The 72,089-nt window shown below is 36.0% G+C and overlaps 1 long non-coding RNA gene across 1 annotated transcript; it reads right to left on the minus strand.

Annotated features, from left to right (window-relative positions):
- Nucleotides 1-12,891: 12,891 nt before the first annotated feature.
- Nucleotides 12,892-58,281, minus strand: LOC122422889. Its single transcript, XR_006264000.1, has 4 exons — nt 58,199-58,281; nt 51,976-52,064; nt 50,874-50,922; nt 12,892-13,126 (listed from the first exon to the last, which is right to left on the minus strand). It is a non-coding gene; the product is annotated as an uncharacterized LOC122422889 (long non-coding RNA).
- Between the last annotated feature and the right edge of the window lie 13,808 nt (nt 58,282-72,089).

Below are 72,089 nucleotides of genomic sequence, written 5' to 3' on the forward strand. Positions count from 1 at the left end.
CTGGTTTTAGAAAAGGCAAGGAACCAGAGGTCAAATTGCCAACATCCACTGGACCATCATAAAAGCCAGAGAATTAAAGAAAAATATCTATTTCTGCATTACTGACTATGCTAAAGCCTTTGATTGTGTGAATCACAATAAACTGTGGAAGATTCTTCAGGAGATGGGAATACCAGACCAATTGACCTGCCTCCTGAGAAACCTGTATGCAGGTCAGGAAGCAACAGTTAGAACCTGACATGGAACAACAGACTGGTTCCAAGTAAGAAAAGGAGTACGTCAAGGCTGTATATTGTCATCCTGCTTATTTAACATATATGCAGATTACATCATGAGAAACGCTGGGCTGGATGAAGCACAAGCTGGAATCAAGACTGTCGGGAGAAATATCAATAACTTCAGATATGCAGAGGACACCACCCTTATGGGAGAAAGCAAAGAAGAACTAAAGAGCTTCTTGATTGAAGGCAGGAGGAGAAGGGGACAACAGAGGATGAGATGGTGGGATGGCATCACTGACTCAATGGACATGAGTTTGAGGAAATTCCAAGAGTTGGTGATGGAGAGGGAGGCCTGCCATGCTGCAGTCCATGGAGTCACAAAGGGTCGGACACGGCTCAGCAACTGAACTGAACTGAAGGGTTTTTGCAGTTTGGGGGATATGGCAAAATAACAATATATAAACAGTAATAAGTTAAGAATATATGTGGCAATGTAGAGTAACCAATAAAAAATAAAACTAAAGTGTGTCACAGAAAAACTTCTAGAAGAGATAAAATAGATTAATGTGTATTTCTACAATGCAAAAGAAATCAGTAATGGATGTATAAAGGGACAGTAATACAATTTGGTACAGAGAGAAAGTCAAATGATAGAGCTAAACCCACTATATCAAAAACTGCCATAAGCAATGCTTGTGAAATTCTAACTTAGGAGCAAAGCCTACTTACAAAGTATAGCCCTGTGTTAAATACTCAAAAGTCCAAAATCTATAAATTAAAAAAAATTAAACACATTTTAAAATTTAGTGTTCATTCACATATTTAAGTATATGCCATGTTCAATTTACCGTGTTCAGTTCAGTTCAGTCACTCAGTCATGTCCGACTCTTTGTGACCCCATGGATTGCAGCATGCCAGGCTTCTCTGTCCATCACCAACTTGCGGAACTTACTCAAATTCATGTTCATTGAGTTGGTGATGCCATCCAAGCATCTCATCCTCTGTTGTCCCCTTCTCCTCCTGCCCTCAATCTTTCCCAGCATCAGGGTCTTTTCAAATGAGTCAGTTCTTCGCATCAGGTGGCCAAAGTATTGGAGTTTCAACTTCAGCATCAGTCCTTCCAATGAATATCCAGGACTGATTTCCTTTAGCATGGACTGGTTGGATCTCCTTGCAGTCCAAGGGTCTCTCAAGAGTCTTCTCCAACACCACAGCTCAAAAGCATAAATTCTTCAGCATTCAGCTTTCTTTATAGTCCAACTCTCATATCCATACGTGACTATTGGAAAAAGCATATCTTTGTCTAGACAGACCTTTATTGACAAAGTAATGTCTCTGCTTTTTAATATGCTGTCTTGGTTGGTCATAACTTTCCTTCCAAGGAATAAGCGTCTTTTAATTTCATGGCTGCAGTCACCATCTGCAGTGATTTTGGAACCCCCCAAAATAAAGTTTGCCACTGTTTCCACTGTTTCACCATCTATTTGCCATGAAGTGATGGGACCAGATGCCATGATCTTAGTTTTCTGAATGTTGACCTTTAAGCCAACTTTTTCACTCTCCTCTTTCACTTTCATCAAGAGGCTCTTTAGTTCTTCTTTGCTTTCTGCCATAAGGGTGGTGTCATCTGCATATCTGAGGTTATTGATATTTCTTCTGGCAATCTTTTTTCCACCTGATACTTTATCCAGCCCAGCATTTCTCATGATGTACTCTGCATATAAGTTAAACATGCAGGGTGACAATATAGTTGTGACATACTCCTTTCCCTGTTTGGAACCAGTCTTTTTCTATATCCAGTTGTAACTGTTGCTTCCTGACCTGCACACAGATTTCTCAAGAGGCAGGTCAGATTGTCTGGTATTCCCATCCCTTTAAGAATTTTCCAGAGTTTCAATCAAGTTTGAATCAAGGCAAATTGGAAGTGGTGAAACAGGAGATGGCAACAGTGAACATAGACATTTTAGGAATCAGCAAACTAAAATGGACTGGAATGGGTGAATTTAACTCAGATGACCATTATATCTACTACTGTGGTCAAGAATCCCTTAGAAGAAATGGAGTAGCCACAGGAGTCAACAAAAGAGTCAGAATGCAGTACTTGGTGCAATCTCAAAAACTGCAGAATGATCTTTGTTCGTTTTCAAGGCAAACCATTGAATATCACAGTGATCCTAGTCTATGCCTCAACCAGTAATGCTGAGGAAGCTGAAGTTGAACAGCTCTATGAAGACCTACAAGACCTTCTAGAACTAACATCCAAAAAAGAGGTCCTTTTCATTATAGAGGGCTGGAATCCAAAAGTAGGAAGTAAAGAGATATCTGGAGTGACAGGCACATTATGCCTTGGAGTACAGAATGAAGCAGGGCAAAGGCTAATAGACTTTTGCCTAGAGAACGCACTTGTCCTAGCAAACATCTTCTTCCAACAATACAACAGACTTTACATGTGGACATCACCAGATGGTCAATACTGAAATCAGATTGATTATATTATTTGCAGCCAAAGATGGTCTATATGGTCAGCAAAAACAAGACCAAGAGTTGACTGTGGCTCAGATCATGAACTCCTTATTGCCAAATTCAGACTGAAATTGAAGGAAGTAGGGAAAACCACTAGACCATTCAGGTATGACCTAGATCAAATCCCTTATGATTACAGTGGAAGTGACAAATAGATCCAAGGGATTAGATCTCATAGAGAGAGTCCCTGAAGAACTTTGAATGGAGTTTTGTGAGTATTGTACAGGAGGCAATGATCAAGAACATCCGCAGGAAAAAGCAATGCAAAAAGGCAAAATGGTTGTCTGAGGAGGCCTTACAAATAGCTGAGAAAAGAAGAGAAGCGAAAGGCAAAGGAGAAAAGGAAAGATGTATGTATTTGAATGCAGAGTTCCAAAGAATAGCAAGGAGAGATAAGAAAGCCATCCTCAGTGATCAGTGCAAAGGAATAGAAGAAAACAATAGAATGAGAAAGCCTAGAGATCTCTTCAAGAAAATTAGAGATACCAAGGGAACATTTCATGCAAAGATGGGCACAATAAAGGACAGAAATGGTATGGACCTAACAGAAGCAGAAGATATTAAGAAAAGGTGGCAAGAATATACAGAACAACTATACAAAAAAGATCTTCAAGACCCTGATAATCACGATGGTGTTATCACCAACCTAGACCAGACATCCTGGAATGTGAAGTCAAGTGGGCCTTAGGAAGCATCAGTACGAACAAAGCTAGTGGAGGTGATGGAATTCCAGTTGAGCTATTTCAAATCCTAAAAGATGATGCTGGTGAAAGTGCTGCACTCAATATGCCAGCAAATTTGGAAAACTCAGCCATGGCCACAGGACTGGAAAAGGACAGTTTTCATTTCAATCCCAAAGAATGGCAATGCCAAGGAATCTTCAAACTACTGCACAATTGCACTCATCTCACACGCTAGTAAAGTAATGCTCAAAATTCTCCAGGCCAGGTTTCAACAGTGTGTGAACCATGAACTTCCAGATGTTCAAGCTGGTTTTACAGAAGGCAGAGGAACCAGAGATCAGATTGACAACATCCACTGGATCACTGAAAAAGCAAGAGAGTTCTTAAAAAATATGTACATGCTTTATTGACTATGCCAAAGCCTTTGATTGTGTGGACCACAACAAACTCTGGAAACAAACTCTGGAAATTTACTGTGTAAGTTTGCTATATTATTATTTTTATATATATATATATTTTGTTTTTTTCATACATTGATATGAATCAGCCATAGATTTACACGTATTCCCCATCTCGATCCCCCCTCCCACTTCCCTTTTGAATAATGAGTAAGTAGGAATTCTGACTGATATCACAGGAAATACAGTTAGTGATAGAGGATAAATATAATATCAGTTTGTGCCCTTGTGTGAAGAATATTCTGTATTCTTCAGCTTCTCCTTTAACATTTTTATCATAGTTCAATAATTTCAGTAAGTAAGCATTTGTGTGGGCTTTCCTGGTAGCTTAGTGGTAAAGAATCCTCCTGCAATGCAGGTGACGCAAGAGATGTGGGTTCAATCTCTGGGTCAGGAAGATCCCCTGGAGAAGGAAATGGCAACCCACTCTACTATTCCTGCCTGGGAAATCCCATGGACAGGAGTCTGGCAGGCTACAGTCCATGGGATTGCAAGAGTTGGACACAACCTAGCAACTCAACCACCACCACCAGCACTAAGCATTTGTGTATCAGTGTATCAGTGTATCTGTGTGAGAATTTTGCTGCTGATTAAGTGACATAAACCATGCTTAGTGTGGTATTCCAGAAAGATGGTGTCTTAATGTGAAAGTGATATAAATCAGGATTCAAGGGTACAAACAAAACTGTAGGGTATCGATTAATGTGGATTTTCAGCCAATGGCGATGTTAGAGTAAACCTATGAAACACATTTAAAAAGTCTTCCACATTCCTTAAGCAAGATGACCTTCACTCTTCAGTCAGTTTAGGTACCCTTCTAGGGCTTGACAATTCTGTAAATCTTTGTGAATTTCTCTTCCTGATTCCTTTATATTTTAGGATGGCAGTTATTTTTCAAATCAATACCAAGGTACAAATTTGCAAATTTTTATAATTATACTTATAATTGCTGTAGAACAGACAATACTTAATTATTAGAGTGTGAATACAATGATTTTTTTGTCAGTATAGAGATACAAAGATAATTGAAAGATAACACAAGAAAATGCAAAAAAATATATAAAATAAGAAAAGCAGAACTTTGCAATGTTTAAAGACAAATGCTTTTTGAGCTTCTAAAATATGAATAGCTTGGTAAAATATGAATAGCTTGGTAAAACATGAACAGCTTCTAATCTGATAGTACATTACTTCTCATTGCCTCAGCAAAATTATTTTTGAATTTACAAAGACTTTGCCACCATCCTATTCATGGGAAATCTACCACAGTTCTGCAAATCACTCAAATTTTGCAGGAAATTATAATGCTGAAAATGATCACATAAGGCTCCATTTTAGCTTCAGCCTAGTTCTGTTCTTGGATGTCAGAATATGTTGCAGGTGTTTAATCCTGAAATGACTCCACAAAATTTGGTTCTCATTACACATGAAGTAGTCGTTACCTTTCTAAAGTAATCAGTTTCATATCAATTGTAAGTTTATACTTTATGTACTCTCTATAGTTATAATATGTTAAAACATTCATGTTTCTAATTATTTAAAAGTCAATATTTTTTATATTTGTTGTTACATGTAAATAGTTAAAAACTATGAGTATATCCTTATTCTAAATATATCTGCCTTGAGATTGAACATATCATGATTTGCTAGAGATAAAGTGGGATAGGCAGTCTGAAAGTAAGAAAAAAATCTATTTAATGGAGTTATGCACAAAAGGATGAATGATGGACTTGGAAAATAAGACACACATTTTTTGCAAGTAACAGCTACTCTTACTGGCAATGGCTTTACATACAATTTTGGAATTATCTTAGAAAGATCAGGGTTTTTTTTTTTTTTTCATTTCTCAGTAACTATTTTATAAAAAGTTAAAACATTTTAAAGATATCATTTGTGAGCATGTACTTTTGAATTGTGTTCAGCTAAGGCAAAGGTAATTTTTAAGATATTAGAAGAATACCTACAAATGCTGCAGTAGTCCACTAACTTCACAGAATGAACAAATTATCCTACTAGGGCACTAAGATAAAATTAACAATTAGATGTTGGCCTTTAATATATCGGAAGACATTGACAATATATTTATTTTGTGTGCAACAGTTGACTCACCAAATATTAATGTCATAATTATTATAAAAGTTTTGGAGAAACTGTATGTCTTAAATTTAAATCAGAAACTAAAGTTTGTTATAATTATGCATATTCTTATGTGCATTCCAAGTCACTTTAGTCCTGTCCGACTCTTTGTGACCCTATGGACTATGGCCCGCCAGGCTCCTCTGTCCAAAGGGATTCTCCAGGCAAGAATACTCTGGGGGACCTTCCAGACCAAGGGACTGAGCCATGTCTGCTGTGGCTCCTGCATTGCCGGAGGATTCTTCACCACTCAGACACCCATATTCTTATGTAGATTATTACTTAACCACCATAGCAAGATTTCTGTTCTTACAATCTAGAGTCAAAATTATGCTAAATTTCCCATAAGTAAAGTCAAGCATAGAAGAGCTTCTTCTCACTCTGTCTGATAGGTCCAACTTGATGCTGAGAGCATAGAACTATAAGGAAACTAATGGAATAACATTTTCCAATAACTCCTGCTGCTAGGTTGGTATTATTAGGAACAGAGCTATTTTAATAGTCCTACCTCTAGTGATTCTTGCATATTTATTTCTGAAATTATTTGAATTAATCAACCATATGAAATCAATATACCTGGGCTGGTTTCTCACAATTTCCAACATATTCACCTCTGCTTATATGATATATTTTCAACCATTTGAAGTATTGTTTTTCAGGAAGAAATCCTGGCACTGATCTTAGCTCAAAACCAGAGTCAAGCTGACAAAGCCATGGAAATAAGTTCCTGAGATCACGTGGACAACAGGAAATATCTGACTTTTAAAAGAATGATACCAGTATAGCATAGTTCTAAGGGCTTTCCTCGTGGCTCAGTGGTAAATAAACTGCCTGCAGTGCAGGAGACATGGGTTCAATCCCTGGGTTGGGAAGATCCCCTGGAGAAGGGCGATGCAACCCACTCCAGTACGCTTGCCTGGAGAATTCCATGGACAGAGGAGCTTGGTGGGCTACACAATTGAAGTGACTAACAGCGGCAGTATATTTCTAGAGGAGACAGGCATTGTCGTTAAACAGACCTTCATTTTGTTCTTAGCTGTGCTAGTTTATATAAATTTGAGATTTGTGCTAGTTTCGTAACAGCCCTAATTCTTCATTTTCTCAACATTAAAATGAGTTTATGAATTTAGCAAGGATCTAAATATAGCAAATTGTGAAAGCCACTCAGTCATGTCCGATTCTTTTCGAACCCATTGAGGTAGCCCGCCTGGCTCTTCTGTCTGGGACTCTCCAGGCAAGAATCCTGGAGTGGGTTGCCATGCCCTCCTCCAGGGGATCTTCCCGACCCAGGGATTGAACCCATGGCTGTTACACCTCCTATATTGGCAGGTGGGTGCTTTACCACTACTGCCACCGGGGAAGCCCCTAGATATAGCGAGGGTGATGTGATGTTGCAATTACCAATATCAAATAAAGCACAGTAGTACTTGACTAACAAAATGGATATTTTGTAATAGTCAAGAATGAGTCAAACAGCAGGCCTTAGGAGTTCTAGGAACAAAACTTTAGAAAGACATTAATGATGAATCAAGGAAATGCTCTGTGATATATCTAGGAATAAGTTGTTGCACATCACTTTTCTCTCTAATCCTGCTTTTTATTTTCTCTGTAGATAGCCTTTTCTGTTTCAGTTATGTAAGTAGATTTATATCACTTTCATTCTAGCATTAACAACAGTACCATAAATAATCCACAAAACAATTTTACAGTCAATACTAATATTCATGATGTAATTATGAAATCATAGTATGAATACTGTAGAATAAGATAAATAATATTATAATTGCATTAATCTTGTTAGGAACAAATTTCTAAATGTAACTGGAGAAAAATACAAATATAAAAACAAAGTATAGGCTTATAATTTGGGGAATTTTAATATTTGAGTTGGATATTTTAATGTAAACTCATGACACTTATAAAATATACTTTATATTTCTGGCTATTGAAAGGGCCAAAAAGTTTGGCCCAACAATGAACATAATTATGCTCAGAAAACTTGGTTTCTAAATATTGCTCTATGTGGATCACAACAAACTGTGGAAAATTAAAGAGATGGCAATACCAGACCACCTGACCTGCCTCCTGAGAAACCTGTATGCAGGTCAGGAAGCAGCAATTAGAAACAGACATGGAACAACGGACTGCTTCCAAATTGGGAAAGGAGTACATCAAGGCTGTATATTGTCACCCTGCTTATTTGACTTATATGCAGAATACATCATGTGAAATGCTGGATGAATCACAAGCTGGAGTTAAGAATGCCAGGAGAAATACCAACAACCTCAGATATGCAGATGATACCACTCTAATGGCAGAAAGTAAAGAGGAACTAAAGAATCTCTTGATGAAAGAGAAGAGTGAAAAAGCTGGCTTAAAACTCATGGCATCCGGTCCCATCACTTCATGGCAAATAGATGGGGAAGAAATGGAAACAATGACAGACTTTATTTTCTTGGGGTCCAAAATCACTGTGGATGGTGACTACCATCATAAAATCAAAAAACACTTGCTCCTTAGAAGAAAAGCTATGATGAACCTAGACAGAATATTAAAAAGCAGAGAGATCACTTTGCTGACAAAGTTCTGTATAGCCAAAGCTATGGTTTTTCCAGTAGTCATGTACAAGTGTGAGAGAGTCGTATCATAAAGAAGGCTGAGTGTTGAAGAATTGATGCTTTTGAATCATGGTGCTGGATAAGACTCTTTTGAGAGTTCCTTGGACAGCAAGGTGATCAAACCAGTCAATCCTAAAGGAAATCAATCCTGAATATTCATTGGAAGGACTGATGCTGAAGTTGAAGCTCCAATAGTTTGGCCACCTGATATGAAGAGCTGACTCACTAGAAAGACCTTGAGGCTGGGAAAGATGGCGGGCAGGAGGAGAAGGGGACAACAGAGGATGAGATGGTTGGATGGCATCACCAGCTCAATGGACATGAGTTTGAGCAAACTCTTGGAAATAGTGGAGGACAGAGAAGCCCGGCATGCTGCAGTTCATGTGGTTGCAAAGTGTTGGACATGCCTCAGTGAGTGAACAACAAACAAAGAATCAGGGCTCACTGGGGACGCAGTTGATTCTGATACCATGAAGGACCATGTGGAGGTCCTGGTCACAAGGCCTTTGTGTCCCCCATTTCTTTGCTTATAGGAAACAGCCTTCATGATCTTCCCTAAGTTCCAACCAGAAGATTCATGTGGCTGTTAATTAGTAAAGGGAGGGGATGGGACCAAAGAAAAACAGTCAAGAGCAGCTTTGGGGTGAGGTCCTGTTTCCCCCTTAAAGGATATACACAATATCTTTGAGCTATTTTGCAGAAACTGAAACTCCCTCCAGGTGGGAGAAGTTAAGGATTAACAATGGTATGCCACCCACAAGTCAGTAGACTCAGGCCAGTTGGACCGGAAGGTTGATGTTGTTGACTCCTACCTACCCCACCACCAACCCATCAGAAGAAAGTCCACGAGCTGATCACACCCTCTTTGGACAATTACTATCTTTGTCACTATCTTTCCCAAGGTGGGATACATGGTCCTGAGGGCACTGGCTTGCTGTTCCCCTCCTTTGCCAGGCAAAGCAATAAAGCTATTCTTTTTTACTTCACGCAAAACTCTATCAGATTCAATTTAGCACCAGTGTACAGAGGAGCTGAGCTTTTGCCACCAATTACAGGAGTGATGAAAATAAAGTCAAAGATGAGCTTACAAGATATATTATAGTGCCAGATATATAGGATATATTTAAAATATGTTCCTTTAAAATTTCTCCATTCATTTTTGGTATTTTAAAGGAATGTAAGGGCCAGCTAGAAAGGACTCCCTGTGGTCAACTATATAACAGTTCAAGTATAAGAGATTAAAAAAGAAAAGGAAAGAATGAAGAAAGGGAGAAAGAGAGGGATGGAGGGAGGGATACAGGAAGAAAAGGGGAAAGAAAGGAAAAGCCACGATCTTCAAAAGAAGAAAATAAGAATAAATGCATAAGCAAAACTAAAATAGAACAAATTAGATTGTCTACCACAGGAGGTGATAACAGTACCAACTTTTTATTTGAAAAAAATTGGTAATTAAAGAAAAACAAGATATTTAGTCTTTTTTAAAGGAGGAAATAGAGTGAATTTACATGTGATGTGAGAAATTTCTTTTTTACAGAAGAATATCAGCTGACAATTTTTTAAATAAACATTTTTCAATCGTTAATGAAATATTGATAACTGACTCAGGCAAGAGTTATCTATGCTTGCTAAAATTACTCAGTGTTCTTGCACTGAATAATTAAAATTATTTATATTATTGCTAAAAGTAATACCTTATAATATTAATGGTTATAGAGAATTAATGATAAAATTATTGCTAAAATTATTCAATGTTTTTATGAAATATATTTTTAATTAATTGATGGATTCATTTGCAGAACATTTTGTTTGAGGTTTTTTGTCTATTCATGAGAGATATTGAATTGTGGGGTTTTGGTATCAAGTTATGCTGGACTCACAAAAAGTGTTTGAAATAATTCTACTTTTGAATTTATGAAAGTGGTTATTTAAGCCTGGCATTTTTTTATTTATTAGTTTCAATGTTTCTACCTGGAGTTTATCTGGAGGGCTATTTTAATTAGACTCAATTGCAATAGGACTAACTAGATTTTCTATTCTATCAATTTTATAAAACTTTTTTCTAGGATTTCCATTTAAATTTTCATATTTATTTACATAAAAGCTGTTCATAATATTCTAAATTTTGATAACATATTCCCACAATATCTCTGTGAAATAAGCGACAGGCTTACTGGCTTAAAAAGCACATTGTTTTTTGTGCACTGAATTTTTTTGTCCAGAAAACTACATAAATTAATTAATTGTATTAGTTTAAATGTAGATTTTTTTGGATTTTCTATGTGAAAGTGTTGTTCACAAAATATCAAAAGCTTTGTTTTTGCCTTTCTAATCTTACACAAACTACCGCACAATTGCACTCATCTCACACACTAATAAAGTAATGCTCAAAATTCTCCAAGCCAGGCTTCAACAATACATGAACCGAGAACTTCCAGATGTTTAAGCTGGTTTTAGAAAAGGTAGAGGAACCAGAGATCAAATTGCCAACATCTGCTGGATCATCAAAAAAGCAAGAGTTCCAGAAAAATATCTATTTCTGCTTTATTGACTATTCCAAAGCCTTCGACTGTGTGGATCACAATAAACTGTGGGAAATTCTGAAAGAGAGGAATATCAGACCACCTGACCTGCCTCTTGAGAAATCTGTATGCAGGTCAGGAAGCAACAGTTAGAACTGGACATGGACCAACAGACTGGTTCCAAATAGGAAAAGGAGTATGTCAAGGCTGTATATTGTCACCCTGCTTATTTAATTTATATGCAGAGTACATCATAAGAAACGCTGGACTGGAAGAAGCACAAGCTGGAATCAAGATTGTTGGGAGAAATATCAATAACCTCAGATATGCAGATGACACCACCCTTATGGCAGAAAGTGAAGAGGAACTAAAAAGCCTCTTGATGAAAGCGAAAGAGGAGAGTGAAAAAGTTGGCTTTTTCAGAAACATTCAGAAACAACATTCAGAAAACTAAGATCATGGCATCTGGTCCCATCACCTCATGGGAAATAGATGGGGAGATAGTGGAAACAGTGTCAGACTTTATTATTTTGAACTTCAAAATCATGGCAGATGGTGATTGCAGCCATGAAATTAAAAGATGCTTACTCCCTGGAAGGAAAGTTATGACCAACCTAGATAGCATATTAAAAAGCAGAGACATTACTTTGCCAACAAAGGTCCGTCTACTCAAAGATACGGTTTTTCCAGTAGTCATGTATGGATGTGAGAGTTGGACTATGAAGAAAGCTGAGCACCGAAAAATTGATGCTTTTGAACTATGGTGTTGAAGAAGACTCTTGAGAGTCCCTTGGACTGCAAGGAGATCCAAGCAGTCCATCCTAAAGGAGATCAGTCCTGGGTGTTCACTGGAAGGACTAATGCTGAAGCTGAAACTCCAGTACTTTGGCCACCTCATGCAAAGAGCTGACTCATTGGAAAAGACCCTGATGCTGGGAGGGATTGGGGGCAGGAGGAGAAGGGGACGACAGAGGAGGAGATGGCTGGATGGCATCACCAACTCGATGGACAGGGGTTTTAACTCCGTGAGTTGGTGATGGACAGGGAGGCCTGGCGTGGTGCGATTCATGGGGTCGCAAAGAGTTGGACACGACTGAGTGACTGAACTGAACTGAATCTTACACATCAGTTTGCTTGTTTGTTTATTTATTTACTTATCTTGGCTTTGTTCTTTATGCTCATCAACTTGGCACAGGTCTTATAGTCTCAGTCCTGCAATGCAGGAGACCTGGGTTTGATTCTTGGTCTGGGAAGATCCCCTGGAGAAGGGATAGGTTACCCACTCCAGTATTCTTCGGCTTTCCTTGTGGCTCAGCTGGTAAAGAATCCGTCCACAAGGCAGGAGACCTGAGTTCGATCCTTGGGTTGGGAAGATCTCCTGGAGAACAGAAAGGATACCCACTCCAGTCTTCCAGCCTGGAGAATTCAGGGCCTGGGAAGAAAGGGTCCGACAGGACTGAGCGACTTTTGCTGTCAGTCTTCCCAGGAGGCTCAGTGGTAAAGAAACTGCCTGCCAATGCAGGAGATGTGGATTTGATCCCTGGGTTGGAAAGACCCCCTGGAGAAGTGTTAGTCGCTAAGTTGTGTCCCACTCTTTGAGACCCCATAGACCGTAGCCTGCCAGGGAGTTTTCAGAAGATCCCCTGGAAAAGGGAATGGCAACACACTCCAGTACTCTTACCTGGAAATTCCATGGGCAGACTGGTCCAAGAATTTAGCAGGCTATGGTCCATGGGGTGCAAAGAGTCGGACATGACTTAGCAATCAACAAGAAGAAGCTGTACTTGGAAAGATCACTCATGCTTTTACAGTCAGATATGTTAAACTGGGTGAGTTTTCTGAACTTGACTGGGTCCTCTTAGATGTCTGGAGCCTCAGCTATGCCTTGGGGCTCATTCTGCTTTGCTGCACATCGTCTGTCATCAGTTCAGACTTGCTTGGACATGCCCATAAGGATAAGGTGGAAGTCTAACAGAAAGAGAGAGGGTGGAATTTGAAAGACCTCTTGAGACCAACTTAGAATTTACATCCCATCATTTCCCACCATATTTTATTAGTTAAGAAAATTACAAGACAAGACCTAATTCAAGGGATGTTGAAATAGATTCAGCCTCTCTCTTTAGAGTAGCTGCAAAGTCACTTTGCAAAAAGCAGTGATAGAGGGGAAAAAATGAGGATAGAAACCATTTTGCATTTAATCTATCATGCTCTTATTTTCTTTTCATTACCTTTACTAGTTTAATATTTTCACTTTTTGAAAAAAAAATTAATGTTGATATTTTGTGCTTTTTTTTTATCTTGGTCAACTTTTTTAGGTTTGTTTTTATTTTTTTCCAGTTCATACTCTTTTTTAAAAATAAAGCTAAATTTGGCCATGCTGAATGTTTTTCTATTTTTATTTTCTATTTCATTTATTATTTTCTTCTTTCCACTTTTTGGGAAACTTATCTGTTCTAACACTTTACAGAAATTCTTAAATAATTGAATTTTAAATGTTCTATTTTTCTTTATATACGCATTTCAAAACATTTTCTATTTTGTGATGTCATCTCTTATTTGACAAACAAGCTCTTTGAGTCCTTGTATTTCTAAATATTTGGAAAATCTCAGTACATTTTTAATACATTTTTATTATTGATTTATATATAAGTCTGTTCTTATCAACAATGATCTCTGCACATTTTCAATCCTTTGAAATTTGTTGGAATTTTTTCCCCAACATATAATCAGTTTTTCCTGTTTTCATGAGCATTTGAAAATTATGGGAAGTCAATCATTGTTGGATTCAGTCTTCTGTGTATAACATTAGGTTAAATTTATTGATCATTATAATATTCTATACTCCTATGGATTTTTTTTCTGGTTTTATTCATCCTGAAACGTGTATGTTGCAATTTTCACCATGTTTGTGAACTTGCTTATTTCTCTTTTTCAGTTCCATCTGTTTTATTTTAAATTATTAGACAGAGGTCATTTTGAATAAGAACTGTATATTGGGAAGTTATTAATAATTTTGTTAGGGATGATAATGTCATATTTATATAGGAAAACATTCTTATTCTTAGAAGATGCATGGTGAATCAATTAGGGGAAAAGACATTTGACATCTGAAATGTATTATCAAGTGTTTAGGAAATAAATTCTGTTTTTCATACATGTGTATAATTTTACAGTAAAATTAACAATTAATAACCTAGATATTAGGGATATGGGCATTACAGTATAATTCTTTCATTATTTTTATATTTTAAATTTTCATACTTAAAAAGTTGGTGAAAAATCCAGGAATTTTCTAAACTGCTTTCCTAACTTGCTTTTCAGAGATCTCATCATGCTGACTAGAGAAAAAAAATTCTTACATTAGGATGAGTGTGAGTTCCTTTTTGTGGGTTTATATCAGCACTCCAGTAGTGCTTTAAGTTAATCTTTTGTTTAAAATCTTGCCTAATATATTACAGAGTAATCATCCAATCCATGTATCACTGTACTATCAAAGCCTCAGAAAGAGGAAATTTGGGCTGTCATAACTCGTTAATGAGATTGGTTTTAAGCTTCTTTTCTGTTTTAACTTTGTCCTCTTCTTATTTCCTCAGCATCTTCATCTCAGATTTATCAGAAGAGACTATCTGATTGAATCAGTCCAATTGATGAATTGTTCCTATTTGGAGAAAGAGTCTTCCCTATTCAATCAGATGCACTTAGGTTGGAGGGTAGGCGTATGCTCTGTGTTTCAAATGGCAAAGCCACAGATGTTGGTCAGAGGTAGTTTTAGCAGAGATTGTGTGCTGGAAATAGTGATCACCATCTTCAAAACATCTTTTCAACACAAGCATTGTCAAATTCATTAGCAAATGGAGCCAGTTTTCAACAGTGCTCACTTGGAAAAGCAAAAAGTTTATGTCTGCATGTGAATGAATTCAACTACCATTATATTAAATACTAGGAATTTTTTACATTATCTTATATGTGCCATAATCAGCTTTCTGGAATAAGAGGCTGCCCTGAATAAATTACTTTATTAGTATGATGAAATGATTTAAGATTTTCATCAAGGTAAAACAAAATGTTTAAATAAAATAGCCAACTTGAATTTAAAATAGTAATACAACCTGTTCTATAATCAGATCCACCAATTTGCCACAGGAAGCTCCTTGAATCTATGTAATGAAAGGGAAAATAGATTTACATTTATGGCTACTCTTCTACAGAAATGTGAGTCAAAGGAATTTTCTGTTTTTGAAGAGAGTTCCTATGGATGCACTCAGGTTAGACACACCTATCTCATAGAGATACTTTATTAAATTTTGTTGAATTCAATTTAGCAAACATATATCTATTACAGATTAAGAATCCCAAATTTGATGATATCTTTTTTTCAAAAAGGCAATACTCTCATAAATTATTTTATGATTATAAAGTGAAAGTGAAAGCCACTCAGTCTTGTCCAACTCTTTGCAACCCCATGGACTGTAAACCCAGTCCATGGAATTCTCCCAGCCAGAACACTGAAGTAGGTAGCCTTTCCTTTCTTCTCCAGGGGATCTTCCCAACTCAGGAATCTAACCCAGGTTTCCCACATTGCAGGCGGATTCCTTACCAGCTGAGCCACAAGAGAAGCCTAAGAATACAGGAGTGGGTAGCCTATCCCTTCTCCAGCAGATCTTCCCCACCCAGGAATCAAGCTGTGGTCTCCTGCATTGCAGGAGGATTCTTTACCAACTAAGCTATCAGGGGAGCCCCTTTTAACATTACTGTGTGAACAATGCTCTAAATGTATGACGCATTGATGTATGAAATATAAACTATGTGAAAGAGTAGCTCTGAGCAAGGAATTTTCCCAGACATGGCAAATGGATAAGCTTTGGATAAATGGAGGGAAAAAAGGAAGCACAAGCAGGATGGAAATATTTCATAAATTGTAATTAAAGATTAGTGTACTAAAGACAATAGTCTAAAACCCTTTTATAATTTTATGACAAATCTTGGCAGAAGGATAAGGAAAACATATCCTCTCCACAATGATTTTTAGAGAGGATATTGTTGTGCTTCGTAGAATCAGGACTGGAAAATTATGCTGAACAAGTCAGATGAATTTGAAAAAGATGTTTCCTTTCTTTGCTAATCTAACTGAATATTTAATGATTCAGGCAAGATGTATGTGTCATTTTTGTGATTCACTATGACCTATTTTCACAAATGCCATCCAAATACTAACACAAACACAAAGACAAGCAATGAATTGTTTGCTATCTCTTGGCAATAGTACAGTAAATGGCTTTACTAAATTATATGTTCATTGTTTTTCAAACATTGTAATTAAAGTCTAACAAAAACCCTATTAAATAATATTTTTTCATTAAAAATACCACATTTTGTAGGAGTCTTTAAAGTACTAAGAGTACTTTTGATTATTTTTCCTATGAATCTCTCAGTACCCTGAAAATTCCTTTCTATGGGAAATTAAAAGTTCATATTAAGTAGTAAAATGTTTAATTTATAGTTATAGCTCATGCATTTAAAATAGTTCTTAATTTTTCTCCTTTTATCTCTTCAGAATGTTCACAGTTTTTAAACCATCCTACACATTTTTAATCTATCAAATGTATCTAGTGGTATCTTTTTTATAGAGTGTCATATGAATTGAATGAGATAGCTGAACAGATGTAAATGAGTAAAACAGTTAATCCATTGGAGTTCTTACATTCATCTAAATAAAAATCTAACAACAAAGTACATAGAGAGTACTTTTTTTTAAAACACTATTTATATTATGCCAAAAAGAATACCTCAAAGATATCTATTTTATCTCCAATTAAACTATTATTTATCAACAAATATTCAATGTTTAGAATGTGAGCATTTAAATGCCAAGTTTTCTGTGATTCAAAGTATACCTAAGTTCTGTGTTGTGACTTGACAATGGGAACTGGCCTATAAGAATTCTAGACCAACTGAGAAATAAATATAGGTTCAGAAATGATTAAGATATTAGCTTCTTTTATGGATTGGAGAATGAGATAGGTCACTACTGCTACCATAGGGAGGAAGCAGAGCTTAAAAGAGCTAGAGGAAAGGTGGAATTTTTTATCCATACTCCCCTGGGACAACAGAGATTATCAGGAGAAAATTTTTTTTACATGGACCAAGAAAATAACTTAGAAAATAGAAAGAACATGGCCTCCAACATCATGCTACATATTTCCAGTTGTGAGATAAGATATATATGTATATTTTCAGTGATCAAGAAAACATTTATACTAAAAAGGATGTTAATGAGTGTTCTCTGAGTCTTGAAAATGCATGATTCTTTTACACGCCTGTGATAATTCTACTGTGATCTTTTGTTTCATACCAATACTAATGTTTTCATCAAATTTCAGTCTCTGTTTTAATAGATCACTGATTCTGAAGCTCTAAAAGTCTATTGTTTAAAATGAATCTAAGCAGAGGGTAAGGAGGAGGGGAGAGATAAATTAGGAGGTTCGGGTTGACATATATATTATATTTATCCTATACATAAAATAGGTAGCTAATAAGGATCTACTGTATACCACAAGGAACTCACCTCATATACTCTGTAATGACTTATACAGAAAAGGAATCTAAGAAAGAGTGGATACATCAGTTCAGTTCAGTTCAGTCGCTCAGTCGTGTCCAGCTCTTTGCGACCCCATGAACCGCACCATGCCAGGCCTCCCTGTCCATCACCAACTCCCGGAGTCCACCCAAACCCATGTCCATTGAGTCGGTGATGCCATCCAACCATCTCATCCTCTGTCGCTCCCTTCTCCTCCTGCCCGCAATCTTTCCCAGCATCAGGGTCTTTTCAAATGAGTCAGCTTTTCGCATCAAGTAGCCAAAGTATTCGAGTTTCAGCTTCAGCATCAGTCCTTCCAACGAACACCCAGGACTGATCTCCTTTAGGATGGACTGCTTGGATCTCCTTGCAGTCCAAGGGACTCTCAAGAGTCTTCTCCAACATCACAGTTCAAAAGCATCAATTCTTCTGTGCTCAACTTTCTTTATAGTCCAACTCTCACATCCATACATGATCACTGGAAAAACCATAGCCTTGACTAGATGGACCTTTGTTGGCAAAGTAATTTTCTCTGCTTTTAATATGAGTGGATACACATATATGTATAATTGATTAACTTTGCTGTACACTGAAACTTGCACATTGTAAATCAACTATACACCAATAAAAAAAATTTTTTTTAATACAGGGAATTATGAATTTCTTCTTTTATTCTAAGGCCAGACAAACTTTCTTTGAGAATAGCCTAAGGAGTCCTATTAAGGAAACCCTGCTCTGAATGTCCTTAGAGCTTGTAAATAGTATATAAATTAGAAGGCCTTTATAATCAGTTAAACAACATTGTTATTTTTATTTAAATTTTGGGACCTTTCCTGGAGATTTAGCATAGAGATTTTATTAAGAAATAGGTCTATATTATTTGGAACCTCTGTGAATACATTAACAAGATTAAAATTTTACAAAATAAATTCCCTCTGTACCCTACCCACTTTCCTACCTGACTTTCTAATTAATGGGACTTAACCCTTTTTGTTCTTCATTTGTTTTAATATTGTTTAGATAGCAATAATTCATCATTCATTTAGGTTTTATTTTTTTTATATATTGAAGATAAAGCTACTGACAACATAATATACTTACTTTATTTTCAAATGATATGATTAACAAAGGCTTAATTTCCAAAATATATGAACAGGTCATACAATTCAATAACAGCAACAACAAAAAAATCAATCCAATCAAAAATTGGGCAGAAGACCTAAACAGACACTTCTTCCAGGAAGATATACAGATGCCCAATAGGCCCAAGAAGAAATACTCATCCATAATTATAAAAGAAATGCAAATCAAAACTACAATGAGGTACCACTTCACACTGGTCAGAATGGTAATCATCAAAAGATCTACAAATAACAAATGCTGGTGAGGGTGTGGAGGAAAGGGAACTCTCCTACACTGGCGGTGAGAATGTAAATTGGTGCAGCCACTACAGAACACAGGATGGACATCACTCGGAAAATTAAAAACAGAGTTTCCATATGATCCAGCAATCTCATTCCTGGGCATATATTCAGACAAAACTATAATTCAAAAAGATACACGCACCTGTGTATCTATAACAGCACTACTTACTATAGCCAAGACATGGAAAGAACCTAATGTGTACTGACAAATGTATGGATAAAGAAAATGCAGTGTATATACAGATACATACACACACACACACACACATGTACACACATACACGCACACATATGTACACACACATGCACACACAATGGAATACTACTCAGTCATCAAAAATGAAATAATGCCATTTGCAGCGACACTGATAGATCCATAGCTTATCATACTAATTGAAATGTCAGAAAAGATGAATACCATATGATGTCAATTATAAGTGGAATCTAAAACATGACACAAATGAACAAACAGAAATGGACTCACACACACAGAAAACAGACTTGTGGTTGTCAAGGAAGATGGGCAACAGTGGAAGGTCTGGTGTTAGCAGTTGCAAATTATTATATATAGGATGGATAAACAATAAGACCTTATTGTCTAGTACAGAGAATTATCTTCAGCATTCTATAGTAAATCATAACAGAAAAAATATGTAAAAGAACACATCAAATTTTCAAGTCTTAGTAACTCAGTCATGTCCAACTCTTGCAACCACATGGCTCCTCTGTCCAGAGAAATCTCCAGGCAAGAATGCTGGAGTAGGTTGCCATTTCCTTCTCCAATATATATGTATATAACTGAATCATTTCACTACACATCAGAAACTAACACAACTTTGAAAACCAACTGTACTTCAATTAAATATATATATATATATATATATATATATTTACTTAATATATACTTAATTTACTATTGGTACTTCAGCTACATGTCATTAAAAAAATCTGACTCATTATGACCCTAACAATCAGGAAATCCTTGGATTCATAAATGGGTTGTCCAGTGATGGGGTAAACTTGAAGGTTAATTTTTTCACCATCTTGGTTCCATTTTTTGTGTGTGATATCTTAATTGTACATGTTGACTTAAACTTCAGGCAGCATTCCTTAAGGTGGCTACAGTTTTCATATTAGCATACTCCAGCATACAAAAAAATAAGAAAAAGAGAGAGTGAGGGAAGTGCTTTTATCCTAACTTTGCCAGGAAAATGGCAAGATTCACTATGATTTGAATGTTTACATCATATCTATCCTGATGCTAGTTCTGGGAATAAACTGTATCGATTAGGTCAAACATCGCCCATCTTAGGAATTGGAGGTATGGTCAGTTATACCCAAGGCTTGGTTAAGTGCTAAAACTTGGATATCTTAACCAGATTAGGATTTTTTATTAGTAACAGAAAAGGAGCTGCCCAAGTGATCAATTATAATGATCCTGCCCATCAAAATTAGCCTCTTTCAAAATATCTTTTGCCCAGTGTCTTTTCTTCATGGTCAAAAGCAGTTTTATTAAAAAGAGCTGCTGTGTATTAACATGAACAACTTTTTTCCCTTTACAAATCTTACAAGTATATATTTAGTTAACTATCATGATCCTTAGCATCCTACTTAAACTCTCAGGTTAATTATTTCAAGAGTGATCCATTTGATGATTAAAGACAACATTTAGGTTGTTAAGATCTATTGACTATTTGCCTAATTTATTCACAGTGATAGTGTTTCTAATGAAATATTTCAATCAGACCATGATATCTTACTTACATTCGCTAAACCTGTGTTTTTATACATATTTCTCAAATATTCTGATGTTCCTATTCCTGGAAAAATGCAAGTAAGCTGACATGATGAAATCAGATCTGGTGTTCCCATAGAAACTACTTTATAACAGGAAGTTATGTTGCAGACCAAGGGCCTGATGCATTTTAAGTTTTGCTTTGTTTAAGAAGTGGCTACAAAAAATTATTAAATCAAGTTAAAATATACTTGTAAGACAAACATTATGATGTTTTTCAGCATTTTTATTGAATTGAGCAACCTATGTACATAAAATTTTATGAATTCCGATATAGTTTCAGAATAATTTTTTTTGCTTTAAGAAATTAGAGATATAAAGAAAACATTAATCAAGAATATAGATATTTAAATAGATACTTTGAAACAATTTTAGCAAGAAGCTTTAAGGCATTTTTAGGAATCCTAAGGATGCCTATCAGCAGTCATTTTTGTTTGAATCTTTGTTTATTTGGAAGCTGAAACATGGGTTTTTATTTTGATAGTTTCTGTTGATCATTACGATATTTTCTACAGAAGAAATAAGCTTAGATCTTTGCATTTTACATTATATACGTTTCTTTAGTAGTGGCTGGATAAGATAACTGTGCTGTATCTAAGATACTGCTATTGCCAATGTTTAATGATCTATTATTTTCTTTTTTCTTTTTTTTAGTGCATTTAGAAGAGATTGGAGACTCTGTTTGTTTGCAGGGATCACTGAGATTGTTCCATTCAATTGTGGATTCCTTCTGTAGTAGGATAGACATCTCTTCAATGATAGGTATTGGTCAGAAACCAGTTCATGCTGAAGCTGAAGCCAGCAAAGGGATTTTAATCCGCTCACAGGACTCAGTCATTAATGAAACTGAGCTGGTACAAGAGTGGACACCAGGAGCACTGTCATTCCATTCAATCTCCAAGGGTTTGTTTCATTCTTGTCTCCTCTTGATATGATTCTTCACTGTGATAGTGAGCCTGCCTAATGTCAGGCTAATGTCAGGTTAGCTTCAGATTCCAGGAAATGAAGTTCTGTCTGTCTCCACTCAGAAAACACCAGGCGGTGGAGCCCAAATAGCCGAGTCATGAGTCCACAATCTGGACTCATAAAACCTAAGATATAACTGTGATACAGGCCAAAAGCATGCGTAGAATCATGCTTCCAAGGAAAACTGGAAAGTGCTGATTAGACTCCCCCCATCAAATCTATGTGTAATTGGAGAGAAGTATTTCGTGAAGTGGGGGTTTTTAAACACGAAATCATTAAGAGATGATGAGCCAATGAAAACAGTAGGTACTGGTACAACCACTATGAAGAATAGTATGGAGATTCCTTAAAACACTAAAGCTAGAACTACCATATAACCCAGTAATCCCTCCTGGGCATGTATCTGGAGAAAGCCACAATTTGAAAAGTACATGTACCCCAATGTTCATTGCAGCACTATTTACAGTAGCCAATACATGGAAGCAACCTAAATCTAAATCTATAGAGAAATGTATAAAGAAGATGTGCTATACTATAGTTAAAAACTACAAAAATGTATGATATACATACTATACTGTGATTTCGCCTTTACAACTGAAAAATATTTTTAAGACTAATCCATGCTAAATAATGTGGAGTCATTTTAATTAGTATTTATTATTCAACAGTTTGATGAATACATATATTCAAATCATTCATTTATATATTTCCTGCTTCAGTTGTGTCTGACTCTGTGACCCCATAGACAGCAGCCTACCAAGGCTCCTCTGTCCATGGGATTCTCCAGGCAAGAATACTGGAGTGGGTTGCCATTTCCTTCTCCAATGCATGCATGCATGCATGCATGCTAAGTCACTTCAGTCATGACTGACTCTGTGAGACCCTATGGACAGCAGCCCTGCAGGCTCCTCTGTCCACAGGATTCTCCAGGCAAGAATACTGGAGTGGGTTGTCATTTCCTTCTCCCATATATTCCCTACAAAGGAATAATTAGGTTGCCTCTTTTCCCTGTTACAAACAATCATGCAATTAAGATGCTTAAATATTTTCTCTTTTACAGTGTTCCTTATGAACCCATAGATATAAATTGCTAAATAATAAGGGATATTCAAGTTTACAACTTTATTAGATATTGTCAGATTGCTTTACAAATGAACTGCTTTCCAATTGTATCTCATTGCTCTACCTGCAGCCATGTAAAAGAGATTCTGGTTTGTCACAGTTTCATCAACTTCAGTCCAGTTCAGTCGCTCAGTCGTGTCCGACTCTTTGCGACCCCATGAATTGCAGCACGCCAGACCTCTCTGTCCATCACCAACTCCCAGAGTCTACCCAAACCCATGTCCATTGAGTCGGTGATGCCATCCAGCCATCTCATCCTCTGTTGTCTGCTTCTCCTCCTGCCCCCAATCCCTCCCAGCATCAGGGTCTTTTCCAATGAGTCAACTCTTCGCATCAGGTGGCCAAAGTTCTGGAGTTTCAGCTTCAGCATCAGTCCTTCCAATGAACACCCAGGACTGATCTCCTTTAGAATGGACTGGTTGGATCCTCTTGTAGTCCAAGGGACGCTCAAGAGTCTTCTTCATCAACTTAGTGTCTTTAAATTTCTTATTTCTGATTATATGGTTTTAATGATTCTTATAATTTTAGTTTGAATCTTCTGGTTTCTAATGAAATTGAACATAAAATCAATTTGATTTTCCTTTCCCATAAATTTCCTTTTGATATTTTTGCTCATTTTTCGATAGGCTATGTTGATCCTTTTTCACTTGATAGATTTATGGAGGTTTAACATTCTCCAAAGCTTGGACTTTCATTCACTTTATATATTGTAAGAATTTTTTCCCAGACCTTACCTTACTTTTCGCTTGGTTGATGGTTGTTTTTATTTATATGGCTGTATATTAGTATAAACATTTAAACATCAATGCTATAAAATTTAATATTGTTATCTGATTTCATAAAGATGTCATTTATATTTTATTGTAATAATATTCACATTTACATCTTTAGTCCATTGGAATTTAATGCATTTCTGTGAGTTATGAACCAATATACAAATTTTCCATATAGGTTGCCAGATATTCCATTCTTTCTCCAGTGTTTGTAATTCCATTTCCCATATACTAAAATATTTCTGTTTCTAGATTCTCTCATTTGTTACATTACTTCACTTTTCTATGGCATTCTTCAAATTAGTCTTATTTTATTGCGTGTTTTGATATATTGTTGGATAAGTTTTCAAAGTTGCTTGTGTTGTTCTTGGACTTTAACTTTCATGTGTATATTTTAGCATAAGCTTGCAAGCCAATAAAATATGTTGGAGATTTTCAGTGAAATTGCATTACATTTAATTTCTTATTTAACTTGGACAAAATTACATCTTTATAATTTTGAGTATTCTGATCCATGAATATGTTATAATCTCTCCATTTACTTGCCCTCATTTATGCCCTCCAATAAAGTTTTATAATTTTTTCCATAATGAATTTGTATTTTTTTAGTTGTATTAATTCCAAGAAATCTTATAATTGGGTTTGATTTTGTGAATGTTATCTTTATTAAGTTGTATTTCCTAATTACTTTATTGAGGAAAAGTAATGCTCTTGATTTTGGAAATTGTCCTTAGATTCATTGAGCTTGATTAACTGTATTGTCTTATCGATTCTGAAAAATTATAGCTTTCTTTTTCACTTCACTCTTTCACCTTTTTATTCTTGTGTAGCACTGAACAGAATCTCTAGGACAATGTGTATAGACACAAAAATCATGAACCTCTTGTCTTCCTTCTGACTTTAAAAATAAAGCCTCCAGAAATTCAACAGTAAGCTTATTTTCCATGTTTTAATTTTAGCTATACATTACCAGATTAAAGAAATTTATTATTTTGCTTTAAGTTTTTGTTGTAAATTGATGGTATATCTTTTCTGTATTTAGTGACATTATTTTATGTTTTGCTACTTTGGTAACAAAATTTGGTAACTAATAATAGATTAGCTAATATTCACTACCTGAATTCTGGATATAAATCCAAAAACATGGAAATAAGTATTAAGTTTTTCAAATGCATGGGGATCAGGAGTGTATTTTTTTCTATTTCTGTACGACTTTTGCATATTATTGCACCATGGACAGTTAGGGTGACCAACCATTTCAGTTTTCCTGGGACTATCTTGCAGGCTTCCTTGGTAGGAAGGAAGAATCCCTGGTTAAGAATCTGCCTGCAATGCCAGAGACCCCGGGTTGACTCCTGGGTCAGGAAGGTCCCCTGGAGAAGGGATAGCCAACTCACTCCAGTATTCTTGGGCTTCCCTGGCAGCTCAGCTAGTAAAGAACCCACCAAGTGTGGGAGACCTGGGTTGGAAATCTGGGTTGGAACGATCCCCTGGAGGAGGGCATGGCAAGCCACTCCAGTATTCTTGCCTGGAGAATATCTTGATTTTTAGCACAGAAAGTCATACATCTCTGAAGTCAAAAAGTCCCATTTTTTGGTGATAGGAGTGGTAGTTTAGCATGAAAGTACAAAAGTCAAACAAGAACTAAAAGATAGGTGTGAAAGCAAGATTTCTTTCAGCATTAAATGGATACAACAGGGATCATTTGACTTCTATAGTCCTTATTGCTAGTATTTCCTGACCACTGATGTTGACAATTATGATACGAAGTTTCTGGTAATGGATCACCCAATGTTATATCATTTGATTATTTCAAGGAAAATATGCAGCTTAAGTATGTTGTATTTATGATCATTAACAATTTGGTTTGGGAGACTTAGCTGGCAGTTCAGTGGCTTAGACTCTGTGCTTCCACTGCAGGGGACATGGATTTGATTCTTGGTTGGGGAACTAAGATCCCACATGCCCTAGGATGGGGCCAAAAAAGACAGTTTGCATTTGATTTTTCCTCAAGATACTATTAATTTAGTATTTAATCTTGTGAATATTGTTACCAGCTCTTCTAAGGGTTTATATAATAAAACTGAGAACAAAGTAATACCAACATCAACATTACCCAGATCTCAATGAAAAAGAAGGCTAAACTGTGTAATTTTAATGTCAGATGGAAGGACACATAAAGGAATATTCAGGAGCTACATAACCAAACAGAGCACACTATAAAATATGCAAAATATAATTTGAAGTTAGGTATGGTGGAGAAAGCACATGTGAAGACTGAATCTTACATGGAAAGATCAGCAAATACTTCTAAGTCAATCACAGTATTCTTCATCTCCCAAAGATAACCAATGCTCAGGCAGAAATGTGACAGCTGAATTAACTCAGGCATACCACATGCGTGAATATACATCATCATATCTCAATGAAAATGAGTAAAGTTACATTTTCTGATAAAGGAATAGCAACTAAAAATGCTCTGTGTTTAAAACAGAAATAATAAAGTATCTGCTGTTTGCTCTTTAGAGTCCCACCTTACTCATGACCATGCTTTCTTATGGTGTCATCAAGTGATATGTGAATCACAAGAAGAAGAACAGAAACTGTTTCACTTAGATCTGAGGTACTCTGATTTGCAAAATGAAGGTCTGAGTAGTCTGCTTAATTTCCATGAAAATTTTGATGAAAATATAGAAACTATAAACAATAGCTTGCTGATATCTGGTCCAGACACAAACAAAGCCATACTCATCTATCTGCATTTTCAGCAGTAATTGTAAATATAAACTTTGGCAAATTGTATTCATAAACAAACATCTAACCAAATAAAAAGAACAGTTCTGACCTGCTAAACATCCTACATACCCTTTATGCATTGCTAAAGAATGGCATGATTTGCTTACCTATCATATACAGGCTTTGATAGGGAAGCATTTTATTTTTATCATATTTTATTTATTCAAAATGTTCAGAAACACATAATGAAGCTTCTGATTTGTTGGGAGATTATTTAGTCCAGTTATAAATTGGCTGACACCAGATATCAAATGACTGAGACTGGACAAAAACAAAGATGGAAATAAAAATGAATCTTAAGGCTGACTGTATTGCCTTATTTATAAATAAAAGGATGATCCCCTAAAGGTTAAAAGCCATTCAGGGTAGAATTACTTAGAAAAGGAGCCAGAAAAGGTACAAATGTACTACTGCTTTATGGAATAGAAAGAAACGTTATTATTATTTAATAAGAGGAATATTTGTTTAATTAGTTCTATTGTGTTATGGTTTCATTTTCAAAAGTCTTATATTTATTGATTTTAAAGAAATGCAATATATATCTTGCAAAATTTAATGTCCAATAAAAATTTAAAAATAAATTGCTGCATCAGAAGACAGAAACATAAAATTTCAAATAAATCCCAATTTTTCATAGTTTATCTTAAAAAGAATGTTATATTATAAAGCATTTACTATTATTGTTGTTGTAATTATTATTATTGTCCAGTATGGCTGTATCTTGACTTTATGCTCTAAAATATTGGTTATGTTAGGTAGTGTCTATATAATATGATCTTTGGAATTTGTTGTATAGCAGTAAATCCATGATTAATTTTTGTTTCAAGAGAATATATTAACTGTAAGGGTTAAGATTTCAAGTTACAAGTCGGTGTTTAGAGATTAAGCTTGCTATGTGTTTTGTTTAAATCATTTATAGTCTTACTTTTGTTCTGCTTGCTCTACCAGCTTCTGAAATAGTGATATCATCTCCCACGCTAATTGAAGATATGTCCATTTCCCACACAACAGAGGCGAATTCTGAATTATGTATTTTGAGATCGCTTTAAGCTCATTCTGAATTATAGCATCTTGTCACATTTTTCCTTTAATCACTGTGTTTAGTGACTTTATAATAATCATCCTCTCTTAAATTCAAAATTGTCTGATTAATATTATATCAACTTTCCTCTCTTTAATATTTGCCTATATCATTTTACACCCTTTCCCATGCAATCTTTCTCTGTCATTTTACATGTGCTATCTTATATAACAGGTTTCTTTTCAAAATTCATTTTGAGAGTTTGTCAACTAGTGAAATTGGCTTCTACTTGTGACGACTCTTATATTTAAATTAATTCCTGCTGTCACTTTTTGTATTTTATAATTTCCATACACTTATTTCCTTTCTTCTTAACGTTTTTATTGAATAAACTTTATTTTTCAGAGCAGTTCTAAGTTGATACCAAAATTGAGCGGAAAGTACAAGGTTCCCAAATAGTCCCTCTTTCCACACATGTTCAGCCTCTGCAGCCGTAACATGCCTCTTCACGGTGGTACATTTCTTACAGGGGATGACCCTGCACGACACCTCAAATCCACCCAAAGTCCACAGTTTACATTATTTGGCTCAGTCCCTTCTGGTTTCTGTAACAAAATGTTATAGACTGTTATAGAAAGTTTATAAACAGCAAAAATTTATTTCTCACACTTTCTGGGGGCTGAGAGGAGAAGGCAATGGCACCCCACTCCAGTCCTCTTGCCTGGAGAATCCCATGGACGGAGGAGCCTGGTGGGCTGCAGTCCATGGGGTGGCTAGGAGTCGGACACGACTGAGTGACTTCACTTTCCCTTTTCACTTTCATGCCCTGGAGAAGGAAATGGCAACCCACTCCGGTGTCCTTGCCTGGAGAATCCCAGGGACGGGGGAGCCTGGGGTGGGCTGCCGTCTATGGGGTCGCACAGGGTCGGACACGACTGAAGCGACGCAGCAGCAGCAGCAGCAGTTGGAGGCTGAGAAACAGGATGAAGTCTTCAGCAGGTTCAATGTCTAGCGAAACCCAGCTTCAACATATGAATTTTGAGGGGACATAAACATTCAGTGTATAACTTTAGGGTTCAGTCTTGGTTTGGCACATTCTATGGGTTTGGATAAATGTATAATAACAGGTATTCATTAATATAGTATCATACAGAAGTTTCACTATTCTAAAAATCCTCTGTGCTCCTACCATCTCTCCATACCCTCTAGCCACTGGCAAACACTGGTTTTTTTACTGTCTCCATAGTTTTGTCCTTTCCAGAAAGCCATACAGTTGGATTTAAATAATATGCAGCTTTTCCAGATTGAATTATTTTTCTTAGAAATAAACATTTAAGCCCTTCCCCCATATTATTTTTTATGGCTTGATATCTCAATCACTTTTTAGCAGTGAATTGTCTTGTCTGGATGTACCACAATTTATTTATCACATTCATCTACTGAAGGACATCTTGGTTGCTTTGAATTTTTTCCCATATGAATAAATCTGCAGATTTCTATGTGGGTATAAGTTTTCAATTAATGTGGGTAAATACCATGGAGCATGATTGTTGGATCAAATGATAAGAGTAGTTTTAGTTTTGTTAAAGCTGACAGACTGCCTTCCAAACTAGATGTACTATTCTTGCATTTTTACTATTAATAAATAAGAGTTCTTCTTTCTTTTCCTATTCTCACCAGCATTTGATGTTTCAATGTTTTGAATTTTTTGCAATTTTAATAGGTATGTAGTGATAGCTCTTTTTTGTGTTAATTTGTAATTACCTAATGATATATAATGTCGAGCATCTTTTCATATGGTTATTTGCCATCTGTTTATATTATTTGATGAGATGTCTGTTAAGATCTTTGCTCCATTTTTCAAATCAGGATATTTTCCTATTGTTAAGTTTTAAGAATTCTTTGTGTATTTTAAACAGTTACTTATCAATGGGCTTTTTGTGAATATTTTCTCCCAGTGTGTAGATTCTTCATTCTTTTGAGAGTGTCATGAAGAGAAATTTTAATAATTCTGGCTTATCAATTATTTCTTCCATGGATCATGACTACTTTGGTGTCGAATCTAAAAAGGCATCACAATATGCAATCGTCTATATTTTCTCCTATGTTATCTTCTAGGAGTTTTATTTTAGTTTTGCATTTTACCATTAGGTTTATGATTCATTTTGAGCTAATTTTTGTGAATAATGTAAAGTCTGTGTCTAGATTAATTTTTTGTATACAGACACCCAGTTGTTTTAGTACTGTTTGTTGAAAAGACTATCTCGCCTCCAATGTATTGCCTTTGCTACTTTGTCAAAGATTATTTCACTATATTTATGAGGGTCAATTTCTGGGCTCTCTATTCTGTTCTGTTGATCTATTGTCTATTCTTTCTCCAATACCACAATGTCTTGACTACCATAGCTTTAAGGTAAGTCTTGAATTGGGTAGTGTTAGTCCTCTGATTTGTTCTTTTTCAATACTGATTTAGCTATTCTGGTTGTTTGGTCTCTCCATATATACTTTAGAATCAGTTTGCCAATATTCACAACTTGCTGGCATTTTGACTGGGGCTGTGTTGAATTTATAGGTCAAATTGGGAATAACTGACCACTTGACGATATTGAGCTTTCCTGTTTATGAACAAGGAATATCTCTCAACATATTTTGTTCTTTAATTTCACTCATCAGGATTTTATAGATTCCCTCATAAAGATCTTAAACATATCTTGTTAGATTTATACACAAGTATTTTATTTTGGAGCGCAAATATAAATGGCATTGTGTTCTTAATTTCAAATTACACTTAATTATTGCTAGTATATAGAAAATGGTTGACTTTTATGTATTAACCTTTTATGCCTTGTATCATGTGACCCTGCTATAATCATTTGTTAGTTCAAGGAGTTTTTGTCTTTTATTTTGGCTTTCCCAGAGATGTTTACATCATCAGCAAACAAAAACTATTTTATTTCTTCCTCCCTAATCTGTACATTTAATAACATTTTATTTATGTTGTTAAGAATGCAGATATGTATTCAAATTATATGATTAATTATTTTATTTCAAAGATTTCTAGCCACTGTGGCAAAAGAGTTTTACACTTTGTCCATCTGTCATCTTGATAGAACTAAATGTCCTATCAAGCATTTTATCCTCAGAATTTGTAGACATCACAATGAAAGGAGGGACTGCATTATCATGCTCAGTTATATCCTGTGGACTGTAGCCCGCCAGACTCCTCTGTCCATGGGATTCTCCAGGCAAGGATACTAGTGTGGGTTGCCATTTCCTCCTCCAGAGGACCTTCCAGGGCTCAAACTAGTGTCTCCTGCATTACAGGAAGATTCTTTACCCTGAGACAGGCTCTTTACACTGAACCACCTGGGAAGCCCAAAAGAGGAACCTAGGTGACCATCTAAAGCCAAGTCTCCAAACCTCTATTATGACCCATTCAGAAATAATAAATGTACAACTCACTGAGGTAGATTGTAAAAGACTTCTTTAGCTTGTAGCAACCAGCCTAAGCACCTGACCATACCAGGCTCCTGGCCATACCAGGCTCCACCCACCTCCAAGGATAGCTCAGAAGATCAGAAGCCATTTAGCCTATTTATAAGGATATTGTGTTCTTTGGCACACAGCTTAGAAAACTCTGATAACTAAGATGAATGTTTCAGTATTTCCACTTTTTATAATTTTAGCAATAATATCATGGTATACTTGCTAGAAAACACCATTTTTCAACAATAACATTTTTCAAGAGATGGCATTACTCATGGATATCACCAAACTGTCAATGCAGAAAACAGATTGATAACATTCTTTGTAGCTGAAGATGGAGAAGCTATACATAGTCAGCAAAAACAAAACCTGGAGCTGATTATGGCTCATATCATCAGCTTCTCATAGCAAAATTCAGGCTTAAACTAAAGAAAGGGGATGGGGACTACTAGGCCAACCAGGTATGACTTAAATCAAATCCCCTATGAATATACAATGGAGATGATGAATAGATTCAATGGATTAGATCTAGTAGGTCCTGAAGAACTATGGACAAAGGTATGTGATATTGTACATAATATTGAAGCAGCAAACAAAACTATCCCAAAGAAAAAGAAAATCAAGAAGACAAAGTGGTTGTCTAAAGAGGCTTTGCAAGCAGCTGAAGACAGAAGAGAAGTGAAAATCAAGACAGAGAAAAGGTACACCCAACTAAACACAGAGTTGCAGAGAAGAGCAAGGACAGATAAGAAAGCCTTCCTCAGTGATCAGTGCAGAGAAATAGAGGAAAACAATAGAATGGGAAAGCCAAGAGATATTTTCAAAAAAATTAGAGATACCAAGGGAAAATTTCATGCAAAGATGGGCTCAGTAAAGGACAGAAATGGCAGGGACCTAACCGAAGCAGAAGATATTAAGAAGAGGTGGCAAGAATACACAGAAAAAACTGTAACAAAAAAGATCTTCATGACCCAGATAATCATGATGGTGTGATCACTCACCTAGAGCCAGACATCCTGGAATGTGAAGTCAAGTGGGCCTTAGGAAGCATCACTATGAACAAAGCTAGTGGAGGTGATGGAATTCCAGTTGCGCTATTTAAAATCCTGAAAGATGATGCTGTGAAAGTGATGCACGCAATATGTCAGCAAATTTGGAAAACTCAGCAGTGGCCACAGAACTGAAAGAGGTCAGTTTTCATTCCAATCCCAAAGAAAGGCAATGCCAAAGAATGCTCAAACTATTGTACAATTGCACTCATCTCACACGCTAGTAAAGTAATGCTCAAAATTCTCCAAGTCAGGCTTCAGCAATACTAGAACCGTGAACTTCCAGATGTTCAAGCTGGTTTTAGAAAAGGCAGAGGAACCAGAGATCAAATTGCCAACATCCGCTGGATCATTGAAAAACCAAGAGAGTTCCAGAAAAACATCTATTTCTGCTGTATTGAATATGCCAAAGCCTTTGACTGTGTGGATCACAATAAACTGTGGAAATAAACTGTGGAAAATTCTGAAAGAGATGGGAATACCAGACCACCTGATCTGCCTCCTGAGAAATCTTTATGCAGGTCAGGAAGCAATAGTTAGAACGGGACATGGAACAACAGACTGGTTGCAAATAAGAAAAGGAGTATGGCAAGGCTGTATATTGTCACCCTGCTTATTTAACTTATATGCAGAGTACATGAGAAACGCTGGGCTGGAGGAAACACAAGCTGGAATCATGATTGTCGGGAGTAATATCAATAACCTCAGATATGCAGATGACACCAAACTTATAGCAGAAAGTGAAGAAGAACTAAAGAGTCTCTTGATGAAAGTTAAAGAGGAGAGTGGAAAAAGTTGGCTTAAAGCTCAACATTCAGAAAAGTAAGATCATGGCATCTGGTCCCATCACTTCATGGCAAATAGGTGGGAAACAGTGGTAACAGTGGCTGACTTTATTTTTTGGGGCTCCAAAATCACTGATGGTGATTGCAGACACAAATTAAAAGATGCTTACCCCTTAGAAGGAAAGTTATGACCAACCTAGACAGCATATTAAGAAGAAGAGATATTACTTTGCCAACAAAGGTCTGTCTAGTCAAGGCTGTGGTTTTTCCAGTGGTCATGTATGGATGTGAGAGTTGGACTATAAGAAAGCTGAGTGCCAAAGAATTGATGCTTTTGAACTGTGGTGTTGGAGAAGACTCTTGAGAGTCCCTTGGACTGCAAGGAGATCCAACCAGTCCATCCTAAAGAAAATCAGTCCTGGGTGTTCACTGGAAGGACTGATGCTGAAGCTGAAACTCCAATACTTTGGCCACCTTATCTGAAGAGCTGTCTCATTTGAAAAGATCCTGATGCTGGGAAATATTGAGGGAAGGAGGAGAAGGGGACAGCATAGGATGAGATTTGGATGGCATCACTGACTCAATGGACATGGGTTTGGGTAGACTCTGGGAGTCTGTGATGGACAGGGAAGCCTGGCGTGCTGCGATTCATGGGGTCGCAAAGAGTCGGACACGACTGAGTGACTGAACTGAACTAAACTGAAAGCCTTTGACTACGTGGATGATAACAAACTGTGGAAAACTCTCAATGAGATCGGAGTACCAGACCATCTTACTTGCCTCCTGAGAAACCTGCATGTGGGTCAAGAAGCAACAGTTAGAATCTTGTGTGGAAAAACTGACTGGTTTAGGATTGAGAAAGGAGTACAACAAGGATGTTTGTTGTCACTCTGCTTATTTAATTTGTATGCAGACCACATGTGAAATGTCAGGTTCGATAAGTTACAAGCTGGAATCAAGATTGTTAGGAGAAATATCGACAACCTCAGGTATATGGATGATACCATTCTGTTGGCAGAAAGCAAAGAGGAACTAAAGAGCCTCTTGATAATGGTAAAGGAGGAGAGTGAAAAAGCTGGCTTAAAACTAATTCTATATCATAGATATATATATATATGTGTGTATATATATCATAGATATATATGTGTGTATATATAACAAACTAAGATTATGGCATCAGGTCTCATCACCTCATGGCAAATAGAAGGGAAAAGGTGGAAGTAGAAACATTTCCTCTTCTTGGGTTCTAAAATCACTGCGGATTGTGACTGCAGGCATGAAATTAGAAGACCACTGCTTCTTGGCAGGAAAGCTGTGATGAACTTAGACAGTGTGGTAAAACGCAAAGATACCACTGCCGATAAAGATCCATATAGTCAAGGCTATGGTCTTTCCAGTAGTCACATATGGTGGTGAGAGTTAGACCATAGAGACGGCAGAGCAAAAAAAGACTTGATGCTTTCTAACTTTGTTGCTGAAGAAGACTCTTGAGAGTCCCCTGGACAGCAAGGAGATCAAACTAGTCAGTCATAAAGGAAATCAACCCTGAATACTCATTGAAAGGACTGATGCTGAAGCTGAAGCTCTGATACTTTGGCCACCTGATGTGATGAACCAACTCATTGGAAAAGACTCTGATGCTGGAAAAGATTGAAGGCAGAAGGAGAAGAAGGTGACAGGGGATTGAGATGGTTGGACGGCATCACTGAGGCGATGTACATGAACTTGGGCAAGCTCCAGGAGATCCTGGGGGACAGGGAGACCTGACCTGCTCCATCCACGGGGTCATGAAGTGTCAGGGACTTGGCGGCTGTACAATAAAAACATACTACAATTCAAACCTTTGTATCTACTTGCTCACATTGTAACGAAAGCTATATTTCTCCAGTCTGTACTTTATATATTATGGACTGTTGCCTGCCAAGCTCCTCTGTCCATTGAATTCTCCAGGTAAGGATACTGGAGTAGGTTGCCATGCCTTCTTCTAGGGTATTTCCCAACAGGGATAGAACCGTGTCTGTTATGTCTCCTGCATTGACAGGCAGGTTCTTTACCTCTAACACCACCTGAAAAGAGGGTTATTTCCTTAGAAATACCAATTTATTTTAAAATACTAAAAAAAGAACATAAATATAATATTAATAAGAATTACAACACCAAAAGACAAAAAAAAAAAAAAAACCACTTATAATCCCACTGCTTAAAAAACATATCTAGTAGAGAGTATGTGTTCAATAATATTTTTAAGTGAATGAGTTCTGTATTTTTATAGATTTTTAAAAATATTTTACTTTGCATATTTCATGTAGTTGCTATCTTTACATATGTAAATACAACTTTATGTCCAACTTTTATTTTTTTACTTAACATTCTAATGGAATTAAATCAAGGCAAATTTGTGTAAAAGTGATAGAAAAGCAAATTAATCTTATATATAAGAAAAGAAGCAGTTGCTGGAAAGACATCAAACAACTGAAGGAAATTTTAACCTTCAAATTCTGAAAGTACTAGTGTGTTGCTTAGTTTCAAAGACTGCTAAGCACTCACACCATCCCAAGAATCTTTCTGCCATTTTTACTGACTTCTCTCTTCATATCAACTTCTCTCTCTGCCCACTACATTTCCCCAGATGGCAGGAAGTACGCACACCAAAGATCCCAAACATCCCATACCGTGGCTTCTTCCAACAAAAAGCCGATTTATGATCTCTCTGGTGCCACATTTAAAAAATAACACAAGCAAGAATTCTGATGGATCACTTCCCAGAAGAAGATAGACATCCTTTCTAAAAGAAAGGAAAAGTGCCTGAAAGAGACAGCAATATATGTATTTTAGAGCATAAAGAACTTTAACTGCTAATTTAAGCTTTTTGTGAATATGTTCTTTAATGACTAATAATGAGCATTGTAGTGGATGCCCCAGAATTTGCTCACCCTTTATCCTGTTTCTAGACAGAACATTTTTCTAATTTTCCACTATTAAAATTAATGTTGTAACGAATGTCTTTTGCATATTTGTCATTTCTACAGAATTTACTCAGAATATTTTCTAAAAATATCAGTAGGAAATACATAGTAAATAATGCATTAAATTTTATTTACATTTTAGCATTGGGCATTATATTTTAAACTTTTGTTTATTTAGGTGTGTTCATATTGATTGTTTCTTTTTTGTTTTCAGGAAAGTGTTTTGCCCAGTGTTTCATACTCTGTGTACATTGGACATCAATAAAATGAACATTGGTTTTATATGAATTGAAAATAAATATTTACTACATGCTGAAATCTATATTTATATGCAGCTGTGTGATAGAATAAGCCTAAAAAGGTACACAATTGGCCAGATGAAAGTGCTGTTCAATGAACTATATTTCAAACAGATGAAACAAAATACAGTAGATTGACTATATGAAATCATCATTTATATAAGTGAAAAAATCATGAATTCTTTAGAGTTAAACCTAATATATCAGTTAGAAACTTTTTTAAAAGATCTGCAAATAAGGAATAACTGAGCAATAATAACTTAGCCCAGATAGAAACTTCTTTTTTCCTCACATAGCAAGAATTCTGGAAGTAGTTGCAGATGCTGCTTCCGCAGTACAGTGCCTGAAGAGCTACAAGATACACACTTTTCCCTTCCTTTCTACTCAACTGTTTCTGTGTGTGTGTGTTGGCTTTCATTTCTATGCTTGCTACCTCATAATCACAAAGTTGTGGCTAAAACGCTAGATATCAAGCTTGCAAGAAGAGAAAAAACAAAAAAACCAAAAACGGGAGGCAGGGTAAAGGGATCATGGTTCCAACTCTCTCTTTTTCTTATCAGAAAAGAAAATATGTTTCAGAAACTTTCAGTAGACTTCTGCCTGCAACTCATTGGCCAAAACAGCGTTGTGGTCACCTGGGTCCGCAAAGGAGCAGGGATGCCAAGTATTTTGAGAGGTGGATTGCCATCCTGAACAAAATCAAGGTTCTGTTGGTTAAGTATCAGAAAGAAATAGATATTGGGAAGGCAATTCACAGAGTATTTCCTCACTAAATTCAGTACCATGGAAACCCAGAATAACACCATAATCTTTACTCATGGTACATGTGAAAAGGACTTTTAGCATGGTATGGATGACTTTAGGAATTAAGAAACATAACCACAATCATAACCTTAGATATTAATACAATAAGCTCTGTCATATTAAATCTACTTATTACAGAAAGAGGTTTATAAAATTGTTTCCATAATTAGTACACCTAGTGATATATTTTCCTACTGAAACACTAGTATTACTTCTTCAAAGGTAATCCTACATAGTCGACATCTAGAATTCACTCAGCTGGCAATGGCTGTGCTTCGTACATGGCTAAACAAATCTGGAAAAATTCTGAAGCTGATGAACCGGTTACATCAGGCATTCAGAAGCCTTCTGAAAAGTGTTAAGTCTACATCCTTAAGTAGAAGGAGTCAGCTGTGAGAAGCTTAGCCTTAAAACAAAGCTTTTGTATTGGAAAGGCGTGGTGACTCAGAGCCTAGCACTGTTCTGAAACATGATTTGTTTCTCAATCCACACTAATCCCTTCTCGCTATTAGAATCTTAGAGTATAGAGGGAAGGCTTTGTAAATAGTTCACAGTCATACCTGCTAAATTAATTTATTAGAACCCTAGTTACTTCTTTAGAGGCTTCCCTGGTGGCTCAGTGGTTAAGAACCTGCCTGCCAATGCAGGAGATGCAGATTCAATCCTTGGGTCAAGAAGCACCCCTGGAGAAGGAGATGGCAACTCACTCCAGTACTCTTGACCGGGAAATCCCGTGGACAGAGGAGCCTGCTGGGTTATAAGCCACGGAGTCACACAAACGTCAGACATGGCTTAGCGACTAAATAAGTAACTCTTTAGTTAAATATAACATAAAAATGGGAGAAAGGTAGTCTCCACTCAGTCACACAGTATCTATGAGGATCACAGCGATCCTAGCATAGCAGGTGCAGCAGTGACTGGAGGATACAGAGACGCCTGAGCGAAGGCACACCCCCTGTCAGGAGTGCCTGCACACCAGTGTAGACGGCAGGGCCAGGTGTCAGAGGAAGGCCGACGGGCCGAGGCTGCGCCCAGCTTGAGTGACACGGATTAAAGTGGAGTGGAGCATGAGGAACGGTGGCGCTCAGCTGGGGATGGTGGGCGAGGCCGCCTCCAGGAGACGGGGCTACAGCTTGAGAGGCAAGAGACGGAGCGCACTGACAAGGAAAGTAATCGCGTTTGTTTCTGAGTGAGCGCCGTCTCCTAGAAACTCTTAGGGTTACATTTTCAGCAGCCACAGAGTTTTACTCTTGTCTTGACTTCTTTCAACCATTTTAAAGAGTGAAAACCATTCCTAAGCGTGTAGGCTGTGCAAAAACAGACACAAAGTTGTAGTTGCTGACCCTTGTTCTAAAAGTATAAATGGACTCATCTTACCTCTGTAAGAATCTAATAGAGTGGTAACAATCTTTATCTAATATATGAGTTAACTGAAGCCCAGAGAGATACATGCTCTTATCAGAGGACATGCGCTGCTGCTGCTAAGTCGCTCCCGCCGTGTCCGACTCTGTGCGACCCCATAGACGGCAGCCGACCAGGCTCCGCCATCTCTGGGATTCTCCAGGAAAGAACACTGGAGTGGGTTGCCATTGCCTTCTCCAATGCATGAAATTGAAAAGTGAAAGTGAAGACGCTCAGTCGTGTCCGACTCTTCGAGACCCCATGGACTGCAGCCTACCAGGCTCCTCCATCCATGGGATTTTCCAGGCAAGAGTACCGAAGTGGGTTGCCATTGCCTTCTTTGATCAGAGGACATAGTGGGTGGTAAAATCAGAATTCACACAAAAGTATATGTCTGACTATAATTCCATGTTCTTCTGATAATGGACATTTGTATTAAATGCCAGTAGTTTCCAAGAGCACGGTGCTGAGATTACTCTGTGCATAAAGATGTGCTCCCACTCAGCTCCAATCCATTTATGTCTTCCATGAATATGGGATGCAAGAGTGGAGGCATACGCTGTATGTAGTCATTTCTCTATTATTTTCATTCCTATTGCCATAACTCTCTCGTGCAGCAACAGAAAAATCGGCCTCACACCTAACTAAAGAAGGAGAGTTGACCATAGACTAATAATGGAATATGGTAGATAAAACATGGGCTTCCTAGGCAGCTCAGTGGTAAAGAATCTGCCTACCAGTGCAGGAGACATGGGCTTGATCCCTGGGTCAGGAAGATCCCCTGGAGAAGGAAAAGGCAACCCACTTCAGTATTCTTGCCTGGGTAACTTCACAGACAGAGGAGCCTGGCGGACTACAGTCCACGGTGTTGCAAAGAGTTGGACATGACTTAGCAACTTAACAACAACAGCCGCAACAGACGTATGCCTGACCTAATATGTCAAAAGGTCGTTTTACCGCATTGTTGACGGCCTTGCCCTGCTCTCTAATGTGGGGAAATCCCCCCTCTTCCTGAGTCATTGCCAGTACAAGAGCTTAAAGTGAACCAAAAGGCTGAAGTTCTTGGCCAACTCATACCCACGTCCATGGGAACAGACTTCAGCATTTTCCAGTTTGTGGTTTCCTTCTACAGTGGAAATGCCTAGAGAGTAGAACAAATGAGGCCACAGGGAATTATGCCTAAACAGTTCTTAACTACATTGACTTAATCAGTGTCAGCAGGAGAATCCACAGATGATAACATTTGTCCCGTTTTACATGGACAAATGGCAACCCACTCCAGTATTCTGCCTGGAAAACTCCTTGGACTAGAGGAGCCTGGCAGGGGTCACAAAGAGTTGGACATGATTCAGTGACCATCACCCACGTGGGAGAAAACTAAACACAGATTTTTGTGTGCAGAACTCATTGATATTATGGCTCTGACAGGCAAGTGTCAGGCTGTATAATTTTCTATTACTGTAGTTACAAATTACCATAAGTTTACTGTCTTAAAGGAATAACTATGTACTATCTTAAGAGTTTATATGGGTCAAAAAGCCAGGTGGGCTTAGTTAGGTATTCTGCTGAGAGTCTAACAGGGCTTGTGGGCTGACTGGGTTCTTAGCTAAAAAGCTCTGAGGAAGGATCCATTTACAATCTCATTCAGGTTTTTGGAATAATTTGGTGTTTTGAGGTTGTAGGACTGAGGTTCTTGCTTCTTTGACATGTTGTCTCCTCCATCTTCAAGCCAGTAATGGTGCTTCAAAATTTTCTTGTCTTCTGAATCTTTCTCACTTCTGTCACATCTCTCTGATGTGCTCTTGTGCTTTGAAGAGCTTATGTGATTATACTGAAGCTACCAGATAATCCAAAACAATCTATCTTGACATCAACAGATCTGTTACCTTAATTATATTGTAAATCCCCTTTTGCCACGCAACATAGTAAATTTGCAAGTGTAATAGGGGACAAAGGCCAATGGGGGCCAAAATTCTGCCTAACATACATGTCTATACAACATGAACATCTTTTAAAATGACACAGATTAACATATAGCATAATTATCTTCTCAATTTTCAATATTCATGGACAATAACTATGCTTTGAACATGTTATCTGGCCACTTAGAGAAATATAAAGGCTTCTAGTCTTTGTTTGGATAATGTATGATTTGAGATACATTATTTACTCTTTCAGTGCTTCTGTATTTTTATTGTAAAATGGGAATAATCCATTTTATCAGAACTAACCTACTGAACTTATGTAAGCAACACAAGAAATAATAATGGTAAACACAGTATTTTAATAATTTATTACCTGTCTCTGATTTCTCATCACTGAGATTAGATTAGAATCATTGCTCTTCATTGAAAAAAAAAAAAGGGAAGAAAAGTCAATGCTTAGAAGAATGCATATTTAGAATTATTTAACTCTAATGATCTTTGAGAATCTTATAGAAAAATCCATATGGTGTGTGCAAGTGCAAATAGATAGAAAAAAAGATGAGAAATCTATTTTTTTTTCATGTTTTATTATGCCAAGAGATAATGCAGTCCTTGCTCTGAAATCTCATCTGTCACACTGTGCTCTATAAAGTGACGGGACACGATGTGACATGTTGATGAGACCCAACGTGACACAGGGCATGGTTTGTGGTCTGTGTGTAGGCATAGATAATTACAAAAAATCCTGGAAAAGGGCAGTTTGGGGAGGATTTAATGAAGAATTACTGTGATAGATACATAAAAGGTAAGAATGAGCCTATCTTTAAAAAATGAAACATACAGAATATTCGGTGATTTCTCCCGACCCCCAAATTGTATAATCATCTGCTTGGCATTTAAACTTCATATATGATTAAGACTGCAGACCTCATACCACAGCCTTCCCTTGTAAGAGGAGAATATGGTGATATGAAGTAATTGAATTTTGTTCTGACCCTCTTTGGCCTCTGTGCAGAAGCAATTTGTGAATTATTTAGGAAAAAAGGAAAAGGATATTTGCCTCAAGAGAGAAATGCTGGGTGCAAAGAAGAATTTAGTTCAGTGGTGCTGTCTCTTAGAATACATCTGCTTTCCCAGCTTGAAATGAAAATCGAAATGGAAATTTCTATTCATCCTTATGCATTAACAAGATCCCTTCCTTTTGCTGCCATGCTTCATATGTCCTCAACAAGACCAACAGCAGATCTAAAACTTTACAAATCACGCTGAGGCCTTTGTTATTAAAATGACAGTCTATGACTGAACCAATACAAGAGTAACCCCACTGTAAATAAATTTGGCATGAATATTTGGACTTCTCAAGTCAAAACTAAAGCAAATTAAGATCAGTGTTAATCTAAGCATTTCTGTTGAGTTATATCTCTTTATATTTATAGAACTTCAAAAAAGAACAATAGCTTATAGACAGGAGAATAGTAGTGAAATGAGTAGAACAAATTCCTTTTTTTTTTTTTTTCCTTTTGTCTCTTTCTTTGGTTTTAAAGTACTTTTTTACATTTTGATTACATAACTTAATGTCTGAAAGAATAAAAAATGACAATATTATCAATGAACTTTAAAATAAATCTTGAATATGTCTTCAGAACACCATTCTCCAAAGATTACAGATACACTACTTTTTATTGCCATCAACAGTATTGGCATATAAGTGACAGCCGGAGGGTCAGACTGAAAATGATTTAATAAAGAAATTCAAAACTAATGTAAAAAATGAAATTGCAAACCAACTGTCAGAGCTTTAGAGAGTTGAGGGGCTGATTTGAAATGTTTTGTTTTATTTCTAAAGCTTTGATTGGCCTGCCAACATGCATTTGAGCTGTCACTCTGAGGACCCTTCTAGTAAACCACTGAAGTGGCAGGCAGCTCTTGATTGATGAGTGTTTGCATCCATTTTATTATTTGTTGCATATTTCTTCCCTGATATGTTTAACAGGAAAAAATTCACACAAGAAATTTTACAATTATGTGAGCCAACCCACGTCAGAATTCTATTTCAGTGTGTTTAAGAAATCGCAGCAAAAACAAACAGGTACACAAACCCAACAGTTTATGTGGAAATATGAGGGAGATAATTCCAGTTCCAGACCCTCACTCGTATAGTTTTGTTGAAGAAAGGGGGAACAAAGAATCTACTACCAAAAATAAAAAAAAGTTATTAATAAACCAGACTTGGCTAAAAACTTTCTGAAATCATTTCTATTTATTTGGTATTAAGTTATTTTGTGATTTCCCCATTGCAATTTTCATTTGCAAATGGCAAAGGACCTCAAGACTGAGGCTTTGTAGCGTTCGATTCTCTAAATATTAGTTAGCTATGTCCAGAACCGACAGTGGACTCGTGATCAATGATTCGGCATCCTCATTTCATGAGGTATTGCTGGTTTGCACAGCTTAATGCCTTAAGCCTGAGGGTGGCTCAGGGCACAAGCTGGAGCATCCATACCAGCTTCAACTTAGTCTTTCATTGTGCTTCCTGCCTGAATAAGATACATGAAAAATATATTTGCCCCTTGATTTCTCTCCCCTGTTATAATAGTGCAGGCTTTGTGTGTATTAGAACTCCTGTGTTTCAGTTGAAGAACAAAAAGCAACAAAAACTGACTTAAATGATACATAAAAAAGAAATGTGTTTTGCTTCTTTGCATTTTGTTTTTGTCATGGCACTATCCAGGGTTGGGCAGGAACCAGGACTGACTTGCTTTCACTGTCGCCCTGCCTGCCTTGTGCGGGGTCAGCCACGTCTTCAGACCGCCCTCTCTCAGAGCACCAAAATGAGTGCTTGGATTTACACTTCACATGCACTCACCCACTGTCAAGAATTAGACACGAAGCTAGCTTTTTTTTCAGAATCTACAAGAAGATTTAGCTGTCTGTAATCGAGTCAGATGTTCTTTCTCGAGCAAATATAAAAAGCATGGTTGACAATCTCCAAATACTAAACAAAATAAATCTGATTCATGAGATTTTTAAGACTTAAGAGTTGATTGGTGTTTTATTAAGCTTGGTGAAGAAATTTTTGTGGGAATTGAATTTATTAGTATTAAAAGTCTTCCTGAATATGTTATATTCTTAATAGATACCTGAAGTAGTTAAAATGAAGTGTAATAAACGAGGAGGGGGCAATTGGAGGTGAATGTAAGGTAATCACTCCTTTTTCAATATCTCTGTACATGCATCTGTGATGCACTTAAAAATAGCTACTGCACTCATTCTAAACCCTATGCGAGGTTCTTTATATATATTATTTCATATTGTGCAACAGTGTTATTTTGAATGAGGTGGTGCAAGAGGTAAAGAACCCACTGGCCAATGCAAGAGATGCTAGAGACTGGTTCAATGTCTGGATTGAAAGATCCCTGGAAAAGGAAATGGCAACTCACTCCACTATTCTTGCCTGGAAAATCCCATGTACAGAGGAATCTGGCAGGCTACAGTCTATGGGATCACAAAGAGTCGGACACGACTGAGCTCACACACACTCATATTATTATTTTTACTTAGCAGACGAGGAAACTGGGTTTCAGAGAGATTAAGTAACTTTTCCAAGATTATTGGTAGAAAGTGATGAAGGATAATTTGAATTTGTATTTTCTAATTTCAAAGTTCATGGTTATAACTACTACATTACTAGTGTGTTCATATACTTTTAGTTTGCAGGTCAGTCTCTTATTATTGTTAATGCCTTAAGGGCAAAGATCTTTCTGCTTCATTCACTACCATATCTTCAGTGCTTAAAATAGAGCCTGGCTTATAGTAGATGCTTACTTAATATTTAAACCTTACTGATTACAGAATTATATCCCTTTGGTCAGAAAAATGACATTTAATGATTAGTTTAGGGCAACCCTGGTACTGATAGCTATATAGGAGGGGAGGAATGGAATTTACCATAGGAAAAAATAACTACAATGTCTACTACAATCCTTGAGAGAAAATTCTGGTTTTGAAATCTGACATGAACTTTTAATAGCTATGTAACTGAAATATGATTTTCTGATCCTCTGTTCTCTCATTTAAAAATTATGGCAATTTATAGTATTATCTCATTGTATTACTGTACGTTACTGAGATGATTAAATAAAGTAATATATATGTCAGTTATGCTATCATCTGCTGAGAGTAAACATCCACTGAATATTAAATAATATCTTATTGTTATCACCCTCCTTCGACTTCATCACTACCCTTATCATCACCATCATCACCATCACTACCATCATGGCCAGCAGCTCAAAGTGGTTCATTTATGTATATCTTGAAGGATGCCATTTTTAACGTATATTTCGAGTGTAAGATGGTCCTTAATAGCATCAGTAATCTGAATCATTTAGATAAGTATGCCCAAGAAGAATATTCAGGCTTATTTGTCCTGAAACAGTCACTCTCTAGAGACTGTTCTCATCACAAGTCATTTAAAATACTATATAATGAGGGCTTTGCAGAAGCAACACAAAGAACTTAAAGGATGCTTTTGATAGCCAAAGAGAATATATTGTATTCTGACTTAGGAGACCCAGGTGGCTGAAACAAATTACCTAATTTTTCAGTTTCTGGAAAGGTAGACTTTAGGAATTCTCTAAAATACATTTCATTAGGAATATTTAATGAAATTTTATTCCTACTCCACATGACTGATCTTAAATACATCTGTACTGGAGAAATTTTTTAAAATCAATCCTTATACTCTGAAATGTTACTGAAGATACCTGACATTGGTAGCTATTTGTCACATATAATCTGACAGTATTAGCTGTTTTTTAATGTGTATTACATTTGTTTTTCTTAAAGTTTTTGATCACTACATATTCTCATAGTGATAGCATCTTCCAATCTTAAAAACATAAAATGTAATAAATTAATGTGTATATATATATACACACACACAGTCCTTAGGAATGCTTTTTAAATACCCATCTTATACGACAATGTTAGAGCAAGTAGTTTTATTTTACAATGGCAAACAATATAAATTTCAGACCATTAAATAATTTATTCAAGGTCACCCATAGAGTATGTGGAAGACCCCAGATTTCAGTTCAGGTAAGTCTTTACACTAAAGTCTGGTATTTTGGTTTTTTTTTCTAATATAGATATCACTATTGCATGTGTACATTGTTGCACTAGATTGGGAGATATACAAAAGCACATTCTTTTTCTTGATTTATTTTTACTTCTCAAAACATTCACTGTATTTCTCAGAATATACATACTGAATATTTTAAAAAAAGATTAATTGATAAAAAAGAAGCCCAAAAGCAGGTACAGAAGAAGTTGTACATTGGAATGATCTAGTTCTACCTTCTGTGGATATTTAAAAACATAGGCAAGGCTGAAATTTTGTTTCTTAGTTTATAAAACATGGAAAATGACACACTCAGATGTGGTGTGATTGATTAGGGTTTATTTAAAGACACAGTGATCCTAAAAGTGTGAGTGAAGTACCCGCGCGCTGTAAATTATAGTGTAGGAAACGGAATTTTCTTCATCCTTCAGCAGGTAGAGCAGCTCTCTGGTGTTTCAGTAGTAGAGAATCTGCCTACCAATGCAGGAGACGTGGGTTTGATGCTTGGGTTGGGAAGATCCCCTAGATAAGGAAACGGCAAGCGCTCCAGTGTTCTGGCCTGGAGAATTCCATGGACAGGGGAGCCCGGTGGGCTACGGTCTATGGGGTCGCAAAGAGTCAAGGCATGCACGCTAAGTCGCCTCAGTCGTGTCCGACTCTGTGAGACCCCGTGGACAGCAGGCCACCCGGCTGCGCCGTCCACAGGATTCTCTAGGCAAGAATACTGGAGTGGGTTGCCAGTTCCTTTTCCATAATGGTATGCTAGTAAGTAAAAGTAAAAAGTCGCTCAGGCGTGCCCTACTCTTTGTGACCCCATGGACTGCAGCCTACCAGGCTCCTCTGTCCATGGAATTTTCCAGGCAAGAGCACTGGAGCAGGTTGCCATTTGCTTCTCCAACAGTCAGGCAGGACTTAGCAACGGAAAGACAACAAAATGTAGAATTTGGAAGGAAAACAAGTCTGTATAGGAGACCCTGGCCACCTAAAGGAACGTCATAAAAGGGAAATAAGACATATGACCGCTCTTCTTTCTTTCTTCTACCGAACTTTGCCAGGGCAAACAGGTTATCTATATGGTCCATAGAGGCCAATCTACTGCGGCAGAAGAGTAGATCTGAAGGTTCAAGGAGGATACTAAACACATAGCTGTTTGTGTATAGTTGAGCCAAACAATGAGATTACACATGTAAATGTGCCTGGTAATCTATCAACTGAAGTAAATAGAAGCAATTGTTACTTCATATTATTTGAAAGCTTAAAAATGATTGATAACTGATTGAATCAGAGTGCAATGCTTTGTATAAAAAAAGAAAAAAATGCTTGTCCAGCTAAAGAACAAAATTTTAGTTCTAGCTCTATTATATTTTCCAGAACAATATGGTGGTTCAAAATATCTAATTAAAAAAAAAATTCCTTACTGAACTAGACCCACAATTAATTTTAAAAAATCACACAGAAAACAAAAATTACATTTGGACTGCAAATGCAATCAGCTCGTTCAGTTTTCACGTCCTCCCCACCTACTTTAACAATCCTTTATCTGTGCTAAAAGGACACAAGCAAACACATTCCTATAAAGTTAAGATAAACAAGAAAACAAAATGAAATGACTCAGAATTTTACACTTAGAAGAAATCAAAGACCATTAAGTCCTCCATCTTTTATCTACAAATGACGAAAGTGAAACTTAGAGAGGTAAAGTGACTTGTCCAAAGTCATGGAACTACCAGAGGGGACTTAAGGTGAAGGCTCTGACTTCCTGCATGGGGCTCTCTTCATTGGCCCATCTTCATTCAGTTCCATTCACTGAAGAGTGCCAATTTACTTGGGCATCCTCAGATTGTTTTTTTTTTTTTAAATTGGAGACTGTTATTACTGATTTCCTTTTAGGATTTTTCAAACTAGACTTTTATTATAATATATTAGAATGTAAGCATGGTGTGTCACTCCATTGGCCCCCGGAACTGGTTCTGGTTATATGACAGTCTAGGTGAGGGTTCTGCTTACTTCTGTGCTCCACTTCATGCTTTTTAATATTAAATCAAACAAAAATGTTGACTGTCCCATAGATAGGAGGATGAAGATTTTACTAAAGCCTCTGAACAACTAAATATTATGGAATCAATGGATTATCAAGCATTCATTCATCCCTTCACCATTTATTCAATTTCTGTTGAATCAGTGGGGATACAACAAGGAATGAGATATAATTTCTGACCTCAAATGGTTCATAGTCTAGTGGATAGTACAATTAAGCAAACTGATAAGACCATAGGGTTATATTTGATCTTTGGGGTAAGCATTGGATATCATGAAAGCACTCACTATGCACCAGTGTCTAAGTAGATCACATGTATTAGCTCAACTAATATTTCCGTGTGTCTGATAGATTGGTGTTATTATTCTCCTCATCATGCACATTACACAATTGAAATCCAAAGAGATTAAGTAAATTTCTCAATAGTTATATAGTTACCAAATCAGGGTTTAAAACTTCTAAGATGTCTGAAAAAAAAAAAATCCAAGCTCACCCCCATGCAATCAAAGTAACTGTGCTTACTATTACATCTCTCACAACATTCTGCAATATGCTGGTGTACATCTACCATTTTTCTATTAGATTCTTAGCCACTAGAGAAAGGAACCATATTTCATGTATCTGGGACTTACCTACTCTATCTAGCATCATGTTTTGGAAATAACTGCTTTAGAAACAAGTTAAGGAGTAAATGACCATTCTCTTTATAAACTTATAATTAAGAAAATAAATGAATAATATAAATATAAAGAATCAGACAAACACACTGGGCCAAATTTGCAAATTCATTTTGTAATAGAAAAAAGTAGGCTCTTATCATAATGCAAGATGATCTCAATGCTCAAAGAATAATCCTGTTCTATTGTTAAATCAAATAGGGACGTCTAATTAGCTAAGCACAGATTTTTCTTTCTTTTTTCCTCCCCCAGAAACCCATTCAATTTTTAAAATATTCAAAATTCCTAAACGAAACAATTTTAATCATCTATCTGTAAGTTGGTAGCATTATAGGAAATTGACAGCCTGGAATCAGAGTTAAACACCCTTTTAATTCTTCTTGCTCCTAATTTGTATCATTAGCATATCTTAGTCTGTCAAAGTAATCAAAGCCATCAGTGGGGGAGAAAAGGTGACTTGTATGTATGACTATCATGTATTTATTAATATGATTATTTAAATCATTTAGTTGGCAAGAACGTGTTTGTAATGAGTACAGTTGCTGACCATGTATATATTAGCATCTTTGCGTCATGGCAAAGGTCCCATCCGCAAGTAAGCAAGCTGTAACTAGTATCACGGAGTGGTAGTGTGTGTTCTTGCATTCTGAGGACATACCCATGTGGCCTTTGTGTAAGACATAAGCAAGCTAACAAAATCAAATTAAAGCTTCCAGGATAGCATCTCTTATTTCATTATTTTCTAAATAGAATAATGTGAGACCTTGTAGGCATTTTATTTAGAATGAAAAACCGTTTCACCCTGAGCATGCACACATGATGCACCTAAAATGTTGACATGAAATGTACTTAATAAGTGTCTTTCTCAGCTGTTACCTTCCAGGGGCCACAGTGTGGAGGTGAGGAGGAGGCTTTCTTTGTATAACACCAAGTGGGGGGCTACAAACACTTCCCCGCCTTACTCTCACCCCTGCTTCTTGTGGCGTGCGTGTGGCTTTATGCCACCACTGCAAATCTGATATACAGACTGAGTTTGACCAGTGTCAGTCACTAAAGTTATAAGAACAGTTTAAAGAAACTAACATTTTCTTTCGGGTCTTTAGCATGGACTACTTTTTCTTCTTTTTCCTGTCCATTGCCTGATTTCCAGCAACAGAAAAATATACATATGCATGCATATGTGTATAAACTATACCTATGAAAATATGAATATATAGTTATATTCATAGATGAGAAACACACACTTACCCACTTAGAATTCCCTAGGAGGAAAAGCCTAACTTAATAGAATGCAGTGTTTTATTTTTAGTTTTGAGAAAGTATTCATTAAGGGTAAAACAGGAAAGACGATCAAAGCACATGAAAGAGAAACTGTATTCTTTGTACTTTGCTTGTTGTCTTGACTGAAATTTAGTCCTCTTCACCTCTTGCCCCACTGGATTCACTAACCTCCAATTTTCTTCTCCCTATTGTGCTAAACTCAGAAATGTGCCTAGAAACTAAAGAATAAGGTGTCCTGTGACTTGTATATGTTTGGAATAAGGAATTACCATAGCTAAGTTTTCTCAGATACTTTTGAATTATTTTTTCCCCTCAAGGAAAGGGAATCTTTCCTTTTCTTGCTTCTTTTCTCCTCCTGCTTTCATTGTCAGATTATAAACCGCCTGAAACAGTCACTGTGAAAACACTGGGTGGCAGCCCCTCTCCCTTCCAGCCACCAACACAGGCGTGGACTGTCATCGTGGGGACTTCAGCTGTATCACATCGTATCATTTCCCTGCCTTTGCTTCCTGCACTGAAACTCCAAATTCTGCCAAAGCCCAGTGGTTCAGTGGAGACAGGGCAGTGCAGAGTGGCAGAAATAACAGGTTTTCCTAAAAGCATGTGTCGCAAAGCAAAACCATGAGATTTCCTAGGTCAGCCAAAACATGAAAACTGGAAGTGAAAAATGTCCTGTTCAGTGATCCAGTCAATGGGATTAAATAAAAAAAAATCCCAACAATTGTTTTCAGTAATCTCACCCTTGATTTTCTGAGTGCAGATATATATTTTGTGATCCAGTATCTTTTTCTCCTTTCCACATCTAGTTCCGTGTACCGTCATCATTTATTTATACGAGTTTCCTGTCATCAAAGCATCTGTAAGGGCTAGCTAGCATCTGGAGTCTTCTGCCATACTCTTGTTACTTCCCTTTCACTCTCTAAACGCCCCTCCCCCCACCCCTTTAAAGACAAGGGTTTGCATTAAGCGACTCCGAAAAACACCCAGTACAGCCTGCCGGCTGGGACTCGGCGGTGTCCCAGCTCAGGGCTCAGGAATCAGCTCCTTTTTAAAGTCCTGAACATTGCTGCACGGAAAAATAAAGACTTTTTTCTTCTCTCAATTTTTAAAGATTAAAAATGACAATGCAAGACATTCAGAAAGCAATTAAATAGCAACGTCTAACACCATATCTATTAATATATTGTAAGTAAGGAAAAAAGAAAAAAAAAAAAAAGAATTCCCCTAATGCAACTTTGTAAATCAACTATACTTCAATTTAAAAAAATCCCATATAGTGTATCTGATATGAGATATTTAATTACAATAGCCAAAAACATTTAAAGGTCCACAGATTCTATTAGGAAGAAGTAGGTACTTTAGGCATTATCATTGTACATAAACGGGAGCTAAATATCTTTATCTGTACCTGTGTATCCAGTGTTTTTCTTACTGTTGATGTTATGCCACTAAATAGCCTAACAATAAAAGTAAACAAACAGAAAAGCAAATAAATAAATAAATTCAAAAAAGCAAAGGCATGTTTTCTAGCCAAATAACTTCACCACAAAGAGCTCCATGTCTCATAAAATTTAAATTTAAGCATCAACATCCCTAAAAGAGTTAATAGGAGAAATATTTCTCCAGTGTTAGTTGCTGCAAAATTAAATAAGACAAATGAGTTAAAAAGTTATAGTCTCCAAAATCATGGATAGCAGTCAGAAAAAGAATGTAAGAATTTATTATCCAAGTAATTATCAAAACAATAAGAATTCATTAATATTTTTTTTCTTTTAACAAATATTTATTGTGTATCTTCTATGTTTTAGATTTTGGTGTGGGTCCTGGAGATTTCAGTGGTGCACATACCAGAGGTGCTGAGCTCCGGGGACATACTCCCGACACATCAAGCCCCAGTCTCTAAGTTAGAAGGTGAGGCAATCGTTTCTTACACTTTATTAAATTGTCTAGTACCTTACCTTGTCATCAGAGGTGCTCACATTCTGGTTTAAAAATAATTGCTAAAGTCTCTGACAAGGAGATGCATGCTTGTAAAAGGCAGCATGCTTGCATGTAAAATGATCAGCCAAAAGATCATTTTTAAATACAGTTATAAAGAAAAACTGTATTAAAGTCTGTTATTGTAATATTATTTATAGTGTGCAGCATTTTGATAGCAAATTTCTAGAGTCATTAATACTTTGCTTATTCCCCTGCCTACAACTGAACTTAAATATTTATAATAATATACACAGAAATTCTAACATCTTACTTTTACCAGAAATTCAATATTGAAGATTTTATATATAAAGTGGAAAATCTTGCCCATGTGACTCATACATTGTGCCTGTGACTTTAATGCCTTTAACAAGACAGCATAATGGCCCATTATTGTTTTTAACATGCCACCTTAAAATAACCTTTCTGCGAATTTTCTGACATATTTTATCTTAGCCTCCATTTATTTCATTTATATTGACCCCAGTCCCTTTAAAATAGCTGGTTTTTGAGAAACATTGGAGTAAGCATACCATTTCTGCAAAGACTTTTGGATTCTTCCAGTAATTCCACATTGATGCTGTTTAGTTTTATGGGTAGCAATCTGCTCTTCTTTTGGAATCTGTCAAGATCAGAAAAATACACATTAATCATTTACTATAGGAGCCTGTACTGCTCCAAATGTCCCCTATTTCAAGATGACAATTGGACACTTATCAGGAATTACCCACGTCCTCACAAGTGAGGAGCTAGTTATGCAGTGCTAACCGTGAACTGTACCTTCTCATCAAATGCTGTTCTTAGTGACCCCAGGATGGACTTCTACAGGTTCTCATGTAAGTACAGGGCTGTCATATAAAATGTACTTTGTTTATGATATACTATAGGGACTCTTTCACTTCCAGACTAAGTTTAAACCCAGACTAAGTTCCAAAGGAGCAGTGCAGCTTTTCAAGATCCCTTGGGTCAAGAGCAGGGCCACCTGCCAAAGAACTCTTCAGACTGAAAGTGAGCCTGGTAGTGGCAGAGGCTGGGAAAATCATGGTTCTAAACTGGACAAATAATGTTGTGGGAATTGAGTGACACACTGATTTGGTTTATCCCTCAAAGATGTGAAAACACCTCTGTGACTGTTTGATACTGTGTGAAGATGCATCCCATGAATCATTAACAATTATTTCTAGAATAATTTTCACCAACTGAATGTCTTTACATTGCCGCTACCTTTGAGACTCTTATCTTCTGTTCCATCCTAACCTAGGTTCATAGCCGTTTAATTTCTCATGGGATCTCTAGCAGGTAGCATTATCAGTCAGGGGGCAACCCTTCCACATTGCTCTTGGAAATGCAAATAACAGAGTCAGCTATTTAGAATGCAAATATTGCTTTTCTAAAATATACCATAAGTGAATCACTCTTATCATACAAGCCTAGCAAAACACTCCAAAGAAATACGTATATCATTTCTTATTCCTGGATCATTCTATCTCTGAAAGTACACAATTTTCTGTTCTTCAAATTGGGCCTCATTTTATCCCCAAGATTACTAGGTTATGCATAGTATGACTTCTATCCACATATTCAGATTTATGTTTCAGTTTGAAAGAGAGAGGAAAAAGAACAAAGACTTAACACATCTATTTACTTCACACCTATTTTCCGATTTCACTCACATCTATTTCATTCTATTCAACATCAAGAGTTTCAAACCAGAAAGTAAAGATTAAACATGTAGTAAAAGATAAATTACAACATGGATAAAAGAAAATTACAAGTGTCAAATGGAAATATTAAATGAAAAAATCCCAAACACATGAACATTTTTATAATGTGAATTCAAATTTGTCAAATATGCACATAAAGTGTGAGAGGTAAAAGAAATAAAGGTTATGAAAGACATTAGAACTTTGGGTCTTTACAAATTCCTTTGGATGTTTGTTGTTCAGTTGCTCAGTTGTGTCCAACTCTTTGCAATCCTATGGACTGCAGCATGCCAGACTTTTCTGTCCTTCACCATTTCCTGGAATTTGCTCAAACTCATGTCCATTGAGTTGGTGATGCCATCCAACCTTTTTGTCCTCTGTCATCCCTTTCTCCTCCTGCCTTCAATCTTTCCCAGCATCAGGTTCTTTTCCAATGAGTCAGCTCTTTGTATCAATTGGCCAAAGTATTGGGGCTTCAGCTTAAGCATCAGTCCTTCCAGTGATGATTCAGGATTGATTTTCTTTAGGGCTTCCCTTGCAGCTCAGCTGGTAAGGAATCTGCCTGCCATGAGGGAGATCTGGGTTCCATCCCTCGGTTGGGAAGATCCCCTGGAGAAGGGAAAGGCTGCCCACTCTAGTATTCTGGCCTGGAGAATTCCATGGACTGTATAGTCCATGGGATCACAAAGAGTTGGACATGACTGAGCGACTTTCACTTCACTCCTTTAGGACTGACTGGTTTGATCTCCTAGCAGTCCAAGGGACTCTCAAGAGTCTTCTCCAACACCACAGTTCAAAAGCATCAATTCTTCAGTGCTCAGCCTTCTTTATGGTCCAACTCTCACATGCATTTATGACTACTGAAAAGTCATCCTTTTATTACTGATAAGGAGAATCAGAGTAGTTGAAATGTTATTCCCAGTGAATACATGTAATTTCAACACATACTAAGATCTTAAAAATTTTGTTGAATAAATGAAGGAGTGATTAAATAACAAGTAGTGAGATAGTTCAGGGATTGTTTTCTGGATTTTATGAGAAATTATATCTAGGACGTGAATGAAATAAATTTGAAAAAATAGACAAAAGAGGAGGGTGCTGTATTGACATGTGAAGTTGAGAGTAAAGAAGTCATCTTTAGCAAGGAAAATAGGAGAGCATTTTTTTAAAAAATCATGTAAATAATGTATTTAAAGTGATATTCAGGGAAGATTAATTTGGTAAAATAAGAAAATAAATTAGTAAAATTTTTCTATTAAATAATTTGATAAAGCATATCTAACCCCTTTCATTTGAATGTCAGTATTTGCCTGGCAATCCAAATTTATAAATTTATCTTAAGGAGATGATTGGACATATAAAAGAGTGTATGATTACAGATACTCATTTTAGTATTGTTTTTAATGATTAAAGACAAAAATGGAACAAACTGAATAGCTTCCAACAGGTTAAATAAACTCATCCATAAAATGTGTAACTAGTTTATTAAATTTGGAAAAGTGCTCTTACTATATTTATTGAAGAAAAAAACAAATTATGGAAATGAATCATTATATAGTCTAGATATTAAAACTATAAAAATTTCTAGGTTTTGATTTTTCTGATTTTTTCATAAATGGTACATATGACTTTTTATGGTATTCAATTATTCCTTATTTTGAATTGAATCTGCATTTTATCATGTCTCACTTAACTATCTATTGATCCATCTATCTGTCTACCTATCATCTATCTGTTGGCTCCAGTTAAGAAGCACTTGTCTGTAAATACAAATTGCTCTTTCTTTTTTCAACAGGGCTGCTCATTTACCTCCACTCTGATTACTTATCCACTATAAATAATTTAGATAAATCAGTATTATTTATCTATCAAGGTGCTGTTAAAGCCATCCATGATCTCTCAGGCCAGACATGATTTCTTTCTTCTCAAGGACCTTTGATCATGGGAGAATCTGATGTCTGCATCAGTAACACAGAAGTTACTCTGTTAAACAACCCCAACCTTTATATCCTCCAGTTCAAAGTAACCAAATTTGGCTTCCTGAATCTCAGCTCTTCATCTTTAAAATGGGGCCACTAAGTGCTAATTTACAGGATTGGTGTATAGATAATATATTTAGAGCACCTAGCATACTAACATGGTTAACGGGCTCCAGGCGTGTGAGTTCTTCCTTCAGGTTGTGTATTTGATGGATCTCTAACTGTACTGAATGGTGTTTAAGGGTAAATGAATTTGAACCTTTTTATACCTGGTAGTGTGATGCAGCCATATATATTTATCAGTTGTTCAGTAAATATTTGTTGACAGTGTGAATATAAATTCACCATAGTGGAATTTTGAAACAATTTTAATATCCTTTTAGGAGACATACATTGAGTGGAGTATTTCCAAAAATGTACATTCTTTCCAGATATCTTTATGTCTCTAAAATGACAGAAAAAAAAAATTTGCTAATGCTATGGGAAACATTAGGCAGTAATCTTGGCAAAGTGTCCCTTAGTGATTTTATAGTTGGTCGGTCACCTACTCAATTGGTCAAGCCAATGCTGAGAACCACAGGAGAGGCAGGAGCAAGGATCATTAAAACATCACAGAAGACAGTGATATTTTAATGACCCTATACATTTTATCCAAATTATGAAAAAGCTTACTTTTTTAAGAAATGAGATTCCTTAAAAGAGAGTTTTTCTTATTGATGAAATGAGTGAGTCAGTTTTGCTAATTGGCTAAAAATTGCTTTCTTGGGCAAGCTAAGGTTGTTGGGGAATCTACTGTGGTTTTTTTTTTTTTTTTTCTTGGTTATGTTCAGATATTTCCTTAAGGCAAGAAAACAGGAAAGAAAGCAAAGAAACAAAAAAATCCCTGAAAGCAGAAAAATGATATGTCTCCTGACTTTTCTATTAATTACACAACAGAAAGAAACATTTCGGATCAAAGCAGATATCTGTAATCTTGTGAATTTATGTTTTTTAAATTGAGATTCAACACAATTTAATATTCTGATCACCACAAGATAAAAAATATTGCTACTGCTTTTAGGCATTTCCTTGGCATAATTACAGGTATTTACCTGGATAAAATGGGCTAGAGAACAAAACATGCTTTGTTGAAATGAATATATTTGAGGGGGGAAGAAAAAAACAAAACTTTGCTCAAATCACTTGAGAAACCAACTACAAACTAAATTGGAAAATAATTGCAAGGCCTGTCTTCCACATTTAATCCGGTGGCAGCTACTGGACTTTCAGTTAACAAACTATAAATAAATTCTGTAAGATTATTAGTAATTGCAACATCACATTTCACAAAACAGGCTAAAAATAATAGTAATGTGTAAATCTCCTTGCCAAGAGGCCCTTGGTGCTGAGGCATTTATTTTGCATTGTTTCCTAACCAAAAGAAAAAAAAAATCAAACCCAAAACAGATCAATAGAACTGTCACTGAGTCATCGGTGCTTTTTAAGTCTGTTCCCTTCCAACAGATGCAGTACCCACTGTGCTTCTGGTTGTGCACTCCTGCTTGCCCCAGGAGCAATGGTATTTGCTGGCAGTTGTAGGAATCCAAGCAGGGTCTGACTCAGTGTCACAGAGGCCAATGTATCGTGCACTCCCTAGGTAAGAACTGCCAACAAAATGTTCTTAATTCACAATGGACAGATTATAAAACTGAAACAGGACGACAGAAGCTGTGTAGGAGGAGGGGGGAGAGGAAATGAGGAGTAGAAGAAGGAAATAAGTGGCAGATGTAAATTTTTTTGTGATTAGTACTGGGTATGATAAAGCACTAATGATTGGAATGATTTACTCATCTTTTTAAAAAAAGACAATGTTTAAAGACCCATCTCTGACTAGGTGAAGAAATGCTACGTTGAATTCTGGAGTAAGGAAAATGTCATTATTTTCATCTTTCTTTTTCTCTCCCCCTGCCCTTCCCTCCTCCTCAATGTCTTCCCTTCCTTCCATTCTCTTTTTTCAAAGTACATAGTCACTCAAATAAGTTCCGGCTAAATCTTTTTTAAAGGAAGACGGTGTTTCCTTGTGCGTGTGTGTGTGTGTGTGTGTGTGTTTGTGTAGGGTTACAGTTAAAGTAATATTTTCTAAACTGTGACTTTGCCAATTTTAAATCCACCCTCTCTTGAAGGTTTTCAATTTTGCCATAAATTTATATAATTCTTTACCTAAGTAAAATAATTTGAATTTTCAAAACTTACAGGTTATAATAATTTTTCATGTCTTACTAAGATATTAAAATATTTTCATATGTAAGCAAGAAAAAAATGATGACTACATTAACTCTTTCTTGAAATAACTTTGTTCAGTGGAAATGGCACAAATTTAGCCTTTGACAATGGGAGGAAAAAAAAAATAGTTCACCCTTATATTATTAAAGCAAAGTCTTGTTACAACAGATCATTTGTAATAGAGCAAAATTCAAATCTCTAATATAAAGTCTGCAAGAATTGTTTTGTGTTTCTTGGGTCTGGATTACATAAATCTAAATTATAAAATTATTTGATGCATAAAACATTTAGCAAGTTATTGTGCTTTAGAAAGAAATCACTTAAACTAGTGCTATTTTCAAAGACCCTTCCAGTCTACAACATATCAGGGATGTGAAAATGACTTTATATGTTAGAAAATTGGCCTTTAACGAGAAAAAATATTAGACAATTCTAAGTGCAAAGCTATTAACTGGCTGATTTCTGATCCCTGACACAGGATGTCATCCTCAACCTGGTGCCTGGCTGCTCAACATCCTGTGGGAACCACAGGCTTCGGAAGGTTTCTCTTTACAAATAACAATCAGTTCAGATAGAGGAGACACAAGGAGAGCCAGTTAAATCTTTCACATCGTTACCAGCCTCATTGTTTTGCAAATCAGTAGCATAAAGCAGAACACGTGCACGTGCATGAATCCTCCACTTAAGGTTTCTGAATGCTAGGGATTTCAAATACGTGAATCCTGTTGATCAGCAGTAAATGAATAAGGCGCATGACAAATCATTACCTTTACCAGCTAAGTGGCTAGTTTAAATGAAAGATTACAGGTTACCGTCTGAATTCATCAAGGTTTGTCCATCTAAAATGATCCTTTTCCCCTCTTCATATGTCAGACCTTCATTATCAGGAAGTCTGTCACATCTGATCACTAGCTCACTTGAACAGCTCAAAATAGCATTTTGAAAATATCCTATTTATAGTAGAGATATGTAGAGTAATCCGAAACACTATCTGCTTTAACATGTTAGCCCTCTCTTGGCAAGAACTTCTTCTTGGGAAACTTTTCTGAAATGATCAAGTCCTGAAGCTGAATGCTGGAACAATGGGATAAAAAGTGATTTATCTGTATTTTAACTAGCTGTTTTTCCACCTTCATAATTTACTTTTACAAATGCGATTATTCATTTTCTTCAGTAGGTGACTAAATTGATCATATTTCACTTATAGGTATTTAATATTCATTTTCTTGTAATGATTTTTCAGTACTATTTTCCACAAATGTCAAAATCCTGAGTTGTTTATTTGAATGCTGAGTTATTGCTCTAATAATGAGAAGCTCTAATTATAGAGTGCAGTGAACTAGGCAGCAGAGAGCTTGCATCTCAAATGTTACTATGAATATCAAGACACATGAAGTGTCCTAGTAACTTCTTTAAAACACATTTCCTACTTTCTGGTTGTATGGATATGGACAGTTGTCTTAGTTTTAAAAGGTTGCTGTAAAAAAACAAACAAACAGCAACAACAAAAACTCTTATCCTGTTTGTACTTTCTTTTCAAAGCAGGTTTCATCTCAGTTTAAACAGAGAACTCACCTGAAGCTCTCTGCCCCATAGTAACTGAAGTTACTGAAGCACTTTCTCACTCAACTCAAATAGCAGCACAGAAAGCAGGCTGGCACTTGCAGGCGCCCTCAGCTCTTGTGGGCACCTCACTTTCAGACACTTCTGTTTGTTATGCATATCCGAGCAATATTAGTTACAGGGAGCACAGAAGGAAAGAGACCGTTTTCCCCTCCTACGACCCATCTGCTGTGGAAAACACACAGGTTTTTCCACCACAGGTTTAGAACAACCTCATGTCCTTGGAGCACAGACTCTGATTACCCGCAATAACAGTGCGAACCTTCCTCCCACTCCTCAACCCACAAACCTATTTTAAGGCTGCCTTCTGAGAATAGCCTTCACCGTGATGCTGTTGAAACGCAAGCTACCATGTTAAACGGCAATGGCGGGAGACTGACTGATCCTGGGGAACCGACCATGATTAAATAGCTCCATTAAATAGCTCCTCTTCAGAGCAGTATAGAGACAACAAAGTTTCACATTCATGGGTTGGAATGTCCTCACTATCCTTCCAAAGGTAAATGACCCCAAATTAATTCTTACCAAAGTAAGAACTAATTTTATAAAAATTTTCACTTAAAGTATTTAAAGAAAGAAGAAGGTGAAGTTGTTCAGTGGTGTCCAACTCTTTGCAGTTCCATGGACTGTAGCCCACCAGGCTCCTCTGTCCATGGGATTTTCCAGGCAAGAGAACTGAATTGGGTTGCCATTTCCTTCTCCAGGGGATCTTCCTGACCCAAGGATCAAACCCTGGTCTGCCACACTGCAGGTGGACGCTTAACCATCTGAGCCCCCAGGGAAGCCCAAAGTATTTAAAGTTTTCACTAAATATTTCTGATTTTTTAAACCAAAATAAATGTAATTTTATATCATTTTTTGACTTACTGACTCATCCATGAACTCAATAGTCAGAAATTACACATGAGAGATAAAAATCACTTGTTGTACATATACCTAAGAAACACTGTTGAGAAAGTAGCTGATTAATAGAGCTGAATTAAAACTCAAGTTGTCCCTCTCTGTCTCTCTCCCCCTTGAAAACCACAAGGGATTTAAACATAGTGTGGTATGGAGAAAAATTAAGGGGGCCTCTTAATTTAAGATTAAGAGGTACAAATCCAAAACCTATAGTGTATTCTTGGCTTAATCAGATAATTTGTTGACTCCAAAATTATTTTTAACCATTTCTCCAGGTTAAAATGGACTTATATTGATTTAAGTATCATTCATTTACTTTAAAAAATACATTGTTAGCAAGCAACTTTAGGAAAGTTAGGGAAGTTAGCAAGAAAGTTTAGGAAAACAAGATGGATATAGTTTTTAGATCTTAGTATTTGTTTTGTTTTAATACACTGTTAGCATCACTCAAGAGTATACACAAATTAAAATGCCTGAAAACACAAGGCATATGACTTTCAATAGCTAATAATGTGCAGTTTATGTTGTTACTAGTAATTCTACTTCAAAATTTAATTAATAATGAAATTTTGAGACAGTAAAATAAGTGAAGATTCTACATATAACATTGTTCACAATTAAACAATTTTTTAAATATGAAACTTGAAATTAATGATTGAAGACATCATAAGCAAGAATTAGTACATGGCACCCCCTACTGATTTCATTGCAAGACAAAGACTTGAAAAGAATGGGGATGAGGATGCTTCCTTGATTCTGTTGCACATAATATCAGCTTATTTAAGTATTCATGGAAAAGAAAGCACACGTTATTTTTCCATAAGCTAAACTGATATTAAAATCTTAAGTTTAGAAGACAGAAATAAAATGATAATTATTTTATATTTTGAATGCAACTCTTATTTGAAAAAAAAAATCCTCTTGATAGCTAAACTGTATGCCTCCACTTAAGCTTCTTAAATCTTACCTTTTCATAACAAATTCTTCATAGATAGTCCCTTATAATTAACTTATTATAACTGACCCTTCATAACTGAAGGGTATGCTTATTATCCTTCACTGGATTTGCTTACATCCCTCCACTGTTCAGTACCTTTGGACAGTAGTAACTGGTTGGTACTTTCTTCATGCCACCCTGAAATATGAGTAGAATTCTCTCCTGTAGCTGTGTCTGTAAAGAACATTTAAGTTCTAACCTCAAAGGTTTCTTGAAATACTGTTAATTACAAGGGGGTAATGAGAATTCTCCAATGGAACCCATCTTAATTAAACAAAAATCAGTTTATGTTAACATAGCAGTTAATTATATATGCCAAAATAACTTGAAAACCTTTTTTTTGTATTTACAGAGAGCCTAAGTTCATATGAAATAAATGAAAGTCTTAATTGTGGAGAATTAAATGAAGAAATAAATAGGTATCTATAGGAACGTCAGTGGTGGTCTCATTATAAAACTTAAAAAAAAATTAGCAAGAAACTAATGACAATTTTCAATGATGAGTCTCCTTTTATCCAAAGTTAGAGTGGGGATAATATGTATTTCAATGTCATCCATCTTTTTTTTATCATATCAGTGAGGAGTATGGACCAATTCTCAGTAACACTTTGGATACTTAGTGGTTTATGTGTAAACTTATAACCCCAAAGAACTTGTGATGCTAATGGCATTTACCAGGTATTGTTCATAAAGGATGTGAATAATAATAGTCCATCTGCTATATTCCCTTTTCAGCAGAGGAGTCATACAAATTAATGTTGGCCTGGATGTAATCCATTTAGGATGACTCATGAGAGTAATACAAATGATATTTTATTTTTTTATTCTTTAGCGAGTATTTGTCCACTCTTTATTTTTATACCTTTTTTTGCAGTCTTTTAACTCTCCCAAATGCCTTGTGACTATCTGTAAAATATCTAATGACAGGACCAACATCATCTACAATATTAAACTTATAACAAACTAAGCTTATGCTATGGCAATTAGAGGAAAGATAAAATGAAGATACATCAACTATAAGAAAATTGAAAACTAATAGCAGTCACTGAGTGTATGCTAACTACTTTTGAAATATTATGTCCTACTGATTTTCACAGTATCTCTTTGATACAGATATGCAAATTAATCTCATTTTATAATGGAGGAAACAGTCCTAGAAAAGCATGGAAAACCATTCTGAAGTTACACATCTAGGACAGGTCAGAGCTGGTTCTCAAACTCTGGGTTTTCTGAAAAATTTATGTTCTAAATTACTGTGAAAATGGTCTTTTTGTATGGGCTGGTAGAAAGCAAATCTAGATAACGAAGTGGTATAAAATGATAACATAGTGTGATTAAATGGATTTCATCCATTAATTATTAAAATCACCTATGCACAATACTTTTTTAGTATCAGTAAAACAGACACACCAGATACAATTTATGTTGGTTCTTATTTTTCCTCCAATTTTTATGGGGAGAATACCAATCAAATTCTATTTAATTATATTCTTCTATTTTATGATACATGACAAAATGGAAGACTGAATAATAGATTACAAGTAATAAGAAAAATCATACATCAACATTTCATGAGTAAGAACCATTTCTAAGTCTTAGATTAGAACATATTCAGGTTTGGGAACTAATTCCTTTTATAGACATCTGGCCCTTTCTTCATTTTTTTTCTTCTTATAAACATTTTTTCATTGTATTCCATCCTCCCTTTTTGAAAATAAATTTAACTATCTTTTTTCTTGTTTAATCATCATCTCCTTTCTTTAATTTATTTACTACTAATGTTATCATAGTGTAAATAACTGAAGCAGAGGAGCAAAGATTAGAATACACGAAAATTTGATTCCAAAGTATAAGACTTTGTTTAGATTGTCTAGATGACTTCCTTTTGAGCAATTAAATGATTCCGCTCGTTTGTCATTACTAGACAGACATATTGTACAGTAGTAAAAGCAAAGACTACGGGTTCACACAGATTGGAATTTAAATTGTAGTTCAAACACCTACTGGGGATAAACATTTAAACAAGCAATTCTTGTGTTCTCAGTTCAAATGTACATTGGATCTAATGATACCTGTGATATCTATGTTTATTCTTATGCATTAAAGATAATTTATGTATTTCATTCAACTTAAAAAAATGTACTGATGATAACTGTTATTGTTGTTCAGTTGCTAAGTCATGACCAACTCTTTGCAACCCCATGGACTGCAGCCTGCCAGGCTCCCCTGATCTTCACTGTCTACCAGAGTTTGCTCAAATCCATGTCCATTGGGTCAATGGTGCTATGTAACTAGCTCATGCTCTGCCACCCCCTTTTCCTTTGGCTTTCAATCTTTCTCAGCATCAGGGTCTATTCCAATGAGTTGGCTCTTCACATCAGGTGGCCAAAGCATCAGAGTTTCAGCATCAGTCCTTCCAGTGAATATTCAGGACTGATTTCCTTTAGGATGGACTGGTTGGATCTCCTTGCAATCCAAGGGACTCTCAAGAGTCTTCTACAGCACCACAACTCAAAAGCATCAATTCTTTGGCACTCAGCCTTCTTTATGGTCCAACTCTCACATCCATACATGACTACTGGAAAAACCATAGCTTTGACTATACAGACCTTTGTTGGCAAGGTTATATCTCTGCCTTTCAATATGCTGTCTAGGTTTGTCATAGCTTTTCTTCCAAGGAGCAAGCATCATTTAATCTCAGGTAATATGATCTGGCATTCCCATATCTTTAAGAATTTTCCACAGTTTGTTGTGATCCACATAGTCAAAGGCTTTAACATACTCAGTGAAGCCAAAGTAGATGTTTTCCTGGAATTCTCTAGCTTTCTCTATGATCCAACAAATGTTGGCAATTTGATCTTTGATTCCTCTGCCTTTTCTAAATGTAGTTTGTACATCTCCAAGTTTTCTGTTCACATACTGATGAAGCCTAGCTTGAAGGATTTTGAGCACAACTTTGCTAGCATGTGAAATGAGTGCAAATGTATGATAGCTTGAACATTCTTTGACATTGCCCTTCTTTGGGATTGGAATGAAAATTTACCTTTTCTAATACTGTGGCCACTGCTGAGTTTTCCAAATTTGCTGACATATGACTGCAGCACTTCAACAGCATCATCTTTTAGGATTTTAAATAGCTCAATTGGAATTCCATCACCTCCACTAGCTTTGTTTGCAGTAGATGCTTACTATATATCAAGTACTTTTCTACTAACAAGATAGAAAATTATCTCACTACCTGTAGAATTTTATATTTTAAAGTGGAGAAAGAGAAAGTGAATAACTGACATAACTAATAAATAAGTTATTCTTATGTTAGAAAGTTATTTGGGAAAAAAAAAGAGTTGGATAGAAGATTTAGAAGTGCTGGGTGTGGGACACACTGCAATTTTTAACATGCAGTGTTACATAGGGATCATTGAGAAGGTGACAGAATTGAAGAAAGTGAGAAAGATGGCTATGTGGATCTTCTGGAGGAAGGAGTACAGCCAGTGCATGACTCCATAGAGAAAGTGCCTTGTATTAGAAGAATAGGAAGCAGTGTGGCGTGGGAAAGAGCAGAAGATAACCCCCAGACATTACAGAGGGATATAGCTGATGCAGAGTATTGCCTGCAGAGAAACAATCAATAAATGCCACTGCTAATTAGTTAGATAAAAAATGTCAGACTTACCAACAGAAAAAAATGCTGTCCTGTGACAAAAAAATAAGCATAGCATTGTAAGTATCTGTATAACACTGACTATGCACTGAGCATTGCGCCGATCACTAAAAATTATTCTCTCATGTATTTGCCATGAAAGCTCTATGTGGACAATGCCATTTCTATAACCACAGTGCAGATGAGAAAGCTAAGGCTCTAATGGGTAAGGTAACTTGTGCAGGACCACACTTGTATTACGTGACAGAAATGTCCATTACCATGATATGACTTCTTTTTGTTTCATGTTAAAGGCATATATCACTTTGCTCCCTTCCAAAACTTTACTTGTCACATTCCTTTGATTTCCATGAGTCCTTTACTTCCTTTTACTTCTCATTTGGGCTCCTTTGAGCTCTGTATCACTATATCCTTTCCATAAAAGGCATTCTGTGTACTGGTTGCAGAAAATTACCTTTTCATCAGCTCTCTCCTGTATTCTCTTTCACTGGATTTAAAGGGACTGGATTTAATTGTCCTCTAGCTATAATCAGCTCATTGTGCAGGGATTTTATTTTAAATGTGGCCAAGCAACAATTTTGTGATTTCATTTCCTAAATCATATATTTTAGGTCTCTTTTTTTATTGCTGGTGTTTTATTACTGCTGATGATATTCTTACTTGCATTAACAATGGTTTGCTCATTCATTGTATTTCGGATAGTTCTTTTTCTCTGAATGATTTTACTGTTTTTTAAAAAATTATTATTAGTCTTTTGTTGAAATTTTTTAATGTTGGCAATATGAAAAATGCCTTTTAACATGAGAAATAGATATTATTATATTGTATTCTCAAATGACATAAATACAACATGTATTTTTGTTTTCAAAAATTATCATTATTCCCTATTATCAATTTGATATTTTAAAAATTCATAATCAAAGGAACACAGGTTCTAATATATTCCTCTAAATGTAGAATGGGATTTATTGATCAAAGCATACTATTCCAAAGTTAATGTCTATAAGTCTTAATGTCTCATTATTTTTATATTTTTATATAATTTTCAACATTATGGCTTACTATTTATAGTCCTCTTAATTTAAGTACTCTTGTATCTATATTCTAAAAACAACAGAAGACAATTTAAAACTAACTTTAAGAGGATTCAAACTTCAGGAAAATATAAAGATCCAAAACTTTGAAATAATTTACTTATCAGAACTATACAAGTGGTTGTTTGCTTTTGAGGGTATTTAGATAGTTGAATTTTCTACTCTTTATCTGCTTCTTTTAACATGATATGAATAAGCCCAAGTTTTTATTTCCTTAGGCCAACCCAATATGATTTTTCAGCATACTGAGGGCTATAACCAATGCAGCAGGTTCAGAACCTACAACTTTCAACACAGGACTTTGTGGCCCCCTCCTTAAGTCAGTATGCAAGACCTCCAAGTGAGATTTGCTGCAAACCCTGGTCTCCACTCAATGACTCATGACTCCAGCAGTTAGAATTGGTATCCAGCAATAAAAATAATTGACTAAAACAACTTTCAGCATTTAAAGAAATTAAGAGTTTACATGATCCAGTTCTTTTATGTTGTAGATCAGAACCTTGGAGTTCTTATAAAAGAAGGAGTTAGTCAAATTTATTTGTGTCCTTAATCTTAAAACAGTTTAAAAATTGCTGTCATGTAAATGTGTCAACCAGCAACATTTGTTGAACATTTATCATGTGCAAAGCACTGAAGTATCAATTAAACCATGGAAAATACTCATGATTTAATATTGAAAAATTTGATTTTTCAGAAAAATGAATCTCTAAGGTGATTTATAGTTCTTAATGACAGAGTACACAAAAAATCAGAGTACACAAAAAATGTATTCCCTATAATGTTGGGATCTATTAAAACTAAGGGCAGTGAGAGTTGAAAAAGCCAAGGCATTATTGAGATGAAACAGTGAAAACTGAAGATCTAAAAATATAACTTAAATGTTCAATCAAATACTTTACCCAAAGGACAGAAATATCTATCATGTTACAAATGAGAAAGAAAAAAAAAATGACATGTTGAATAAGGAAGGAAAGAACTTTTCTTAAAAGGACTTCAAATAGTTCATGCTGTTCTAACCTTATAATGCTAATAGAACACTGAGGGCAAACCTTTCGGTGTAAAGAAACTAAAGCAACCACTCAAATAAGCAGCTATGAACTGGTTTCTAATCAGTTACATTTTTAAGTGTTAGGAATTTCACCTGATGTATTAAAATTATAATTAAATACATCTCATTTAATTTTACTTCCAATATTTCCAAAAACTCAAAAATTATCACCTGTATTTTACAGATTAGGAAGCTGACTCTCATAGGTTAACTGATTATTGAATACTACGGAATTAGTATGTTAGAATGAAAGAAATGTGAACCTTAGCGACCGTGTTTTTCCCACTAAGTGAACTTTCTATCTGTCACATCCATAAAAATGTCTGCACAGTAAAAATATGTAGTCAGCTGGTAATGACTTCAACTTAATTTTTAGACAAGTCCTTCAAGAAAGATAGTTAACCTTTTACATTTCCTAAAACAATATCTTGGAAAGAAATGGGCTTGTATTCTTAATTCTCTGACCCACAGTGATTGCAGTCTCCTTTAAAAGCCTTTTGTCTTATAGAAGCAGAAATGTGATCAATGTAGGTTACTGGTCATTCTCCCAAAAGATTAAAAGGGTAGTTCAGAGTTAGGTTACACAATTAACTGCTAAAATAAAACTTTCTTCACTGTGATACACAGTATGTGTCTGGCGTGAAAGCAAAATGGAAAAAAAGAAAAAGACACAATCTGTGTTAGAAATCAAATACATTTTAGATTGTATTTGACTCAAATGATTTTTTTTCTTGTACAACACGGTACTGTCTTTTTTGGATCTCTTTCAATTTGAGAATATTGTGACTTGTATGTATTATTCTTCATAAAAGTCAAAGGTCCTTATTTCTTAATATCTAAATTAATATTTTTATTTGTTCAATCATTGAGTTTTATATAACAGTTAATGAATACAAGAAATTGTCCTAGGTTCTAGGAACATAACTGTGAAACAGACTGACATTTCTTGTCCTTGAGGAACTTCTGTTTTACTGGTGGATACAGACAAAAAAGTGGTTCAGTATAGCATAGGATAAGGATGGTCAATGGAAATATATGGGATCTATAGTTCCTGGCAAGGAGAAGAATCAAATAACCTGAACTTGGCACATTCAGAATCTTTTTTCAATATCAAAAGTAAATCAACAAGTAGAGCAAAGTTTAGTAAATAATGAGGAAAGGAAAAATAATATACAGAATGAAGACAATAGAGGAAGTTGAAGAACTTGATGACTAAAGAGATATGGGAGTGACAGAGGAGGAATTCAAGCAACTGGGAGAATAGTAATGCCTTTCAGTGTAAAAAAGAAGGGAGGAAAAAAACGGATTTCGGAGTAGATTTACTTACCTTGATTTTGGACACCCTGAGTTTTTGGTGAATATGGGATGATTAGTAGAAACATATATTCATATAATAATAAATATACATGTTTTATATATATATGTGTGTATATATATATATACACACATTTATTTTCTTACTTCTACATAGCATATTTTTTCACATTTTAATGTTTCTAAAATCCAACTGAATAGCACAAGTGTTTTAGCCAGGGGACTTGCTTTCTTGCTTGTATGTAAAGTATTGGTGCATATTAGAGTGAACGGTGTCTCAGATTGGATGATATATGATATGCCATAGATTTCAGTCTCTTCCTGCAATATTTAACTCAAGCCTAAATCATTCATAGCCAACTTCCAGCCACTAGATATCATTTGTGATATCTTTGGTGAACTTTAAACTCTGTTCACCCCTGAAACCAATTGCAAATCCAGGCTGCAAAGCACATTCTAAGTGATGATTAGAATCCCCAAACAGGTATGCTCCAATCTTGCTGTTTGAAAAAGAGTGAGAGCTATATGATCATTTTACAGCTCTCTCTCTAAATCCCCAGTATGTATCTGGGAAACAAAGGAGTCTTATTACCTGAGAACCGTCCCAGTACCTTGCCATGAGTACACTGTGTCTTACAGGCAGGGTAAGAATCAGTGTCTTCCTGACTGCCTCCTGCGGCAATCAGCAATATTCTGAGACTGTGCACACACTACTGAAATTGAGACTGCTGGGGTTCACAGCGAATGTCCCCTAGATTTTCTTTCTATCACCTCTTTTCAATTTATTTTTTAAAAAAGAAACAGGCAGTAACTGAAGAATTTTTTAAATGACTTCCTGCTCCAGCAACTCTATGAGACCTCATGCTAATAAGGGGCTTAGGGGTGATAAACTAACATAAAATATATCTCAGACTAAGTCTCTCATGAGATTCCAGGGAATGTGGTTAGTTAAAGATTAAAACTTGGCTGGAATGTTATACTTGAATTTTTATCAGTCTTCTTGTAATCAGAATGAGTAATGTTTTTCTTTCAACAAATAGGTTACTTAATAACTAAGATAAGTCACTCATATTTAACTTATTTTTTAACAATGAGTTAAATAAGCTGTGTGAGTGTACACGTTACTAGGAATACTAGTAATGAAAAGATTCAAGACATTTCCTTTCATGGTCATGGACACACATATAAATATCCCTTTTAATGAAGGAAAAGCAGAAAAGCAGCAGCATTCTTTGAGACTACAGAGGTGCAACTAACTTAATCTGAAGGTGAATGTGCTTTAAAGAAGGTGTAGCTGAGATATCTGAGAGGTAATTGATTTGGGGAAGACATTGTAGGCTGAGGGGTTAAGTGCAGATGCCTGGAAGCATATTATGTGTCCAGGTAATGACAAGAGTTCTCTGTGGACAGGAAACATGATTTGCAGAAAGCTGAAGTAGGAAAAGAAAAAAAAAAAAAAAAAAACAGCTTTAATGGTAGTTTATGCAGTTAGAGGCAAACTATTGGGCAATGCTAAGTTGTTTTTATTATTATTTTGAGAAGAATGGAGAAACTACTTAAGAATTCTTAGGAATGGAGAGTCATGACTAGACCTAGGGAAAACTTTAACATTAAATAAGACCTCAGATGTCCATAAACTTATTCTACAAATGAGGAAATTAAGGTCCAGAGAGAAAGCAGGTCTGTGTTAGCCTTGTTAAACATGTTGTCCTACTGCTTGGGAAGTGACAAATTAGGCTGAACAATATTATTGTCACTGATGAAAATGTATAGAGATTCTAGATAAATGAGAAATATTTCCTAACCTTAATACTTAACTAGAAATGCAGACAAAAAATTCTTAAGTTAGAGACACAGAAACTTCTGCTCACACTCCACTGAGAAAGTCAACAGACAGATAAATATCACAATAGCTGATCCAAGGGGAAAAGAGGTGAATATAGTAACCAAATCTGTATCTAAGAAAAATACTTTAGTGTAAATTTGGGATGAGGGATGGAGAAGTAGAGGCAGAAGAAATGTTGATTTTAATTTCTTTTATGATTACTTGTTCTAACAATCATTGTATTATCCTCAGTTCTTATTTAAGACATTTTTCTTTATTGAATCAAATCATTGAAAAAATAGTGCAGAAGTATGTAAACTTTTAGCACTACAGTATGAGTATGCCTGATATCAAACTTATTTTGTACGGTTGTAAAATAAATATAGGGTTGTGTTAGCTTAAGCTGTCATAACAAAATACCATAGACTGTGTAACTTAAACAACAGACATTTATTTTCTCACAGTTACAGAGATTCAAAGTCTAAGATTAAAGTGCCAGCCCAGTCAGGTTTTGGTGAAGGCTCTATTTGTGGCTTGCAAATGGCTATTCTTTGAATGTGTGCTCATATGGACTTTCCTCCGTTCCCCTTGCATAGAGATGTCTCTCCTTCTCCTTATAAGACAATCAATCTTATTGAATTAGGATCATAATCCTATGGCCTCATTTAACCTTAATTACCTTCAGGAATCCTATCTCCAATACAGTCAGATTGGGGATTAAGGCTTTAACATATGAATTTTGGGGGGACACAATTCATTATATAGCAGGTCATTATAGAAAATCTGGAATGTGCAGGATAACAAAAAGAAAACACCATAATTTTTCAACTCTTCTGTCAAAGATAAACACTCAAAGATTTATGAATTAGTAACTATTAATATTTAAAAAACATAGTGTTTGTTTTGGCAGCACATATACTAAAATTGGAGTGATACAGAGAAAAATATCTTATATATCTTTTCCCTTTAACTTTCAAAGAATTTTAGTGTTCCTTGGTGTAGCTCCTTATGAGTCCCTTGGACTGCAAGGAGATCCAACCAGTCCATCCTAAAGGAAATCAGTCTTGAATATTCACTGGAAGGACTGATACTAAAGCTGAAACTCCAATACTTTGGCCACCTGATGGGAAAAACTGACTCATTTGAGAAGACCCTGATGTTGGGAAAGATTGAAGGTGGGAGGAGAAGGGGACTGCAGATGATGAGATGGTTGGATGGCATCACCAACTCAATGGGCATGTTTGAGTAAACTCCAGGAGTTGCTGATGGACAGGGAGGCCTGGCGTGCTGCAGTCCATGGGGTCACAAAAAGTCAGACAAGACTGAGCGACTGAACTGAACTGAACTGGTATAGTCAAAAAAACAAAACAAAACAAAACAAAACTGGAAATAAAACTGAGGATGTCAGATCTATTTAGATAAAATGATTTGTGTATATTAATTAATTCACTAATTCATTCATTTACTTAGGATTTGCTATGTATGAGTAGTCATTACTGCCAATTTGGCAAGGAAGTGGAGAGGCAGGAACTAAATTTAAAAACCAAATTTTAAAAAAAACACAGTTTAATACAGCATCAGTAAAGTCAATGAAGGAAAAATACAGGGAGTATATGATAAGTAGACTAAATTTAGTGTGCCTGTGTGGGTAAAGAGGTCAGAAAACCCTCTGAAGAGAAGTGCTATTAGTACTGTTGAGGATATCTTGTATGTGATGCATCATTTTACTCTTGCTGCTTTTAAAACTCTCTTTTTCTTTGGCTTTTAAAGTCTAACTATTATATATCTTGTTATGGATTTCTTTGAAATTATTTTACAAGGAGTTTCTGAATTTATAGGGTACGTAGATTAATGTATTTCATCAAATATGGGGAATTTCTAGCATTATTTCTTCAAATGTACTTTATGCCCATTTCTATTTTTCCTCTCCCTCTGGGACTCCCATTTTGCCATGTTGATATACTGTATGGTAAACCACAGTTTGGGTGGGTTTGCTTGTTTGTCTTCACTTATTTTTGTTTCTATTTCTTAGGCTGGATTACCTCTATTAACCTAACTTCAAACTTACTAATTCTTGTATCTGTAAGTTCAAATTTAATATTGAGCCTTAGTGAATATTTCATTTCAGTTATTTTATTTTTCAACTTCAAAATTTCTGTTTGGTTCTTTATAATAATTTCTGCCTCTATGGATATTCTCAATTTGGTGAGACATTATTGTCACATTTTCTCTTGATTTTTT

Source organism: Cervus canadensis, chromosome 20 (assembly GCF_019320065.1).
Source record: "Cervus canadensis isolate Bull #8, Minnesota chromosome 20, ASM1932006v1, whole genome shotgun sequence".
NCBI classification, from domain to species: domain Eukaryota; kingdom Metazoa; phylum Chordata; class Mammalia; order Artiodactyla; family Cervidae; genus Cervus; species Cervus canadensis.